The sequence below is a fragment of the Vigna radiata genome, chromosome 4, assembly GCF_000741045.1.
Source record: "Vigna radiata var. radiata cultivar VC1973A chromosome 4, Vradiata_ver6, whole genome shotgun sequence".
In the NCBI taxonomy this organism is placed as follows: Eukaryota; Viridiplantae; Streptophyta; class Magnoliopsida; order Fabales; family Fabaceae; genus Vigna; species Vigna radiata.
In genome coordinates this window covers 7,589,989-7,662,077 of record NC_028354.1, presented here as the reverse complement: position 1 = coordinate 7,662,077, position 72,089 = coordinate 7,589,989, and the positions used below count along the sequence as shown (strand labels likewise).

The following is a 72,089-nucleotide window of genomic DNA, read 5'->3' as shown; positions in this document are numbered from 1 at the left end:
AGTAGAGGTATGGTTTAGGGTTTAATGGGGGAATGAATAAGAGAAGTGAGGGTGGGTCCACTTAGGAAAAGAAAAGTGAGAAGATGGAAATCGAAGAAGGTATAATAATATATTATATTAATATATATATATATATATATATATATATATATATATATATATATATATATATATAAATGTTGCAGGGGAGAAGGTAGGTATGTATAAAACAAAAAGATTATAGTTACTATAACCATGATAATTTATAATATTGTAATATGGATGAATGTTGATATGTTAGTTTAATATAAATATTAAATTGTTTGCTTTGATGATTTAATGGAATATTATATTAAAATTATGAGTTAATATATTTATTATAATAAAATTAAAGAAAATAGTTTTTTTTCATATTGATGGAGTGTAGTGGAGTCTAGGCTTTGAAAATAAATTATAAGAATTTTAGTGTGGAGAGACCTAGTATAGATAAATCTTAGTTTATGTGATGTTTTTATTGAAGGAATGATTCCTACTTAATTTTAAAGGTTTAATGTTTCAATAGGTCCCTATTTTCGTACAGAATTTCAAATAGGACCCTTTCTTTTTCGGCGTCTCAATTGAGTCCTTATTTTTGTAAAATTGAACTAAATAGGACCTTTCCGTCAAATTGAGATGACGCCATTAGGAAGGGTATGCTGACAGTGTAGTTTTTTATTACGTGGCATTAAAAACGTGACTGAATTGTATTTTTTTATTCTTGAATTGAAANATGAAATATACAAAATATACTTCACTTTTTAATTTAAAAATTAAAAAAATACAATTCAGTCACATTTTCAATGCCACATAATAAAAAACTACACGGTTAACATACCCTTCTTAACGGCGTCATCTCAATTTGACGGAAAGGCCCTATTTGATTCAATTTTAAGAAAATAAGGACTTGATTGAGACGCTGAAAAAGAAAGGGACCTATTTGAAATTTTTGACGAAAATAGGGACCTATTGAGACATTAAACCTAATTTTAAATCTTGAGAAAACCTTTCAAAAGGACAGGAATGATGTAGCTTGAAATGGAAATAGCAATGCTAGAATTAAATAGTATAGTACGTTATACTATATATTACATAATATGTTTATTTTATAAATTTTTCGTGGTGAACCTTTTATATTATATAATAATATAAACTTATACATATTAGTATATATTAGATATATTAGATATATGATTGTATAGAAACGTTAACAAGGTTATCAGCTAACTTAGTTTTGCCTAATATTATATTATGATATACCATTATTAGAATCGGTAAGTTTGGCATTTAGCATAAAATTAAATTATATTTAGTAGGTCTATTTAAGTTGAGAAATGGTACAAATGGTATTTATACTTTAATTTTGAAGAATTATTATGTATATGTTGATTGTGGTAAAAAGTATATGATTACAAAGTGATTAAGTACGATTCAAGTGGTACACCAAGTTTCATCTGTGTAGAATCTCTTGGTAGATTCTTAGTATTTAGAAGGAAAGTAGGAGCTCAGTCTTGGGAGTCTTCATGACGCTCCAATAGTCTTTCTTCTCACGTAGAGAGGATTGAACCATGTGGTGAGGAGTAGTAGGAGGTCTTAGCCTTGGAGGCTTCCAGCATATTCCAAGGTGCGGAATAGGCTAACCTCGTGAATGTGCCAAGTTTTATAAGCCACCACGGGTGCATGACCCGCCATAGCTCGACTCTCATTCTAAAGTCCGGACGAGTCAAGTCTAGAAGATAACATGCTAGGATGTATGTTTTAACTTGCTTTGATTGCAATAAACTCGTGTATATGCATGCTTTTATGTTGTATGCGTTTTATATAATTAGCTCACCCTTCTTTGTTTGTGTTTGTGTCATGTCTGAGTTTGTTTTCTTTTGCGATGATCATCCACTTAGATGGGAGCAGATGGCGAGGAGGTTTCTTTGGAGATAACTTTGGATGAGGATGACAGTGTTGCAACTTAGTTTCCTAGGTTTCATCCCTTTGGTCTTATGTGGTTTTGAAGAACTCTGTTATGTTTAAGTTTTTTTGAATTCCTAACACTCTTGTACTTAAAGTTTTGAAATTTATGGCATGCTAGATGACTGTAAACCTAATACTCTAAATATTTGTCTAACTGCTTTATATTATTATGATTGATGACGTCTTTATATATATTTAGGATGTCGTGGCATAGTAAACATACTTTTCTTAATATTTTGTCTTTGAAATTTATTTAAATATTTTTTAAAATTGCCCAACTAATGAACGTAACTATGAGATGATGTTTATTAACTTTAAAAAAATGTGTTTATAAAATAAATTTTATTTTAATTATAATTTATAGAATTTGTTTTACTTTATTTTTGTTTTATTTTAAAAATAAATAAATAACTATCTTTTGTATTTGGGTCCATTAAGTCCAGTATATGAATAGTGAATGTGGAATTGGGTGACAAGGAAAGAAGTAGTATTTTGAAGTCAATCAAGTCCACTTTGAACCTACTTAAAGATCTTTATAAACAAGTTAATAAAGGAAGAAACATGGATCTTATCTTAGTCACTCATTTATATCTAAGTTTTAAATTTTAAAATTTAATTTCCCTCTCCTTTCTACATTAAAATTTCGACCAATTGCACATAATTTAGAATTTATGAGAACTAGAAAAAATTTTGAGATTGATGAACTTTTTTGGAGTCTTATCTTGGGTTTTACGAGTCAAGTTATTAATATTTTACACCACATTTCAATAAGAAATAAAAGGAAAAAACGAGAGAAAAAAAGTGAAATGAGAGAAGAGAAAGAATCTCTTTTTTACTTATTGAATTATTTCCAAAAGAAATGCACAGAAAGCTATATAAAAGAAGAAGATATTACAACAGAACAAAGATATAACTCATAGTAGTTACAACATAACCAAGAAGAGGCAACTAATCCTATTATCTTTAAAATCACGTGAAATCTTCATCCATATTTAATACAAGTGATGATTCTTTTTTGATTATCATAAAATTCTCTATCTTCAATTTACACTCTTACTCTTTCTCTATCTTTCTATCTCTATAAATATCCTTTATTTTTCTTTTTTTAATATATTATTTTTATTTTATCTTTAGTTAATTTATTATTATTCATTATTTGTTATACTATATGTCTATTTCTCACAAGATAAATTAATCTCATATATAGTTTTCATTTTGTTCAACACAATACATGTTTTTTTTTGTCTTCTGTTATATTCTAGTTCTTATTTTGTATCCATCATTTTCTCCATGTTATCATTTTTTTTTCTTGATTTTCACAGTTATGATTAGGAACGGCAATGAGTCGGGTCGGGTACTGATAATATATACCTGCAACCCGACCAGCAAAATGAAAACTCAATCCACAACCCACCCGTTACATGCACAGATATCCGTTTAAAACCTGCGAATACTCCCAAATATTTAAAATTATAATTTTTATACATTTTTAAAATAAAAATTTAAATAAAATTACAAAAAAATATAAAATTTAATATAAATTAAATTAAATATAAATTAAAATTTAATTTAATAAAATATAAATTAATTTATTTTAAATAAAATAAAATATAAATTAAATTTTTATTTTTATTTTTTGCGAGTAGTATAACACCCATATTTGACCCGTTTATAAATAGATATTAAAATATACATTACCTGTAATCCGCGAATATCTACTATCCGTCACGGATTTTATTTGCAAGTATCTGCTTCATCCCTAAATATGACCTTTCCTTTCAACATAAAATTCCATACTTATTGATTAAATGTGTTTTTGGTGACAAACACCTTTGAGTACATCTTCATGTTCTATATCTCAAAATATCTACATTACTAAATTTTTTATTATTTTCTGAAGAATATGTCTCAACTAATCAATATTGAATTATGTACATTAATTAAAAACTTTTTCTAATATTGCAAGTTGGAGACCTATAGAAGATTTTTGTTTGGCAACCATATTCTTCACCTAAATAATGGTTAAATAAAGAAAGTGCCTTAGATAAACATGTATTCACTACATTCCTCGTAGTAAATATAAAGATGAGATTGTGCTTATGAAAGTTACACATTTTATTCCAAAGAACATAACAATATGATGGAAAAAGATGTAATGAAAACCTTATCAACAAATTTTCTTTTAATTTCAAAAGGCCAAAATCATATTAAAACCACTATCTTTTAGAGAGTTTAGTTAAGACCAATTAAAATTAAAATAAAGAGAGAAAAGAAAGAAGAAAGGATATGGAAACTAAAGGAAAGTTTACCTAAAGCAAATAAAAGAATTATATATCATAAAAAATAAACTTATTAATAATTTTTTTCAATCTTCTAACCATGAATTGTCTCTTGTACTAGTTGAGAAAGATGTTGAATATATAGGACTTAAAATGCCCCGTGAAATAATAAATCTCTCGAAATTTCTACTCTTGCAAGATTAAAGAAGCTACCAAAAAAAAGATGTTAATTTTAGTTATGTGAATATTTACAATATAATAAGAACTTCTTACATCTTAATTGACTTAACATTAGTGCAGAAAGGGCTTTAGACGTCAATTATTTTGGACTTTTAACATCAGTTGTGGGACTGACGTCTATTCGAGTGACTTTAAATACACGTCGGGCAGGATATCACCGACGTCTATGTAGACGTCGGTTATATATATAGCTGACGTCTAGGTAAACGTCGGTCATAGTTACAATAGACGTTTATGTAGACGTTTGACATGAACATATGAGACGTCTATAGGCCCTAGAACGTTTTGTCCACTGTAACTTATTGGACGTCGGTTTGTGTATTGACAAACGTCTGTAGATGTCGATTTTGCATTAACCGACGTATACTGGTATTTTTTTAAAAAAAATAATAATTTATTTTTCCAATAAAACTACACCTGAAAATCAGAAAATTGTCCCAGAACAATTATTTATAATAAATATTTGTCTTTCAGCTATGAATCAATCCAAGACCAAAAATATGAAATTATAAACTTAAACTAAATCTAAGTAATGTTCAACGACAAATATAAGTCTTCCTAGTTCTAATTTTGCAGGAGATAAGTTGTCCACTCCTGCCTTAGCTTCTTTATAGTGTCTTCGGGAATAGGAGATAAAGAATTGAAGCGTTGCATAATTAAGAAATATTCATTATTGTTTGATATATGTTCAAAGAAAAATATTGAATGGTGACATTTCGAAAGTAAGCATGTTTCGAAAGTAAGCATGATTACCTCATTCCAGTCATTTGTAATGCCAACACGAATGATGGTCTTAATCTAAGTCATCACATAGTAGCCACATTCCCATGAATCTAGCTGCTTGTTACGCTAAAATGACAAACTAAATATAGTCAAGATTTAAGATCATTGAATAAGATAGTAAATGAATTAAAATTATAAATGCACCCAACCTTTGGATACAGGACTTGATTTAGCTGACCTCGAGATTTACACATTACTTTATTTACATTAAAACACAAACTAATATTAATAACTATGAAATCATAAAAAATTTAGGTGAACATGAATTGCAAAGTCCAAAATAGGCGAAACACTTACCCTTGAAGCATGTTTCTCAAGTAATTTTTCATCTTCCTTTGCAGCAAACATAAGAATACAATTGTACATTGTTTGGGAATGAGGATCAACAGCTGCCAGTGAGCCCTGTTTGGAACATGATAAATAGTTAGTAAACTAATTAAGTAAACTTTAATTAACGTTTACATAAAACAACACATACCCATCAATGTATGGCACAAGATATACGTCTCTGTTTGACTCAGTCATCCATGTTTGCAAATAATTTTGTTTGGTTTGAATTGTGTTACCAGAACATTGAATGCTCTGAGGTTCAACAAATCCGTAAACGGAAGACCGACCTTGGTCTACAACAACTGTGTCCATGTACCTACAACAACAAAGTTAAGTTGTTACAGACTATTAATCTAATTAAAATTATTACGGTAGATAAAATTAACTATCTTACACGCACCATAGTTGAATAATGGAAATATTCAACATCTTCTCTCCCGCAATGATCTTCGGTACATCATTGAATGTGATATTTACTGGCATATGGGGGGAGACCAAATAATCTTAAATCCCAGTATATTTGTATTGATCCTTTGTTGAACCTGGGAATATTTGACATTAGTTTTGCTATAGGATCATCCTCTGCTTCAGCCATGTCATTATATTCAGGTATTGTTGCCTCATGCATCGACTGCTTTTAAGGACGTGTGAATTGAAGATAAGAATTTCAAAGTTATGAACAAATATTTTTAAATGAAAATATAAAATTAGTAATGATAAAAATATTACACCTGTTGTGTAGCAATGTGTGTGATAATCAATGCTCTAGGCCAGTCTATAAAAGTTCCTACAGCCTCCCCCACAAACTGAACTTCTAGAGTGGGTACAAGCACCTGAGCCTGGGGATCCCGAACCTCGTCAATCATGACACACACGTGCTAGGGTAATATGGGAACACCATGAATAGTCTAGCCTCCCTCAACTACTCGTCCGACAACCACAATGCGTGGGGGATCCCCATCAACCAACAACTTATATTGACCACTGTACTCAGTAGGTTCTATAGCGGATCAAGATCCTCTAGTGTTGACACGAGGTGGTGTGGGAGCTTTAGTGGGCACACCCAAGAGCCCTACATCATTGATTGCAGCTTCTCTTCAAGCGCTCTTTGTATTTGTTTTCGCTCTTCTAGTTGCTCATTGAATCGTTTCGCCATGTTTCTCATGCTTTGGCGAAGTCTTTCCTCCCACTAAAGATCCATCTGCCTTAGTGCCTCCTGATTCGTTGATTGAGTTGTTTTTTGTACAGGGCCAAAGTAGTCACAAAGGCCAATCGCCCCAAAAACTGCACGTACATGTCCTGGGTACTCCGGTTTTCCAATGGTCGTTGTTAAAATGTCGTCCCTACCTTAGGGAGTAAATGTTCCATGTGTCTGCTGCTCAACCAACTCATCCTGCACATAAAAATAAAACTATGTTACTTAAATTCCATGATATGATAAATACACAATCAAACAATGTTTACAATTTCAACTTACAATTTTCTGTGAGATTAATGCAGCTGAGGCAGATGTCATGTTCCCATCTGATTTCGTCTGAGCAGCCTTCCAAGGCTCGTACCTTGTAGGTGGAGGTGCAAGGTCCGGGGACTCAAGCCCCAACTCATCCGCTCGACTCTTTTTTATTTTCTTCTCAAGTTTTGCATAACCACCTCGTGATAACACGTGTGGTGCATCATTTAGCCTTTGCCTTTCTTGGGCGACTAACCTTTTACCCTGTAAAACTATGTACATTCAAAACTATATAATAATAAAAACTCCTTTTAAGACGTTGTTTGTTAAGATAAATACCTTCCATTGCTCACTCTCTCTAGATGCATGAAACTCCATCCATTCTTCTTCTGTGAAGGAATAATCCTTACATGGATTCTCATGTTGTCTATCTCCAAACACATACAGACGTGTCAACCTTGTCTTGAAATCCCTCCATCTCTTCGATATCTGCGATAACACTTTCTTTCTCATCTCAAGTGTGTTTGGAACATCATATTTTAGCTGTTTAAAACAAGGAACATGTTATTGACATAATAAGATCAAAGGAATTAGTATATAAAATTTATTTTAAGTAACCATACCTAAACATCTTGCCATAAGAGGTTCTTCTCGACCTCTGGGACGTCATCCCAAGTTGGATGAAAGATAGAAACATGGGTTTTGGCAATCTTACCCAGATAACTACTAAATCTATCAGCATTTGGCCTTGATGTCACACCCGTTCTGGGGTTAATCTCAAGATGTCTCCTCTGCCCATGAACCTATCTGGATGTCACTTCTGGCAAACGTGCCACGCCTCGTGTACGCCTGGTCTGTCCTGATGCTGAGTCTAAGGTCGACATACCTGAAAAATATATACAAGGTTAATTGAAATAATCATCCGAATATAAGTACATATAAAGTCAAAACAGAAAAAAAAAATGTCACTTATTAAGATATTGTTTTCTCGCAGATCCCTTCATTGTGATCACTATGAATTACATCTATGTCATTGCCAACATCATCAACGAAGTCTTCAATGGGTCTTGATGTGGCAGTTGTTGTCTCAAGTATATCAAGAGATTCTTCATCATCAAACCTGTGCATGTTTTTTTCTTCCAAAACCACTGACCATACGTAGAATATTTGCCTTGCTTGATTGTTCCAACCCCACTATTTTGAAATCTAATTTTTTCGTCTTCTTCCTTTGTCTGAGAAGAGATATTGTTTATATAGTACCCACCATATGTAATGACATTTGTGTTCAGCCCCCGAGATAACCTCAATAGAGTTTCAAAAACATGTGGAGTCGCATAAATCTTTTTCTTAAACCATTGTAAGAAGGTTTTGACATGTTCATTAAGATGCCATTTTTCACTCATTCTCGGGTGTGGTGTCTTTATTTCATTAACGTGTTCAGAAATATAAGGAATAACATCATCAATGTTATTTAAGATGTACAAATGAGCTTGATCAACTTCTTTTCTACTAACACTTAGAATCCTCACACCACGGCCCTTACCTTAACATTTTCCTTCATGTACACTCTTGGGTAGACCCACTGGTTCACAACTTGGCATATAAGCTGAACAAAATTCAATGGCTTATTTTGCAATATATCGCTCTATGATTGAAGCTTCTGGTCTATATTGATTCTTGACATATCCCTTTAAGATTTTCATGTATCTTTCAACAGGGTACATCCACCTTAAGTAAACCGGCGCACATATTCGAATTTCTCGGAGTAGATGAACGATCAAATGAACCATGATATAAAAAAAAGAAGAAGGTGGAAAGTACATCTCCAATTCACATAATAGTCTTATTCCTTCATTTTCTAATTGATCTAAACATCGAGGATCAACAACTTTCTTGCAAAGGGCATTAGACAACAAACATAGACGTGTCAAAATACCCCTAACACAAGGAGGTAATATGCCTCGAATAGCAACTGGTAACAATTGCTGCATCAGTATATGACAATCATGAGATTTTAAACCAACTAACTTTAGCTCTTGCATAGAAACAATGTTACTAATATTTGAAGAATAATCTTGTGGAACCTTCACACTTCTTAAAGAGTTACAAAAACTTTGTTTTTCTTTTTTAGAAAGAGTGTGACAGGCTAGGGGCAGATAGGTGCGTCTTGCTATTGTCTGTGGATGTAACTCAGTTCGGATTCCCATTTCAGCTAAATCTGGCCTTGCTTTTATTCCATCTTTGGTTTTCCCTTTCATGTTTAATAAAGTTCCGATGACACTGTCACAAACATTTTTTTTACGTGCATCACATCAATACAATGTCTAACATCAAGTTTACACAAATAAGGAAGATTAAAAAATATTGATCGTTTCTTCCAAACGTTTTTTGCAAAGGTACTTTTATGATGCTTTCCAAACACAATGTCAATGTTTTTGACTTTGTTGTACACCTCTTCACCATTCCGGGGTCTGGACACAACCTCATCCTTGCCACTTCCATTAAATGCTTTTTTCAATCTACGATAAGGGTGATTGCGAGGAAGGAATTTCCGATGTCTTGTATATACCGTCTTCTGACCATGCTTCAATTGAAGGTAACTAGTGTTTTCTTCACAAATCGGACATGCAAAATGTCCTTTAACACTATAACCGCTCAAGTTTCCATAGGCTGGGAAATCATTTATAGTGCAAAAAAACATTACACGCAAACGAAAATTTTCTTCATCATTTGAATCGAAAACTTCCACACCTTCTTCCCACAACAATTTCAAATCATCAATTAAAGATTTCAAGTAAACATCAATGTCATTGCCAGGTTGTTTAGGACCTGATATCATCATTGACAACATGACATATTTTCTCTTCATGCACAACAAAGGAGAAAGATTGTATATCATCAACATAACTCGCCATGAACTATGTTTGCTACTTAATTTCCCGTACGGATTCATACCATCAGTTGCAAGTGCAAGTCTTAAGTTTCTTGGATCTGCACCAAATTCTGGAAATGTTTCATCGATCTTCTTCCACTGTGGTGAATCTGCTGGGTGTCAAAGAAGACTATCGCACTTTCTTCCGACAACGTCCCATTTAAGGTTCTTTGCATCTTCTTTAACAGAGAACATACTTTTGAACCTAGGTATTATAGGCAAATATCACATCACCTTACTAGGTGCATCATCATTACCTTCTTCACCAGTGTTTCTGCCAGATTTCTTTTTAAAACGGCTTAAACCACATGTTGGACAATACTTTAGCGAAGCAAACTCCTTTATGTACTAAACACAATCATTAAGACAAGCATGTATCTTTTGATATTCAAGACCCATTGGACATAAAAAAATTTTGGCCTCATAATTACGAATAGGTAGAGTATTATTTTCTTGAAGCATCTCCTTCAAAAACTCCAACAACTCTGTGAAACTTTTATCAGTCCATCTGTTCCTTGCTTTTAAACTAAACAACTTAAAAGTTGCAGACGGATGTGTAAAATTCGAGCAGCCTGGGTACAGCGGTTGCTCTGAATCATTGATAAGAGAATCATACAAATTAGCTCTTCCAAAGTTATCCTCACCAACATCACGTATCATGTCCTCTAAATGATCACTCATCCATTCTTCCACATAATTCGTTCCTCGTGATGTGGTAGGTTGGTCCAGTACTTCTCCATGCCAAGTCAAAACGGAATAAGTTCATATTATGCCGAACATGAATAGATGGTCATGCAAATTGCCTAAGTCTTGTCGTATTTAATTAAGACAAGGAACACAAGGACAAAAATATTTCTCGTTCACAGACTTTGCATTTTCTTTAACATATTGCAAGAACACCGAAACACCCTTGTCATATTCTTCAAAGATGCGACGTGCATTCATCCAGCTTCGATCCATACTATGTTCGTAACATACTTGATCAGTTTAATTTTTTTAACTCTCACAAGGTTAGGCCCTACCCATTCAGAAAAATTATTTTTCATAAATTGCTAAGACATATACAAAGAAGTCTACATCATAAGATTCATAAAATTTCGACAGCGTTTCGCATTGGTCTCCGAAATACATGAAATGAGAGTAGTCAACAATGACCACAATCAAATATTCATCCAGAGAACAACACAAATAATGAACCAAAATTCACCAATCTTATGCATAAACTCCAACGTACATGTTATAGCAAATTTCTGAAAAATTATTTTCCCAAACTGTCCAATCAGACAATTCAAAATTTAATACAAATTCAAACGGGAACTATATTTCACTCAATGATTTGATAATAATAATCTAAAATGCTAAGTATAATAACACAACTAAACTTTTTCACATGCATAAATTACAAATCACCAAACACTTGCATACCTAAAAGTCAATATGAAATCATACAAATAAGCCAATAAAATGCATATTCGCAAATGCCAATAAAATGTATACACAAAAGCCAATAACATGCATGCATACACAAAAGTCAATTACATGCATAGCCAATAATATCCATACAAATTTAGTTTTCAACAGAGAAGCTAACATTTTCAGAAGATTAAATTAGTAATGGAGGGAAATGAAGGAGTGCACGCCCAATAAAATGTCAAAAATGCAGGCAAAAAACAATCCAACATGCAACCGAATAAGACGCAGAAACTAAACGCAACCAAATCTAATTTTAATCAGTTCAAATGAAACACTTTTCATCAAAGACTAATTTAATCAGAGCAAAACTACATTTAAACGGTCCAAAGCAGAGAAAACGAACCTCAAAATGAATGTCGCAGCGGAGAAAAGCTTGAGGAAGAAGACGATGAATAGTGGTAACTGCTCGCGGGTTCGCGTTCTACAATATAAGGTTCTTTAGACGTCGGTTCTCTCGAAGCCTGACGTCTATAACGTTATATACGTCAGTGCTCTCACTAATTTGACGTTTATATGATTTAAATATTAGTATTGGCGCGTATTATAGACGTCAGTTACTTTTTGACACCAACATCTAAAATCCTATATACGTCACTTAATTTGTGGTCGACGTTTATTTGAAGAAGAAATTATTACAGGTCACCTAACTGTCAAACTATAGACGTTTGTTACATTGGGGCGCTGACGTCTATAGTGCGAAACATTAATGACATTCACCTACCTGTCAGGTTATAAACGTCTATGTGGAGCTACCCGACATCTATATGGCGACTATTCACCAACCTGGCAGACCTATAGACGTCGGGTGGTGTCTGGGCGACGTCTATACACGACTATAGACGTCGCTATGGTGGCATGCGACGTCGATATGGCGACTATTCACCTACCTTGCAAACCTTTAGACGTTTGTATGGAGTTTTCCCGATGTCTATAATGTTTTAGACGTCGGGTAGATCTGGCCCCGACGTCTATATGTTTGACTTATTTACGAACTTGCCATCGATCATCATTTTTCGTCAGTGCACCCTCTAACCAACATCTATGAGGTGATGTTAAACAGCGTTTTTCCACTAGTGTAATGAGCATAAATATAAAAAACAATAATGCTTCAAAAATAAATTTTTAAGAATAAAAAGAAAAGAAATAAGAGATTCCTCTTTATTTGATTTTAAAAACACTTGAAAGAGGAATGAAAAATCTAAAAGATGTTACAAATAAATTGCTTTAAAGGATACTTTCTTTTGTATAATAAAAAGAAAAAAATTCATTATTGATCCTTACATATTGAAGGTTTGTTTTACATTTATAGATCTTCAATGGCTTTAAAAAAATTTAAAATAAAATTAAAAAACATGTGAAATATAGATTTCATCTTAGCCATTGATCTAGATTCAGGTTTTAAATTTTAAAAACTTTTTCCCCTTTACACATAAGCCACCCCTCCATTGTGCACACTATAGAGTTTATGAGAACAATCAACTCTTTTTTGGAGTTTTATCATAGTTATTACAAGTCAGGTGGTGATTCTTCATTGAAATTATTATGAAGATTTTTTACACTATATTTTCAAGTAACACTTTTCTTCTGACATCTCCATAATTTTTTTACTTTTTTTTTTCCTTTTGTTCTTTTTATAGCTCTTGTTATTTTGTATCCTTCATTTTTTTCTATATTTTTGTGCCATTCTTTTTCTTGATTCCATAGATATGTTTTTATCTCGGATGCAAATTTCATCTTCACGTTTATCAAACATCTTTCAGACTAAACAAAATTGGATCCTTTATCGCCAATCATGTGTTTAACCATTAATAAATCAACCTTCAAATCAGTACATTCATCATCTCTATAAGAAGTAAAAGATGCAAAATTGGAGTAAGATCAATGCTTATTATTCAGATGTTCTTCTTTTCTTAAAATTGCAGTCTTTTTTTTTTCAATGTGTCTATATTCTAATAATTTAAACATTTAAGTGGCCTAGTCTTGTGATAAGAGGAAGTAGAAGACATTGGATGCTGATACATGACTACCATCATGAGTACTCTCTTTACAAAATTTAGGAAACCAATCTTGTTTGTATTTATAATTATACTTCCCATAGAAACTATCTTTACAAAATTCCTTTCTCATACATTAGAATTTTGCTTTATCTTAATAAATAAAGCTTTCTAAAACTCATATAGCAATACTATATATTGAATATTTCTATTAAGAATATTCTGAAACCACATCATTTTAGCATCATTGTCTTTGTGCATATCAATTTTTTTTTACATTACTTTCTATAGGATGTAAGGAAAGGAGATAAAAAAAAAAACACACTTTCTCATTAAATTTTGCATTGTTGTATGTACAAGTTTATATATACACAACACTAAAGAATAACAGGACAAATATGAAAATAATGTAACATCACAGCTTAGGAATAAATGTCATGACAAACAGTTTTTGACTTAACACTAACATTTTCTTGGTCTTTTACTTAATATTAACAAAAAGTTTTCGCTTAACACTAGCACTTTCTAAAACAAATTTGCTTGAACTGTGAGTCTTTTAGTCTTATCAAAGATGTCAAGACAATTATCTTCCATTCTCACCATAAATCCTTTCTACAACAATTGGCCTAGGCTTAGAAGATTAGTTTTCAACCTTGGCACTTATAGCACCTCCTCAATCACAACATCTCTTGCATCATCATCGCACAATACTGTCAGAGCAGCTGCAGCGGAATGGTTAGCATGGAATAACAAACCAAGAGGGTTTTTAATACAAACGTGTGCCTTTTAATTTCTACTCAATTTAACTTACTACACAAATAATAAAGGGTTAAACATGTTTTTAGTCCCTATACTTTGGGGCGATTTTGGTTTTAGTCCCTTTTTCAAACTAAGGTACAATTTAGTCCTTCAACTTTAGAAAACTCTGGTTTTAGTCCTTTTTACCAATTTTTTTTAACTTTATTTGTTGTTTCAAGCACGTTAATGCGTTTGAAACAGCAAATAAAGTTAAAAAAATTTGGTAAAAAGGATTAAAACCAGAGTTTTCTAAAGTTGAAGGACTAAATTGTACCTTAGTTTGAAAGAGGGACTAAAACCAAAATCGCCCCAAAGTATAGGGACTAAAAACATATTTAACCCAATAATAAATATAAATAAAAGAGTAAGGTTGAGAGAAATTTGCACAGATAATTTTTATACAGGTTCGGATCTTACCAATCCTACGTCCAGTCGCTTATCTCAAACCAAGATAAACAGTTCAGTAATCACAAAACAATTACAAACTACATTCACAAAGAAACAATTTGTAAAAGTTTAGAAACCACCTCTCTTGATACCACAAGAGAACCTGCACCTCCTTTGAGTCTTCACAAAGGATGAAACACCTCCTTCGAATACTTCACGAAGGATGAAACACCTCCTTTGAATACTTCACGAAGGATGATCCTCTTCCAGACACCTCCTTAGACGCACCAAGGATGAACCGGCTATTTCCTCTGTCACCGTAGCAGCACTTCACCAACTCCACAGGCAAGAGTTTCACAAGCCAAAAAAGAACACCCACTTCTCAAGAGTTTCTGAGTTCTTAAGCACAAGGGAAGAGTTTTTGTTGATGGATAAAGAGAGCCTATTTATAGACTCAACCAAATACTCTTCCATTCTTCGAAACTGGCCATTTAACGCTTTTAATCAATTAATACAAGTGTTAATCTATTAAAATGAGTACAACGACTAGTTTTCAAAAGTAGAAAACTCCAACGGTCACTTTTAATCGATTAAAATGAATTTTAATCGATTAGATAATAGATTAAAATGAATTTTAATCTATTAAAACAGCAAAAGTTGAGTTTTCAGCTTTTACTCGTTTTAATCAATTAATACTAGTTTTAATCGATTAAAATAGTGCGATTTTGACTCTTAACACTAATTACAATGTAAGAAAGTATATGGAATCAAAAATATAAGTCTTAAACAATTAAACTACAATTATTACAAAAGCTTTTAATAACAAATATAAGTCTTCAAAGGATCTTCGTGAATCTTGATAAATCTTGACCATCATCAAAACTTCACCTTCATCAATTTGCTAACACTCTCCCCCTTTTTTATGATAATCAAAAACTCCTTTGAATTAAAACTTTTAGTAATAATCTGAGTAAAAACACAACTCATGAAAGACAAGGGCATTAGAGAATAATAATAAGCTTTAAACATTTTCTCCCCCTTTTTTTTCCTAATTAAAAAGTTGTGTTTCATGTTCTCCCCCTAAGATAATACTTCCCCTTAATAAAAGCATGTATGCATATGAGCAAATATATTTTAAATTTAGAGATTCATTCAAACATACACAATAGGAGATTTAAAGAAAATAATTTTAGGATAAAGAACTTTAAAAAATCATACTTTGAACCATACAAGATAGAAATTTTAAAGCATAAAAAATATGGCTAAATTTTTTTTAAAAAAAAATGTATAAAATGGATCAAATGAATAAAAATGCAATCCTAAGAGATTCCTAAACTTCCTAGATCTCTTCTAATGTTACCCCTTTAGAAATGTCTCCATAATGATAATTTGTTGAGATCTTCGTCTTGAGGATTGTCATCATTCTTTGCTTCATTTGTTGTCTTCTACAAGTCTTCATCATTATCTGCATCTGATCCAATTGACTCAAGAGGTTTTGCCTCAAGGTCCACAATTTTATCAAAGACAACATGCTTGAAAAAATTTCTTAAATTTTGTTTTTTTTTTCAAAAAAAGATCTAAATTTTCTAATTTTTTTTCAAAAAAAATTAAAAAGTTAAACATTGTCCTTTGGGTTATATAAAAAAATTGAGATCATTTTACAACCCAAATATATCTACCACTTGGAANACCAAAATGCTTAATTTTACATTTATTTNATGTATGACCCTTTTTCATACAATAAAAGCATGATATAAAGTTTGTGTTCCTATAAGTTGTTCCTTTTTCTACCTATGTTCTACGGGTTCTATTATTATGCTTATTTTTAATTTTAGGAACATACTTATTTTTAACAACCTTATTTTCATTATTTTTACTCTATTCTCCTTAGGTTGTGTTGTTTAGTAGTTTCTTAAAATTCAAACAAGAAGCACATTCATCACTACTAATATATTTACCTTTTTCAAAAAATAAAANTTTATTTTTCAAATCTTTATTTTCTTCAAAAATATTTTCAAAATTTAATTTTAAATTTTTATTTTTTTCAAGAATATTTTCAAGTTCTCATTTTAAATTTTTATTTTCTTNNGAAATATTTTCAAAATTTAATTTTAAATTTTTGAAATCCTTTTCCAATTTATTATGAGCTTTATCTAATTTTTCTGATTCAACTATTAACGCAGCATAAGTTTCATGCAATTCACTTTCACTAAATTGGCTATAATTATCAGAATCGTTAGATGAACTTACTTGACTTCTAACATCGTCGTCTGCCACTAAACAAATGTTTGCCTCTTCATCAGATTCGCTCAAATAAGAAATTGTTTCATTGTCATCGTCCCATGCGATGTAGGCTTTCTTTTTCTTGAAGAATTTCTTTTCTTTTATTTCTTCATTCTTCTTTTGATTTGGGTAGTCAGTTTTTAAGTGCCCCCTTTCTCCGCAACCATAACATTTATAGTGTGAGGAAGATCCTTGATATTCTTTCTTTTCGAATTTTAATCTTCCTATGTCTTTTGATTTCATGAACATGTTGAGTTTTTTTATCATGAGTCTCAAATTTTCTTCATCTTCTAAGTCTTCATCTTTCATTTCGTTCTTGCTCTTTTCTACCTCAAATTTGAAGGCTCTCTTTTTCTTGGTTTTGGCTTTTGCTTCTTCTTCATCAAGTCTTCCAAGATCAAGCTCATGCTCCCTCAACTTTCTGAATAGTGTTGCCATAGTCATTGTGTTGAGGTTTTGTGACTTAGAAATTGCAGTCACTTTTGGTTCCCACGACCTGTCTAAAGATTTCAAAACTTTAATGTTAAGTTCATCATTATCAAAAGACTTACCTAGTCCAATGAAGTGATTGACAATGTTGGTGAAGCGTTTCTTAACATTTGAGATTGTTTCTCCTTGCTTCATCCTAAACATTTCATATTCTTGAATTAATGTATTTTTTCTCGCCCTCTTCACATCATTTGTTCCTTCATGAGTTACTCTCAGCACTTCCTACATTTCCTGTGCGGTTTTGCAAACAGAGACCCTATAGAACCCATCAACAGTTAAAGCAGATGCAATTGTGTTCTAGGCTTTCACGTCATTTTGAAATCTTTTCTTTTCTTCAGCAGTCCACTGAACACGGGGCTTTGGTTCCTGCAAATTTTTAGTAGGAATAGATGAACCAGAAGCAATAACGTCCCAAATTTCACAATCAATAGACTCAAAAAAAAAAATTCATTTTAACCTTCCAGAATGCATAATTTTCACCTGTGAATAGAGGTGCTATATTGATAGAAGCACCCTCAGCAAAAGTTTGATATGATCCTGCCATTTGAATAACTATCAAATTGAGCTCTGATACCAATTGTCAGAGCAGCTGCAACGGAATGGTTAGCGTGGAATAACAAACCAAGAGGGTTTTTTAATACAAACGTGTGCCTTTTAATTTCTACTCAATTTAACTTATTACGCAAATAATAAATATAAATAAAAGAGTAAGGTTGAGAGAAATTTGCACACATAATTTTTATATTGGTTCAGATCTTACCAATCCTACGTCCAGTTGCTTATCTCAAACCAAAATAAATAGTTCACTAATCAAAAAACAATTACAAGCTACATTTACAAAGAAATAATTTGTAAAAGTTTAGAAACCACCTCTCTTGATACCACAAGAGCTGAACCTGCACCTCCTTTGAGTTTTCACAAAGGATGAAACACCTCCTCAGAATACTTCGCGAAGGATGAAACACCTCCTCCGAATACTTCACGAAGGATGATCCTCTTCCACACACCTCCTTAGACGCACCAAGGATGAACTGGCTATTTCCTCTGTCACCGTAGCAACACTTCACCAACTTCACAGACAAGAGTTTCACAAGCCGAACAAGAACACCCATTTCTCAAGAGTTTCTGAGTTCTTAAGCACAAGGGAAGAGTTTTTGTTGATGAATAAAGAGAGCTTTTTTATAGACTCAACCATATATTCTTTCATTCTTCGAAACTGGCCATTTAACGCTTTTAATCGATTAATACAAGTGTTAGTCGATGAAAATAAGTACAACAGCTAGTTTTCAAAAGTAGAAAACTCCAACGGTCACTTTTAATCGATTAAAATGAATTTTAATCTATTAAAACAGTAAAAGTTGAGTTTTCAGCTTTTACTCGTTTTAATTGATTAATACTAGTTTTAATCGATTAAAATAGTGTGATTTTGACTCTTAACACTAATTACAATGTATAAAAGTATTTGGAATCAAAACCAATGAAAATATAAGTCCTAAACAATTAAACTACAATTATTACAAAAGCTTTTAATTACAAAAATAAGTCTTCAAAAGATCCTCGTGAATCTTGATAAATCTTGACTTGATTTGGACATTATCAAAACTTCACCTTCATCATTTTGCTAACAAATACCACTATTCTTGCTCCTTCTACTGTTAGGCTTTTGTCATCAGCGAATTTGATTCTTCCATGAGCAACTTCATTGATTTTTATAAACCACTCTTTCTCACCAGTCACATGAGTCGAACAACCTAAGTCTAGGTACCATGATGTATCCTCTGACTGATTTTCACTTATTCTGGGCATCGACATCACAACTTCAAAATCAGATGTATCATCTTATGCCAAATGAGCTTGCTTTTTTAGCTTGTTCTTGGTCTCCTCTCCATCCCAACATTCCTTGAAAAAATGGCCTAATTTCTAACAATCGTAGCATCCTACCTTTTTCTTTTCAAACTTCCACTCCTTATCTCCTTTAAAGTTAGTATAAGACTTCCGATTCTTGTGTTTGATACCATCACTCGAATCTCCACCTTTCTGTTCTTGTGATTTTTGTTTGGTGTTACCCTTGCCAGCCTTATCCTTTCACCTTTCTATTATACTAGGACCGTGCTTGCAGCACTTGTTCTTGACAGTGCCTTCAGTCATTTATAAAATATTCATGTGCCTCCAAATAGTGTTGTAGTTCCTTAATTTCCATTCCATGTTTCTTGAATTTCTACAACCACACGGTCGAATCTTGGAGGCAATGTTCTAAGGATTTTATCTACTACATGTTGATATGAAATGTTGTCTCTATATTCCCGCATAGCATTTACATGTTCCTAAACTTTATCAAAATACTGTGCCAGAGTCTCATTCTCCTCCATGGTTAAGAATTCAAATTGTCTTCGCAAGGTTTAGAGCTTCACCTTTTTATTATTGTCTCAATCACCATAGGTCTTGATCAAAATTTCCCAACATTGTTTGGCAATGGCTTCTTTTAAGATAAGGAATTATGCCTTACTATCAAGTTTTTGCAACACCTTGTAATTTCCTTTTTCATCTTCAGTGGCTTTCAAACCCAACTCTTCAACCCCATCGTATACCACTTCTGCAACATCTTGAAAGCCAAATATGGCTAGCATTTTGATCCCTAAATCATCAAACATCTTGCTATCAAAAGATTGGCAACAGTGGTTGTATCATTCCTCCCATACCATCCATAATCTCTTCTTGATCATTTCCTAAAGCTTCTTTTATCTTCTTGTTTCAGCAAAGAAACACAATGTCATTGAAGAATATTCAATGTTGAATCACCTTCTCAACTGTTACCAGAGGACATGCAAGTTTCCCTTCTCGAACCGTACACAACTCTAAATACCATATAAGACTTAGGTAGATAAGAGAGATACAAAAAGGAGACACATTCTCATTAAATTTTGTAATGTTGTAATACAAGTTTATGTATTCACAACACTAAATAATAACATAACAAAGATGAAAATAATGTAACAACATATAGTTTAGAAATAACAGACAATTTTTGGCTTAACACTAACATTTTCTTAGTCTTTTGACTAATCATTCACACATCTACCTACTTGTTAAAGCCATTAAAACTTAAAGAGATTTCCTTCTATAGTAAGAGGGCACAAATTTAGCTTGTATGGATTTTTGAAATTGCAACCATGAGACCACACATAACCTCTTATTTGTCCCAATGTCCGTCAAAGTTTTATGCGACCAAGATATGATATAGTTCTTAAACTCTTTATATGTTAGTTAGACATTTAGATCCTCATCAAATTTATGAAAGTAAAAACAAAAATAACTATTTAAAGATACTTTTATGGAACATTTATGCCATAAATATCTTGAATCTTCAACTTTGATTTTAACACTTTGTATCAAAAGGAATCATGCCTCCTTTCTTTCTCCAATATATTCCATCATTTTTTTTTCATAGTTAGAAGAACTTTTGGATACTTCTTTCAAAGTAGCTCTTATTTTCTTTAATTTTTATTTTAAATTGAACTTCTTCTAGTCATATTTTGCTCAAAAACTTTATACAAAAATAATAATAGACACTTCCCATATTTGGTTAAGCAAATTGTATGAACTCTTCATTGTCATTCTTATACATCTCATTATTTCAACTTTAACCCATTACTACATAGTAAGAAAACTTGATTTTCACATAAACATATCTTTTTTTCTTAAAATAGTTATGACCTTATCCAATATAAAAAGAATAATTTTTTTTTATATTTATTATTATGTGAATTTTAATCTTCTTTTTATAGTGTTGTCAAAATCAGTAATCCGGCCTGACCTGGCCCGGCCTACAATGAGTTGGTCACTTAGTGAGCCAACCCAACTCAGCTCATTTATTAGCGAGCCAAAAAATTTGAATTTGGTCCGACCTACCATAGATTGTGGGTTAAACGGGTTGGCTCACTAACTCACTTGATTACAATTTTTTTAAAATCTAAAATAATTAATTTTTTTTTGTAATTCAAATCTAAATCATCTTAACTCTAAAATGATGTTAAACTCTAAAGAGAATTCAAAATAAATAAATAAAAAGTACCAAATAATCCAAATGTAATCCAAAAGCAAACACAAAAAGAGAACAAATAAGTTTCTAAAATTGATCATTTTTGTTTCACTTATCCATTTATAATATTAGAGTCTTGAATAGATAAATCCATAATATTTTTATTGGAAACATTTTTTTTATCCCCAACTACAACACAATAAAAGAAGTGTTAACTAATAATATTGAAATTTAAATTAATAAATAATTAAATTAAATTCACAAGTTCAACTCAGGTGAGCTAAGTTCTAAGTGAATCGGGTTAAAAATTAGTCGGTATCAAAAAATGACATTTCTTAAAATCCAATCCAGCCCGAACCTGTGGTGAGTCAAGTTGACCCGCAAGTTCTAACTCATTTTGATAGCACTAATATTTTATATTTCACAATTTCAACTACATTTCACATTAAACTTTAGGTAACATAACACGAAAACATTGATATCAAATCAAACACAGTCAAATATGTGCTATAAGATCAACACAAAATAAACAATCATAATTTCATAAATATAATTACAATATACATAATAATAAATTATTGAAAAATAATATCTTCTCAAAATATACAATTGACCTCTCAAGATTCAGTATAATGATTATCATTATTCAATTTTTTTGTTTTTAAATAAAAGAAACACATGAATTATTTAAATTAAAAATTACTATTCAATTTTACCAAATCTCAAATAAGAAATTGAGGTTTATTCAATATACCACACAAATCAACTAAAATTTTAGTTGCATAACACTTAAATATCAACTTTCAAAAATTAAACAATACGATGTATCAAGGTCAAATATCCTTAGACCCAATAATTATACACTCAACATACCACACACCAAATTTACAACAAACCATATCAATAAGAATCAATAATACAATTTTTAGTAATGGAATTAAACAACTATTTACCAAATAAGAACTAATTAATTAAAATTAAAATATCTAATAATAAAATTATATAACTAAACTTATTATATAAATAAAGTTTACATAAAGAAACAATAACCTATATGTAACCAAATTCTAACATCAAATAAATTTTGTTTTTCTAAAATTTTATTTAATTTCTAACATGCTTCTAATGTTTGGTTTCCTATAATTTTATGTAATATATATTATTCCAAATAAAATTAGCTTATACCATTTAATTCAATGTGGCCTATTTCAATAGAAAAATAACTTATATTAAATTAAATTTTAACTTAAATAATTTGTTTTTGTAAATTTGTTTAACTTAAATAATTTGTTCTTAACTTAAATAATTTTTTTTTAAGTTTTGTTTAATTTCTTCAAGTTATTTGAAAAACTCGCATTGATAAATATAATGTCTTTTTAGACTAAGTACACAAAACATCTTTAGACTACATAAAAATAAAGTGTTGTTTATTAGACTTCACACTCAAACAAGTGGATATCAAATACAACTACTCCTATTTATAGGTGTCACAAAAATAGTCATTGTGACTATAGTGCTTTTACATTATTCTGTCTGTCAGCTTTTTAACATGATGTTTGACTTATAAGGTTAATCACTCAAACTATGGAGACTTATTCTGTGTGTCAAAGGTTCAAAGATGTCAAAATCTTTTTCTTTTAAATTTTTGGTACAATTTGTTTAGTGGGCTAATCCAAACCCAATTACCTCAAGAACTTAAAACTTAATTAAACCCACCTCTAAAAGTAAAGAAAACTGACTACAAGTATTCCTATATTTATGTTGTTTCATTCTCCACCTCATTGAAATGAATTCAAAGAAAGTTTACACCACCATATGGTTCTTTCAATTTCATTTAATATCTTTACCTTTGATGTTTAATGTAAACTGAAATTAATTTATGAAAGAGTTAAAAATAAAAACTTTTAAAACTTAAGGGAAAAAAGTTAATTTAATTTTTTTTTCTCTTCTAAAAATTTTATTGAAAAAATTGACCCTTCTTGAACGAGAAACACGACATGCATATTTTAATTGGTAAATTTATTTTGACAGGTTTAATCGTAAAATTTATTGAAATAAATTAAAATACCCTTTTAAGAAAAGTGAGGAGCCACTTTGGTTTTAAACTTACATCCAAGAATCTAAAACCAACCCCATAAAAGTTACTTCAAACATTCTCAGTTCATGCCATCATCATTGATAATACATATAGATACACATACGTATACATATGTGTGTGTGTGTACGAGGTTAAGAGAAAGTGCTTGTGGTATATATTATTCACAATGATATACTAAATATTATTAATGTTATTGTAAGAAACAGTTATGATAGATCTCTGACAAACTCCAAGAATATGTACATTGCCGAATAATATGTTGATATAGCCAGACATAGGAATGAGGTTGTTACCATGAAAGGGGTAACAGAATTGCCTGTACCAAATGCAACAACAGAAAATAGCCACGGATTGCCACAAGCTGTAGACAAAGTCAGCTGAACTGAGACATAAAAACAGTCAAGTTGCCATGCATTAGGAAACTGAATACACCATGTAGAATTGAGAATTTCCCAAACCAAACTTCCTTCAGCACTGCATTATTTCCTCCTCTAAAATCAGGAGTTATCCACTTAAACCCCCCAACCAAACACAACAACACAAGACCATGGACTTTTTTTTTTTCTTTTGCTAAGCTCAGTTTCTCAATTGGTGGTTTCAGAATCACTGTGGTTATCTTCTCCATCATCAAACATAGTGGGGCTGTCTGAGGCAATCTCTAAGTTTCCTACAGACTCCAGGTCAATAGAAGTGTCCCCTAACTGTGCTGTGGCCAGCCTCAACATTATGTTTTGAATAATGTTGGATTGTTCAAGCTTGAACTTGTGCTCTGAGGTGTGTTGTTGATTAAATCGACCGGGGAGTTTGGAACGAGTTGCATAGCAATCACCACAGAGATCAAAACCCATCTTCTCCGTACAATCAGCACATCTATATCTATCTCCAATTATTGGAAACATCTGTGATGAGTAGTCACACATTAGCATTCTACACAAAAACTAGAAGCATGAGAGTCATAGACACTGCAGCTTTAAGAGAAATACTAAGTTAAAAAGATATGAAATAAGAACTTGTTTGTTAACTGCTTTAAAAAATAAAAAATCTAAAAGTTGTTTCTCCCCAAAGCAAATTTGGAAGTTTTTTTCCGGGTATATTTATTATTTCTAAAACTGATTCTTGAACATTTGAATAGAGGACTCGAAGAAAACAGGATAAGAAAACATGTCCAAGTTGTTATTTGTTTTGGAAACAGTTTTTTAACCAGATACATTTTAGAACGACAAAATTATTGGAATTATTCTAGAAAACACTTTTAAACAAAAATATTAAAAGGGAATCGAACAGGCCTAAATCTTCAGGTTGGCATCTGAACCCTAAAGAAATAGTAAACTCTTGACTTTTTGCTAAAGCTAAGATTATGTTAATTATCACTTTGAATAATACACAAAATATGACTTCAACAGAATGCAATTTCCATATAAAACCATATATAGATCAACTTGAAAACAAAAAAAATTGAAAAGTATTGTAAGTTGTCAGCGTGCAGCAAATAGGCAAGTTATAGGTTTGGAACTTGAACAGGGAACCTATAACTCCCTTTGTGCACATGAGATACCTTAATTGTCAATTACAAGTCAATACCTAGTCATTAAGAAAGACAAGCAACCACATGAAATGACAGCCACACCTATCTAGATCAATGAATAGAGAATCTTGATGTACTTAATGACCTACTACAGGACAATAAGTGAAAAGAATATAAAAGGTACGATAAAAACAAGAGAAAATGGAAACGGAGCAACAAAATGAACAAAAAAATGGAAGATGTGATGGAATAGAACTTTTACCCCACAAAAATCACAACCAACTCCAACGTGAACTTTTGAGTCAGGATCTGACCACCAATCTGTATTTTCTCCTTTGTTACCCTTATCCAATGAACCTGAAAGACAACCAACAGAAGTAACTAGAAGAACATGAAAAAAGATAGAAAAATAATGAAAGAAATACCGTACAACAATAAATCAATCACCACTTGGAAAATATCTGGAAAACATTTAGAGTATTGTAGATGATACCACAAGAATGACTTCCATATTTTAATATATTTCATACATTGTTTGGTTGTTTAAGTAAATTCGGATTCAAATATTTAGTATAAACAACGGTTATGCTTGAACGCTAAATACAGGCCAAACAATATAAAATATCCTAGAAAAAAGTATATTTTTAATCCCTATACTTTTATACAATGTCAAGATTCCTATACTTTCAAGTGATGAATTTGGTCCGCAACTTAAGAAAGGTGTGAATTTAATCCTTTAGAAATTTAAAAAACATGATGAATTATTAGAGGGGCAACTAAATACACATGTTTTTTCAAGTTTGAAGAGCAGATTCATCAATATGAAAATACAGGAACTTTTTTACCATGCCTGACCGAGAGAGTATGAAAACTAAAACACATTTCCCAATATTCTATCACATTCTCAATGGAAAGCTGAAAGATATACACATATATTCCTATATTTTCACCCAAAGCTGTACGCTTCAAGATATCAGTCATGTAATAAAAATGTATGCAATAAACATACAAGAAGGTGTCGCAAGTTTGACTTTGATCTGCTGTAGTTCAATGGCATCTCTCCGCTGTCTATATTCTTCAGGAAATTGTTCCTCCAAAAAGTGATCTAACTCCAAACATACTTTTGGAAACCTACTGGGATGTGGACTTTGACAAATCTGGCATCTGAGCATGTCGTCATCTGTGTTGACGACGCAAGTTTGACAGTATACTGATGGGAATGTGGAAAAGTAGAACAAAATCAAAATACCACTTAAGTGTTTTATTATTAATAAATCCAATCAGTTACACTTGAAAGAAAACTTAAGTGCATTGAGTACCATGGCCACAATTAAGAACTACAGGATGAAAGAGAAGTTGCTTGCACATTGTACACGTCACATCTGCAACTGATAATTTCTGTTGGAGAGAAATATCTTCCTGAGGCAATTTTTTTCTTTTAGCAGGAGTTCCAACAATATCAGGCTCTCCATTAGAATAGCCTGTTCCTTCGTCTCTTTCATGGGTGGTGGACCCTGATTGCTCCATACATTCAGAAGTTCCCCCATTACATGAGTTGGATGTCAAATTCATAATAGAGGTGGAAGAAGGGATACCAGAATGACCAAATTTAGCTTGTGATTCACATGTCTCAGGATCAAATTGAGGAGAGTAGAATCCTGATTTCTTTTCTTCCTCTGAAGCAAGATTTCAATAAGAATGATTGTCAAAACTAGCCCAACAAAGTAGACAAAAGGATTACGTCTATGCTAAATACAAATTTACTAGAAAGTAGCATCAAAGAAGGGGAAAACTACATTTTCAAGAAGTATAAAAGGAATACCAAGAATCATAATGCAGTAACAAAGAAAGAACAAAATCATATAATAAAATTTTGGATATCATAAAACCAGAGGACATAAAATCAAAAACAGAGAAGAAAGAGTTTATCAGTGAAAGGCCTAGTTTATATAAACATATCAATAAATACTGTGTACCAGAAGAAAATGAGGTAAGATGAATCGTTCTTGCAAAAGTTAAAATTAATTTATGCACTTTAGTTTTTCTTTTAATTTTTCTCATCTACTCCAAAAGCTAGGGTGCATAACTGACATATGTGAGATGTTTGGTTCGTTTTACTTTCCTACTTCTCAAATATCTGTTTTATGAGAAGTTTATCCAAACTAAGCCAAATTCTACTTAATCCAAGACAGATGGATACTTCCAATAGCTGCCGGTGTCAAGTACCTATTATAGTACGGAATCCGAATGTGAATTACAGACACGGTGGAAGATATTTGTTATATAAGTGACGTAAAGACAAGAATTTACAATTACCCTACTATAATTACAAATACAGCATGAAATCAGACACAAACAGCCATATTTACATCATTTCTAACATTTCTCTTCTAAGTAGCATATAAATATGTGCAATAATCTTTAAGATATGTGTTAGATATATTATCTTTATTATATATTTATCTTTTATCTTTAGTTAGTTTCCTAGATTCATCTCATATATAATTTTCACTATATTTAACTATATGTAACTTATTTGAAGACCTCCCATTGACTTGGTGAAGATGATAGGGGTATAAAAGTATATGTAAGGAGAAATAAAGGCGGGAAGGAGAGAATGTCGGTTAGAAATTAGGAGGGAAGCTCAGTTAGAAGTTAGTTAGAGGAAAAGGAGAGTATAAATAAGAATTAGTGGTAAAGGGCGGGGGCATGGAATTTGTATTCGGTTGTTAACTGGAGCATTAGCCAGTGGAGGGAGATCGGGCTTCCTTGGGGTGTTTACAATTCACTTGTACTCTTGATTCATTGAATAAGAGAAGTGTGGTTGTTCTGTGTGAGTTACCTGTTTTCTTGACTTCTTGATTTAAGAAGTCCAATAATATTGGTCCGACCTGTCGGATCCATATCGAAGGAGAGACGAGATGGAGAACAAGGTGAGTGCATTGGAGGGGAGATTCGATGCCATGGAAGTGACGTTGGAGGAAATTCGAGCGGAGATGAGGGGAATGGCTCGAAACGTGAATCGTGACTATGGGAGACAAAACGTGAATCGCGACCGTGGGAGAAGAGGGATCTAGGGGAGGAGTTCTGAAGGCAGACATTCGGTTAATGAAGGTCGGGATATGGAGGAGGATGAATCTGAGGATGAATGGAGGAAGAACGCGACATTCAAAAGAGTTGGATGAAGAGAGTGGAATTACCCACTTTTGAAGGGATCGATCCGATGGGATGGATCGCTAGGGAGGAGAAGTTCTTTGAATTACAAAATGTGAGAGAAGATGAAGCCGATGTACATTTGCATGGAAGGGGGAGTGAATTATTGGTTTCGCTTTTGGCGAAAGAAGGTTAAGAATCCTACCAGGGCGACATTGACGGAGGCAATGGTCAAGAGGTTTGGAGGTAGACATCGGGGAACGATCTTCGAAAAATTGGCAGCGGTGCTACAGAAGGGATCGGTGGAGGAATACGTGCAGGAACTCGAAATCCCGGTGGCTCACGCGACAGGCGTGACAAAGGAACAGTTGCTTGGGTATTTTTTTTGCAGGGCTCCAAGCAGGATTGAGGGATCTAGTTCGGCCTTACGATCCACGCAACCTATTAACTGCGATGGGAAGGGCTCAGGACGTGGAGCAATCGGGATTGGTCGCAAGGGTGACCGGAGGTGGTGTGGTGAGTAAAGGAGGACCAACGTGTGGAAAATATATGGCCATTGCGGGCACGGTAGCGAGAACGGAGACCTATCGCGGGTCATCGGAGAGACAGGGGAGTAGTGGAGGAGGTTTCGGTTCAAAGAAGGAAGTGATGACTAGGACCATAGGTTCGAAAGCATAAAGTAATACAGGCAGAGGCGGGCCGAATCGCGAAGTACGAACTCTACCATATCCGGAATACCTCAAGAGGCGGGAGGAGGGTCATTGTTTTCACTATGGGGGTCCTTATAGTCCCGGGCATCCTTGCGCAGAGAGGAGTTTCAAGGTGATGATTATGGGGGCCGATGACAACGAGGAAGAGGCGGAAACGGGAGAGGAGCCACAACAGCGTTGCATGGAATTGCCAGTGTATTCAGCCGAAGGGATAACGCAATCCAACACCATGAAGTTGGCTGGTTGGATTCGAGACCGGAGGATCGTAGTGCTGATCGACACGGGGCAAGTCACAATTTCATTTTGACGCACTTGGTCGAAGACTGAGGTTAAAGAAAGAGAAGAGACACCGTATCGGGTATGTTTGGGGGATGGCCAGAGAAAGGAGACACAAGGATGTTGCAGGCGGTAGTCCTTGACACTAGAGGGAATGGAGATTCGAGAGAACTTCTATCTTTTTGAGTTGGGAGGAGTGGATGTCGTGTTGGGAGTTGAGTGGCTAGCAAAATTGGAAGAGATTAGGGTGGATTGGAAGATGACATTGAGGTATGGGCCTGAGGATGCTGAGGTGGTAATAAAGGGACAGCACATTAATGAGGAAAATGATTACCCCTGAAATGTTGCAGAAGGAAACCAAGATCGAAACACTAGCAGTGGTGTGGAGTTTGAATAAATCTAAAATAGCATAGACAAATTCAAGAGAAGAGGATTTAACGCCTATGCAGAAGAAAAATCTATAGGAGATCCTAGAGGAGTTCGAGGTGGTGTTTCAGGAATTGCAGGGACTTCCTCCTGTCAGAAGGGTCGATCACCACATAACCCTCAAAGAGGGCACCGAACCCGTGAATGTGAGGCCCTATAGATATTCTCACTTGATGAAAGCTGAAATAGAAAACAGGTGCAGGAGATGTTGGGCTTGGGCCTTATTAGGCCCAGTAACAGCCATATTCTAGTCAAGTTATTTTATTAAAAAAATATGGGAATTGGTGCATTTGTATTGATTATAGAGCTTTAAACAGACTTACTGTCCCAAATAAATACCCCATACCCGTAATTGAAGAGCTACTGGATGAGTTTCATGGTGCAGCTTATATTTCCAAGGTGGACCTTAAAGCGGGTTACCACCAAATACGGATGTAGGAAGATGTGCCAAAAACAGTGTTTCAGACTAATGTCGGGGCATTACGAATTCCTTGTAATGCCATTCGGCCTCAAGAATGCTCCTGCCACCTTCCAAGATATGATGAATTCATTGTTGAGACCCTTCCTGAGGAAGAGCGTGTTGGTCTTCTTTGACGACATCATGGTGTACAGCAAATCATGGGAGGCTCGTGAGGAACAGCTCAGACAGGTGATGGAGGTGTTGAGGCAGCAAAACATGTATGCAAACAAGAAGTAGTGTGAGTTTGGTAGGAGGCAAATTCGATATTTGGGCCATATTATATAGAAGCAAGGGGTGGAGATGGATGGTGAGAAGGTGTCAGCGGTAACGGAGTGGCCGACACCCAGATGTATCAAAGAGTTGAGAGGCTTCTTAGGACTCACCGGTTATTGTAGAAGGTTTGTAAAGGATTATGGGAAGATCGCGAGACCTCTTACGGATCTCTTGAAGGGGAAGTTTGAGTGGACGGTGATGGGTGAGCCAGCCACGCAAGCACTTAAGAAGGCAATCACCACTGCTCTATTCTAGCTCTGCCCGATTTTTCACAGGTGTTTCAAGTGGAATGTGATGCTTCCGGGAAGGGAATAGGGGCTAAATTGTCACAAAATAAGAAACCCATAGCTTATTACAGCAAGGCATTGTCAGAATGTTCATTGAGCAAGTCAGTTTATGAGAAGGAGTTGATGGCCCTGGTGTTGGCCATTCAACACTGGCGTCAGTATCTCTTGGGAAGGCGTTTCAGTGTTTTTACATACTAGAAAAGCCTGAAGAATTTGTTGGAGCAGTGCATAACAACTCAGAACCAGCAAAACTGGCTAGCAAAACTCATGGAATATGAGTTTGATACATATTATAAGACGGGAGCTTCAAACAAAGTGGTTGACGGATTGTCTAGGAAAGGAGAAGAAGGGACGGGGACAAGATGTTACGAGTGATAACCATACCATATTGGCCTGATTTTCAAGAGATAATAGAGGAAGTAGAGAAGGATGAGGGGATGAAAAAGATATTGGAAGAGATAAAAAATGATCCCGATTCACATCCTGCTTACACACTGGAGAACGAAAGGTTACATTTTAAGGGGAGGTTAATGGATACCCAAGATTCTATCTGAATTCCATGATTCTGCTATAGGAGCCATTCGGGGGTATACCGAACATATAGAAGACTTGCCCGGACATTTCACTGGAAGGTATGAAGAAGACAGTGACAGACTGTGTAGCATCCTGTTTGGTCTACCGACACCACAAAAATATGGCATCATCTCCCCAGGGACTTCTGCAGCCATTGCCTTCTGGGAAGAAGTAAGCATGGATTTTGTGGTCAAGCTAACAAAATCTCAGGAGTTTGAAACAATAATGGTGTTGATGGATAGGTTAAGCAAATATGGGCACTTTATTCCCATAAAGCATCCTTACACAGCAAGAGTAATTGCAGAAATAGACCCTTAAAGGTATTACAGAGGAGAGACAGAAATCAACAAGGAGAGGAGGTATCTCAAATTCTGATCCAATGGCTAGAGGGAGGAGTAGAAGGAGCAACTTGGAGGAGGAGTTGTACATCAAGCAGCAATTTCCACATTTCAACCTTGAAGACAAGGTTGCTAAGATGGAGGGGGGTATTGATAGGGGCATAAAAGTATATGTAAGGAGAAATAAAGGCGGGAAGGAGAGAATGTGTGTTAGAAATTAGGAGGGAAGTTCTGTTAGAAATTAGTTAGAGAAAAAGGGGAGTATAAATAAGAACTAGTGGTAAAGGGCGGGAGCAATTTGTATCTGGTTGTTTACTGGAGCATTAGTCTGGTGGAGGGAGATCGGGCTTCCTTGGGGGTGTTTACAATTCACTTGTACTCTTGATTCATTGAATAAGAGAAGTATATTCAGAGAAGTGTGGTTGTTCTGTGTGAGTTACCTGTTTTCTTGACTTCTTGATTTAAGAAGTCCAACAGAAGACCTCTACTAGTTGATCAATTGAATTGAACAATCTAGTTTTAATGTCTCCAGATAAGGTCTCTGAAATTAAACAAAAACCTATCTCAATATGCAGGGCTATTGACTATGGTACACAACTATAATTATTTACATATCAAACATGGATTGGTTGATTTCTCATAGTCGATGTTGTTGTGCATGCAGCTATGTTTATGGTAAAAGATTACGATCCCACTATTCAATACAATGATCTATTAGATTTGGACAGCATCTGAAATAACTAGTGAATTACAGCTCCATTGTACAGCAGTTAGTGCATTTGTCTTTGCAGCCTTAGTGTCCTCTCAACAACTCCACGATTTGCCTCCCATTAAGCTATACTGTATTTAACCAGCTTGGGGTTAATGCCACTGTATTTCTCTTTTCTACAAGCATTTCACCACTAGAGAGGTTGTTTCACTAAGTATTAAAATGGCTCATTGCTTACTAAGAGAATAGAGAAGATGAACTCTATGAAAAACCCGAGACAAGTAAAGAAAATAAAATGTTCAGACAGCTTATGACTAGTCCACTAGAGAAGAAAACCTAAACTGACATATTAAGAGGAAGAGAGCAATTCAAGGGAAAGAAAGGAAAGGAGAAGGCTGGTTACTTTAAACTGCCAAGATTATAACATTTTTTTTCTTAACACAAAAGTTCAGTTACTATGTCCCCTGCCGCCCTGCATGTTGATCATAAAAAAACCCTCTATCACAAGAAGAGAAACCACCACCTAGAGGAGGAAGGTCCAATAATATTATAAACTAAAGTTATTTCAAACTTAAGTATTTCTGCTCCCTTTTTGGTCTGATTATATGTGTTGTAAATTTTGCATTCTTATGATAAAAGTATCCTCGATATCTCCATACTGTGATTCAGAGAAAATTTCTTCAGAATTTTTTTATTCATTAAAACATATTTTATTTCCTTATTTTAAAGAGTTTGATTGTTACAAATAGAGATGATGAAAATATAATTGGTGAGATGATTATCAATAAAAAAATTATACATTTCATTACATAGTTCAAAAATTGGTATTAAAGCTCTTGATCTTGGGAGTCGTGTTTCTACTTCCACGTAAATAGCCACCACCACCGTTATTCACAACCGTAACAGGAGTAGCAATTGGAACCTCTTGAGCCCATACCAAGAGGTGGTGATGTCCCATTTGACTCTGATGAGTAGTTCTTAATTTTTTTTTGTGCCTTTTCCGAACAAGTTCTCTTTGTTACGTCTTTGCATTTTAGTGTTTTTTCAATGCCTGGTATGAAAGTCAATAAGGAGAAACTAGATTGTCTAAGAACAATAGTTGAATCAATGAATAACTCCCCTGGATTGTATACCCTACCATAAAAGGTAAAAGTACATTCAATATTATAGGTTTCGTATCTCTAGGTGTTTGGTTTCTTGATTACTAGAGAATCACATGACCATTTCCTACGCTCTGCAATTCATACTTCAAAATTACTAGAGAACAACTCCTTAAAGTTGTAAATGATAATAGTCTACCCATGCAGAATGATTTACATATCTCACAACTAACAAAAGTCTTATCACTGTACAAGAACTTCCAAAAGATTCAAACTATTTACAAAAGATTCAAAGACCTTGCTTCCCTAGTGTCAAGTTTACCTTGTTGAATCTTTGGCTGTGTTGTTTTTGTTACTATCATAATCCTAATAATAGCAAATTAGATCCTAGAGATCTTAAATGTGTATTTAGTGGTTCTCCTGTAAAAAGTGGTACAAGTGTTATTTTCTTTAGAGTCATAGTGTTTTTATCATCATGTATATCACCTTTTTCATGAAATAAAATTCTTTTATGTTAGTCATGACTTCAGGAGGAGAAAACACTTGAAATAAAGGAGCTCTCCTTCTTGTCATTACAAATGTCTTCATAGTATGCTCAAGATCTAAGTGATGAAGTCACCACAAATGAGATCAGACCAACTCAGTGAGGAAGAAAAAGACAAATTCTTTTGGTAAAAATATCAAAGAAGAAAACAATCCATTTAGCAAGAAGAGTTATTTGACTCAAAGGTGAGAATTCCTAAAAATAACAGTAAGGAGGTAATTGTTATTGAGAATTTAGCCATTGCATCGAGAATTGAAATAAGATGGTGTGTTATAATATCATATTCTCAATGTCTGCAGCAACAATCTCTCTAATAAACGTTCAAGCTTTATTGGTGTCAAAGAAATTCCTATCTCAATCCGAAAAACCATAAAATGTGAACATTGGACTAAAGCCATGACAGAAAAGACAAATGAAGTAAAACCAACATGTAAAATTCCTATCTCAATGCCTATGAAATATTTTAGAGAGCCCAAATCTGTAGTATGAAATTGTTGTGAAAGGTGCTGTTTGAATTGTCAAATCCCAATCTCGTCGTCATCCGTGATGACAATGTCATCAATATAAACAACAAGGTAAATGCACTTGCAAGAAAAGGAGTGAAAAGATGAGACACAGAGTGATCAACCTCACACATGGTCATGCCAAACTATGTCAAGTCAGAACTGAAACGACCAAACAAAGTCCGAGGAGATTGCTTCAAACCAAAGAGAAACCATTGAAGCTTACAAACAAGACAAGAATTATCGGGAGCAAGAAAACCAGAGCGTTGATCCATATAAACTTCTTGCAACTCACCATATAAGAATGCATTTTTAATATCTAGCTGATGAAGAGGCCAATGGTGAATAGCAACCATAGCTAGAAAGAGACGAACAAAAGTTATTTTGGCCACAAGGGAAAAAGTGTTAACATAATCAAGACCAAAAATCTTTATATATATCCTTTGGCAACCAAGCAAGCTTTTAACCGACCAATATGACAATCAAGTCAACGATGGCCAACAATTTGCTTGCCAAAGAGGTAAATGAACAAGGTTCCAAGTGCCATTAGAATGTACAACTACCATCTCCTCTACCATTGCCTGATGTCAGTCAAGATTAGTCATGGCTTCAACTGTGGTCTTAGGAATAGACGTAGACGTAGAATCCAAAGAAGAAACAAAAGAGAAATGGAATGGAGACAAAAAATGATAATTAATGGTAAAAGCATAGAGAGGGTTGGGATTATGAGGAACGAATAGCTTTTCGTATTGCAATAAGAAGTTCAGGTGTAGAGGCATGGGCAAAAGGGTGGTTATAGCAAGAGATGATGCTTGAGAATCAGTAAAGTCAGTCACAATTGGAGTTTGATCCTACCTATGGTATTGAAGCAGAGGGCGTTAAGGAGAAGCAATCACCTGAGCTGGAACAAGCGAGACTTGTTCGATGGTAAGATTGACATCTAATATAGTGGAAGTGTAGAAAGGGGTAGTCTCAGACATCAACAAGAACTATATAACATTGAATTTGAGGCAAAAACAACTATACCCCTTCTGAAGCGTAAGTAACCAAGGAAAATACATTCGAGTAATTTGGCATAAAGTTTATCTTTACCTGGAGTAAGATTATGGACAAAGCATGTGCAACCAAAGATACGAAGAGGAATGGAGTAAAGATCTTGTGTTGGATATAAGAGAAAGTGAGGAACCTGATTATTAAGGATGGAGGAAGGCATGTGGTTGATCCGATAACATGTTAGAATAAAGGTTGATTATTCCAGAAATGGGATTTGCATCTCCTAAAGAAAGTATTTTATTTGATCTTCTTGAAATAAAAGTTGGGATATAAAACTTCAAAAGCTCATATTAAACAAAATAATAAAATAAATTTGGAAATGAAAAGAGTTCTACTTTAGAAAACTGTTAGGATATAATATGTGCAGAATAAAAGGAAATAGATTAGGAATTAGGTGTTAGTTAGTTAGTGGGAAGGGGAAGAGAAACTTTATAAATAGGGAGTGGATTCTGTACATGAGAGATTATTGAGTGAATTTTTTTTAAGTCTGGACTTTGGCTAGAAGAGGGAGGTTATGCTCCCAACCAGGGAGGTTATGCTCCCAAACCATTCTTTGTAAAGAAAGTTCGTTTATCGTGAATAATAAAAAATCCCATTCTTCCATCATTGTTTCTATCTTCTGAGTGTGTTCTTGTTAGGTTCCAAACCCAGGAACCTAACAAATTGGTCCGACCTGCCGGATCAAAGTGGGTGAAGGATCAAGAAGTTGCTGGATCATCAAGGGAGGACTATCGGATCAAGAAGCTGTCGGATCATCAAGGGAGAACTGTGGGATTCCGCTTGGGAGAGGATTGTCGAATCTCCTTAGAAGATAAGAGAGGGCTGCCAGATCAAGAAGGGATCAAGAAGTGATCAAGAAAGGGAGGAGGCATGGAAGGAAGAAGCAATACCTTGGAGAGGAGGACCAGCGAATAGAAAATGAGCATGGCAGAATCAAAAATAAGCATGGCAAAACAGAAGAAATATGCAAGAAATAAGAGAAATGCTACAAGAAATCAAGATTCACATAAAGGGCTTAGGAAGAAGTAAGGAATCTGTCATGAAAGGGCAAAAAGAGGGTTGAGATGAAGAGGAGTTAGAGGAAGTCAGGGGTGAATAGAATTGGAGGCAGCCGGTAGAATTGGCCAGGTTTGAGGGGCTGGACCCATTGGAATGAATCTCTCAAGCAGGGAAGTCTTTTGACACCCAAAATGTCACATAGATGGAGAGGCTCAAGTTGGCTTACAGTTGCATGGAGGGAGGTACAATCTATTGGTTCAAGGCCTGGAAAAGTAAAACCAAGAACCTTTCTTGGAAAGGGTTGAAAGAGGCATTAATAATGGGGTTTGGAGGAAGAGATAGAGGCTCTGCTTTTGAGAAGAAAAGAGAAACAAAAGCTGCAGTTTTGAGTGTTGATGGTTTTGCAAGAATTAGAGGGCAGGATAGGAGAGAAGAAAATATACTTGGAGAGGAAGGCAATGATGCAAACTGTGATGGAGACATGGGTGTGACTGTGGCTGGAAAAGTTAAAAAAGTTGTTTTTACTGTTGTTGACAAAGTAGCAAAAGTTGTGGCTTTTACTACTATTGAAAAAGTTGCAAAAGCTGTTGTTTTTACTACTGCTGAGAAAGTTGCAAAAGTTGATGTTTTTAATGGAGATAGTGTGGTAGGTTGTGATGTGAATGTCAAAACAGTAAAGACGGGTAAAAAAAAGCTCAGGTGGAGGAGAAAATGCAAACAATTGGGAGCAAAAAGGAGAGGATGCCACTGACAATAATGAAGCTAGGAAGGGTAAGGAGACACCAATTTTTTCGAGGGTGAAAAGAGAAGAGTTGATCACTTATGAAGGGATTGACAACCAAGATCAAACAACAAGGGCAAAAAATGCTTCTAAAGTTCAAAATACCAAAGGATCAACAAAAGCACACCCAAACAGCAAAGAAAATGTAGTTTAGGGGTGCAAGACTTGGCATAAAAAATTCAAGCACCTTTCTTGGAAAAATCTGGCCCCAACTCTACTAAAGATAGTTGAAGGGAATAGAAGAAGCAGTCTATGTGAGAATTGGGCAGCACTAACACAGATGGGGAGTGTGGAAATTTTACATGAGAGTTTGCAAGTAGATGGAGCAGCTGCCAAAAGTGTTCTTGCTACAAGGGCCGATGAAGTCAAAGTTGAGATTTTGAGGACTTCACAAAATTGGGCTAAAAGAATCCAGGAAGAGTGGAAGTCATTGGAGGAGGATCTCTCATATCGACCACCACCCAAGCCCCCAGATTTAAAATTGCAAACAGTAGCAGTAGTATTGGATGGTTTGACAGCAGTAACAGGGACTGGGAGTGGGAAAATTTTCATCCAAGAATTCAAGATATGGTTGTCACAAACATATAAAACACCAGAAGACCAATGGCAAGGATATTTCTTTGCAGGACTGCAATATAACGTTCAGAGGAAACAGTTTAGGGTTCCAACCTTGATGACAAGGTTGTTTTGCAGTGAGGTGTAATGTTAGGATATATTGTGTGCAGAATAAAAGGAAATAGATTAGGAATTAGTTGTTAGTTAGTTAGTGGGAAGGGGAAGAGAAACTTTATAAATAGGGAGTGGATTCTGTACATGAGGGATTATTGAGTGAATTCTTTGTAAGTCTAGACTTTGGCTAGAAGAGGGAGGCTATGCTCCCAACCAGGGAGGTTATGCTCCCAAACCATTCTTTGTAGAAAGAGTTTGTTTACCGTGAATAATAAAAAATCCCATTCTTCCATTACTGTTTCCATCTTTTGAGTGTGTTCTTGTTAGGTTCCAAACCCAGGAACCTAACAAAAACTTTATTTATCTATCACACATGAAACCAAACATTGCTTATGAAATTGGTATGATAAACTAGTTTAACCATAATCCAAGAGAAAGACAAGAAATTGACAAAAAAATTGTAGTACTTGATCAAGCCCAAGAATAGGGCTACTGTTCAAGAAAGAAGATGCTATGATATGAAGATATTTAGTGATGCTATGCAGCTTATGTTCCTAACAGAAAATCTACCCCTAGGTACTGTATATTTCTTGGAAAAAGTTTGGTAATATGAAGAAGCAAAACTCAAGATAGAGTATCTCATTCTAGTGCGAAAGTTGAATTTTGAATCCTGCTCAAGGTGTGTGTGAAAAGAAAATTTCCAAAGAAAATTTTCAGTACTTGGATCAAGTTTTTCTAATGGTTTCTCTTAATCTTTCCCTAACTCTTCCTTTGTCATTTTGAATTGAACTCCCTTCCCTTTGATCAACTTCTCTCACTAGAATCTATATTGTTCTTTTTCCACGTATAATCAAACAACCTTAAGTGAGCTTCTATGAAAGATGCTAACCAAAATTCTACCTTAATCATCCCTCCATCTTAGCATTGGGATATATGTAAAATAGAACAAGGGATCCCAAATTGAGCCTGCGCCAATTCGGAAAGAATAATGGACGACAAAAGTAGGCAATAATAACTCATAATCAATCATGTCGGAATGCATCGATCACACAGCTTGAACGGATCACCATCAATAGAAGACCATAGCAATTTTAGAAACAAAATTATATTCAATGCAATGCACAATAAATCATTGAGATGTATAAGAATTATTGCACACATATTTAGTATGCCCGTGCATAGGCCATTAGGGAAAGTGATATACCAAGCGTTTGCTCTTCCCTTCTCTTGTAAGGAACACTATAAATCTTAAGGAGCAAAAAGTGAAGCATTTGGCAGACTGTTGGGAAGTGATAGTATTGATGCCTACATACGGGACATTGAGACTCGCGCAGACAATTCATGGAATTATAGACACACCAGAAACAGCATATGTGGCCACATGCTGCAAATAGAGAAGAAAAAAAGACATAATTTATCAAACTGATAGCATAATCACGTGCATCTCTAGAAAATAATGCTGCCTTACATAGCACAATGGGTTTGTATAATAGATCCCTGCACAATGAAGTAAAACCAAAATCAGTACACACAATTTGAAAACGGGAAATATGGCAGCTCACGCCGACTTAAAATGACACAATAGCCAATCCATTTTTTCAAACAATAGATTAAAAATTTCAAAGCTCAAGAATATGAAACCTTTAGTCCTTCCTCAGGAGACAATAATTTTGGGTTTTGGAGTCAAATTACATTTCACATTTTTCAAACAAAAATTAAGGAACTATTACTCTGATTTATTCCTTTTTCTTAGCATTTACACCACGTCCAAGGAATTTCGCATTCAATTGAAATTCCAAATGTAAAATGCAAGTGCACCCACTTCAGATCGAGGAAAAGAAAAATAACCCTGGAATTGTCCACATCGTCTAAGCTTGAATCAAGAACAAAATTCATGTTTTTTAAGAAATAACGGTATCCCTGGTGACCCTATGGAAATATGAATAAGAATTGAAGCACACAATTGAATCTTGATTAACAACACAACAAAGGGTGTTTCACTTTGGAAACAGAAGAGCTCCAAATTATATGCAATTAGAATAGACTTACAGACAAACGCAGCATACGAATGAATCAGGGATTTCTTCGTGTTCATTGTCCGCAAAGATTCGATCTCTGAGTGCGTTGTTCTCCATTTCTTGAATGTCCCAACAACGCAGAGAGAGAATGCGGTGGAGTCACAGAAGAATCAGGATAGGAACGAACAAAGGAACCTGGTGTTCTACAATATATTTTTAATATTTAATATTTAATTATTACGTACAATATAAAAATAAAAAGTAAAAAATGTCTAAATCTCTTCTCCCAAAGGAAAAGATCACATTAAATAAAAATATTTTTCACAATAATAGACGAATTATAAAATCCTCAAAAGAGGAAATAAATTGAATAAAGTAAAATAAATAAATTAATAATTAAATATAACATTGGAAGTCACGTATTATCGTGCGTCCCATTTCTTATTTATTTAATAAGTTTAGTTCATAATAGAAAAAGAAAATAGCTTTTTATATTTTTAGTGTTTCTCAACTTTTAAAAATCGGTAACTTTAATCTTTGTTTAATTTTAAAAAACTTTAGGAAAAAGAGACTAAATTTATATTTCCCTTTTAAGATTGAGAATTCAACTGAATATAGGAACATTAACTATGTTTGAACTATAAATATTATTTCCTCTAAATTTTAACTATATTGATGAAAAGAGTGCTACTAATTGGATTTAAATAGGTTAGGCTTAAAATAAGTTCGACCTACTTAAAAATATTTAAGTTCAAGTTTGATTTATTTTTGGTGGTGACTTTTATTGAACGTTTGATCTGACCTTTTTGAGATTTTAATTTAGTACGTTAACAAACTTAAAAACCTATAATGTTTTTTAGGTAGACATGACTTATTCTTATGTTAGTTGTCTTAGTCAATGTAAAAAATCTCTATGAACTATGAAAAGTAAATGGATAAAATATATTTTAGAAACCTTGAAGATTAGTTTTGTCCCTGCATTTTAAATATAATTTTTCTGCGTTTTTTAGTCTCTCTTATATCAAAATAAATTTAGGAATAAAGAAAAACTCCATTGATATTTCAGAAAATACAAGAACTTTATAAATGTAAGAAGTAAACCTAGCTTAAATTAAGTTTGAGGTAAAACACATTTTATTCAAGTTAAAATATTAGCTACTCAATTTATGAAAAAAATTATGGAAATGGGTAGCTTAAGTTTTTTAGGCGAGGATAACTTATATCAAAATATATTCTATAATAAAATGTCTTAAGTTATACTATTGACTTGATGAGTAACTATGCTTGATATTTTAGATTCTAAAAATTTTAATAATTAAAAAATATATTTAAAAATATATTTAAATATTTAAATTAAAATAAAACAGTTTATTAATTATAACTTAAAAGTTATTTTATTTTAAAATATTTAAAAAATAAAATAAAATATGGTGAATAATTATTTCATTTAAAAAAAAATATTATTAAATATTGATAAATATTTTAAAGCATGTTCTTATAAATTAAAAGATATTCTAAACTATTGTTATATATAATTATTGTTAGATAATAAAAATAAAATATAGTATTTTACTTATACATTGCTTATAAATATATTAGAGAATAAAGTTTAGAAAAAAAAGGTTGAATTTTGAAAGAGGTGAAGAAAGAAGAAGAGAGAAAGGTACGAGAAGCTTACAATTTTTCTTTTTTTTTTTTTTCTTTTCTTTGTCTTCTTGTATTTTTATGTATAATGATTCGACAAAAATATGAAAGATAACTCTCTATAGTTGTATAATAATTCTTGAAAAGAATAATGAAAAATGACACCTAGTACTTCATCTGGACTTTAAAAAAAATAATGAAAAATCACACTTATATTCGTAAGTTGCTATAAGAATTACAATTTAGTTTTCTAACACTAAGATCCGTAATGGATGTTGTACAGGGGATTATTGGACGATTACGTGCTGGAGAGCGTCGGATAGTCGGACACCAGAAGAGATGACTAATGTAGTTGAGATCACCAGACGGACAGCGTGGGCGTTCGGGTCCTCGAGAGTCAAGGTTAAGTAAGTTAATTAAGTTAATCATGGTTTAAGGTTATTAGGTTGTGATTAGGTCCTGATTAGGACCACACTAATACTAAGCACATAGCCAACAATATACGTAGAGGTCAAAGGTACCAGTGGATTCATTTATTACCGATTCAATTCTGAGCATTGACAATCGAACACTTGAACTAACTTAAGCATCGGAGTGCCTTTAGCAGGTACCTTCCCGAGCGAACATTGAATCAGACGGGCAGATGATCAGGAGAGAGTAGAAGAAGCCGACGGTCACTAAAGAAAAAATTATGAAGGGGTTGTGCTGCTCGACCTCACTGGAACAGATATACTGTTTAATGATATAACATATTTTTGTGTATATTTATATAATACGTTGTTTGAGTTTTTTGTTTTTTTTTATCTAAAAGTATATTTAAACTTATAATACGATAAAAAATATATTATTATTATTTATTTAGCTCATCTATTTGTATATTTTTTTTATTGTTGTATTGTATATTGTTAATATCAAGAAAATGATTCGAACTGTATTTTAATCTCAATTTTTTTCTTTTCAATAAAGATGGTGTATAAAACAATTTTAAGCAAAAAAAAAAAGAATATTACAAGTATAACTTATATAAAATATATTCTATAATAAAATATCTTAAATTATAGTATTAACTCTATGGGTAAATATGTTTGATATTAAAAATGGTAAGTAAATATTTTATTTCAATGTATTATAAAAATGTTTTAATAATGTAGTAAAAATATCAACTATGGCCTTTTAATCAAATAGTTTTTTTTCCATAAAGTTTTCATAGCTAGTTTATTCCAGTTTGATTTGACAAGAACTTGATCATAAATTATGCATCTTTTATTATATATGTTTTTAGAAACATAGGTTAAGTAAAGAGGAATAAGGTGAACTATGAAAGACTTTTACGAAAAAGATTATTAACTTTAACTAAATTAATTTGAATAAATTTGTAAAACAAGTCTTATAAAGATTTGAAATGTATTAATTATTTTTAAAATTTCATTAATATTAAATATATAATAAATAATATATTAATTGAAAAGGCATGAAAAAAAAAAGAGATAGACATAAAGAATTATAGGTTATTCTATTGCAAAAGTTACATTTACTTATAATCACTCTAATTAAATAAATCTTGTGTATTTTAAGAAATTTTATTCGATTAAAAATAAATTTATGATTTAAGTTAATTTAATTGATTAAAAAATTTGTTTTAGTCGATTTGATCAAAGTTAAACACACAAATTTAAGTTTTAAATGATTTAAATTTATTATGTCGTCATTTCAATTGATTAAAATGTTTTTTCTTAATTTTTTTTTACAAATCTAATAACATTTTAATTGATTAAAACACGTTTAATCCACTAAAATATAACTTAAAATTACAAAGAGCTTTAAAAAAACATCAAAGCTTTCAATGTTACTTAAAATTCAAATAATAATAATAATATAAGAACTAACATGATTAAAACTACAAATATACAACCTAGACGCCCAATATCAAATGCAAGATCAAAATCTTCAATACAACATGCATTATTATATATGTGAAGTTGGGATTCTTCATTTCTATGTAGTCCAAACAATTACTTAAAGGAGAGAAATTAAGGATAAAAATTTCTTGTTATTGTGAAACAAAATTCAACCACACTAGAATGGCTACTACAAAGTTCTTCAATCTTTCATATCTTTGGATACCTTTTAGCTATTGAGCAGATGAAAAGTTATGTGAAGTAAAAGAAGGAAATGTGGTTTATTATTAGTAAGAACTTAAAATAAAAATAAAAAATCAAAATGTGGGTTCTAATAAAGAAAAGGTGACGAATAATTTTGACCTAATTTATGAAATGCAAACTCAATTAATAATGTTACTTACCCTTAGAGAATGAAAAGGTTACAAGACCAAAGTTGAATTTGAAAATTAGGTTGAGTGTAGTATTCATTATGAAGAGACCCTCTCTCACCTATTCTTTATTGGATAAAGTAACTTTCATGAAGCACTGAATTTAGTAACCAATTTATAGATTTTTTTTCCAGTATAGTATAATGTTTTAACCAAATTACTAGACAGATTTTAAAAAAATTACATAGATAAATTGTATTCAAATAATACAAGAGTCATTTTTTACATTGAGGATTTCTCTCTCCTTACTTTATCTTTTTAGTTTTATATTTTAGGAAACCATTTTTTTCTTTTGAATTTTTTAGGTAATTTTATTTTTCAAATTGTATTACAATTTTTTTTAGATAAATATATGTATTTTTAATTTTAATTTGGTAATGAAATCATTCAAAATTCAAAATGTGTTTTAGTAATATAAATTTTATTATCATATTTTTATTAATTTGATGGATAATTTTATATATTATTAAACTTGTCTAATAATATTTTATTAGTAATTAAAATTAAAAAGATAAATGTATATTTATATAAATAAATCAATTTTTTAATTATTATTTTAATAATAAAATTATCTAAAAATTTCAAATTTAATACATTTTCATATAAAATTAAAAAAAAAAGCATAACTTTTAAAGAATAAAAGAAATCAAAAACATTATTTTTAGTTCATTATCTAAAGTATTAACAAATATTTCAAAATAAAGAGTATATAAGAAAAATATGATTGAATAAGAATTTAAGATAAGATAAAAAAATTTAGAAAAACCTTTAACTATATTATTAAGAAACAATTTAAAATTAAATTAAATGTTTATATACAAATTTTAAAAACATAAAAACTTAAAGTTTAAAATATATAAGTAATGAAGAAAACAAAAATCGTAAACGATTTCTATAAATTAAAAAAACATATATAAAATTTTAAAGGACGGTGATATTTAACATAAGTTGCTTTGACAACATTTTAAATATTTTAATGGAAAATGATATATGAACAACAAATTCGGACAATATATTAGACACGGAACACGTGTCTAAATGTGAGTGGTCCACATGGAAAATAATTTTAAAAAATAAAAATGACGTGGAAAAAAATTGAAAAGGGTTTCAATTTTTGGAGGTTAATTCCCATTTTTCAGAATTTGAATCTGATGGAAGGAGAGAGAACCGAAGCTGCAAAAGAGAGAATGCCAACCCTTCCTCCCATCCCAAATCGATCACTTCGATAGACATACACAGTCAAGCAGCCGCCACAAAAAGCAATTAACAAAAAAGAAAAAACAAAAACTGAAGTGAAACAAACCGTAAAGAACCCTTGACTTCGCAACTTCAAGAGAAAACTAAACAAGAAAACTGGCCAAGGGTTCCAAAAACGAGGTGGAGGAGGTTCCAAAAAGGGCCGCGGGACTTGTCGGAGGCGGTGGAAGAGGAGGAAGAGTCGTCGTCGGAGAGGACACGGTCGACGCGGACGACGACGTTTTCAACCTGAGGTACGAGGGAGTGGAAGTGGCGAGAAACGACGCAGCAGCGGCCTAGGGCTTTGACGTCGCCGATCTTGTTGAAGACGAGGTGGAGGAGGGAGTTCGAGAGACTATCGAAGTGGTCGATTTGGGATGGGAGGAAGGGTTGGCATTCTCTCTTTTGCAGCTTCGGTTCTCTCTCCTTCCATCAGATTCAAATTCTGAAAAAATGCGAATTAACCTCCAAAAATTGAAACCCTTTTCAATTTTTTTTTCACGTCATTTTTATTTTTTAAAATTATTTTTCATGTGGACCACTCACATTTAGACACGTGTTCCGTGTCTAAATGTTGTCTGAATTTGTTGTTCATATATCATTTTCCTATTTTAATATAGTGTACGTATCATTGGTTTAAAGTAGGTTGGTATAGTAATAAATAAACAATAAACCAAGTAAGAAAATAAGTGTTCTATCAAAATAATGTAAAAATATTTTTTCCAACTTTAAATATTAAAATGTAGTAAAAAAAAGTTGCAAAATACTCTCATATAAAAGCAAAACTCGTGATTTTGAAACATTGAATTCATTACTTCTTCTATTTTAAAGTCGCATTTATGCGACTTTAGTTATTTTTGTAATTTTTAAAAACTAGCTTATATTGGTAATTTTGATAAAAAAATATTACACTCCTTCATTAAGAAAACCTCAATTTATAATACTTTGTTTTTTTGTTAATTATATATGCCATTATTTTAATTATTAATTTAATGTGTATGATTTATTTGTAACTTCTAAAATTTAGTTTATTTCTCTTAAATGTGAAAATAAGTAATTTCATGGAAAACTAACTTTACTCATATCAAAAGTAATATTTATATGGATAATGATATTTAGACAACATTTTTTTGACTATATGGAGTAATTTTTGACCAATCACAGATTGACACGTAATCAATGTTCAAATATTGTCAAAAAAATGTTGTCTAAATATCATTATCCTATTTCTAATGCATTGAAGATTGAGAGAAAAAGAGAGTATCTTCTTTTCTTCCTCTGTCATTTTTAGCATCTCTATCAATTCTTTCCCTTCTTATTTTAAGCATCTCTATCAATTATTTCCCTTCTTATTTTAAGGATTATTGATCAAAAGTTCATTTTAAGTGGGTAATTATCTTATTTTAACTTTTCATTTTTTAGTGAGATATGGATATAGGTGAAATATAGGGTCTTTGGGTCGTGGACTCCTAATCTCTAGAATTTTTTTAAAAAATGAGTGTTTTCTTGAACTATTTTATATGGATTGTTAAATATTTGTTTCTTTATATTGAAAAATAATTTATGGTAGAAAATTATTTTTAAATGTAATTTGTCTTTCATAATCATTTGATAAGAGAATTCGTAAAGTGTTATTTTTAAAATCATATCACTCAAAACATTAAATCGCCTTAACCTAGGTTCAAATCTCCCATAAGAGTATTTGGAAGAGACGTCTCTCAAAATGTTTGAGCTTAACATCGAGTCAATAAGACAATGATAGAAAAGTTCAAGAGATTTTAATGACAAGCAAACATTACTATTTCATGAATTTAATTAAGCTATTTTCTTTACATTTGAATTGTGATTTATGTACTTCCCTTTTAACCATTACATTTTTTAAATATGCTATAATATTTACTTTTCTTTACTTTACCATGATACCAATATACAAATTTAAAAAAAATTGAACAAGGATCTATATATTAAATATATTCATGAAGTAGAATTGTCTTTCAAAATACCCATATCAAGTATGTTATATTAACATCTAATTCAATAAACTTGGATTTACAAGCGAACTCAAAAATATGAAATTAAGATAAATCCATTACAATTCATTCCATACATCTATACATGTCGTGTGTTAGGATTCCTCTCACATACTCACCACTTGAAATAAGTCTATATGACTTAGTTCATAAGAGGATATATGTTTCAACGTAGGTGTCTATACTTAATACACAAATCAAACAATAATTTACATATCATCCCATCTATTTGATCACATATTCATATAAATATTTTCATTTTCAATAATAATTTTCTTACAACATAATTCATTTCAACAAAATCACAAATAAATTAAATATACAAACTAATATTTATTTTACATTTATGATATTCATTTAAATACAATGTATCAAATAGGAAATGAGGAAAAAAAAAGAATTAAAAATAATTTTTTCCTCAAGCAAAAATGGAACAAATCTAAGGATTGAATTGTATAATTATTTTTTCTTAAGTAAACAATCCTTCATTTGAATAAAAAAATCTTTCACTTGAGTGAAAATGAAGTCCAGAATAAAGTTTGAATCTCTTATCCTATTTGAAAATATGATTAATTAGCTCTTCAATTATGAGAAAATGTTATCAAATTTTAAGAGATAAAATATAAAAAATGAAAGTTAAAGAAAAGAATAAGAAAAATTTTTAGAGATAAAGTATTAAACTTTACACAATGTTTTCCAATTCAAAATTAATCAATAATCTAATTTTTACATTATTAGTACGATAAATAATTCATATAAAAAGTATAACAAATATTGGCCTATTTTATTTTTAATACAATAAAAAATTATAATTTTAGTACAAAACTTTAATTCGACAAATAATTAGGATATTTTAATATACTTATTTTTTTTATAATTATCACAATGATTTATTAAATAAAAATGAATATTAATATGCAATTATAATTATATTTAAATAAAGTTTTTTACTCTATTTTTTTATAAACTTAAAATTTTTAATAATTTTAAGTTTAAAATTAATTACATACAAAATATGTAAATACTTATATACTCAATCTACCATTTATCTATACTACGTGTCCATTAAATTCATATATAAATATAGAGTGCATAATGCAACTGTTATCTTCCTTATTTTGTCATTATTTTCTTATGTAAACGTGGACGTAGTGAAAGTGAAATTGTTACTATCTTTTTTCCTATAAAGCTTCAATAATTGAGCAATGATTATGAGAATACTGATGAAAACGACATCATTTACGTGCTACCATATTACTCACTTTTTCTCTTTCATCATACTAAACGACATTTTTAGGGAGAGAGATGTGACAGAGAAAGGTCTCATGTGAAATAGTAGACGAAGTGTCATGAAGAATTAAGGTTAAATGTTTCTATAAATTAAATTATAACCAAGTTATATAACACTAAGTTATTATTTATATTATTTTATAATATTAAATTTTGTATTTATTTTTAATAAATATATGTAGTTGGAATGTAAATATGAGTTTAAATTTCACTGGATAAAAATGAGATTAAGTTTATTAATTCATTATTTTAACGGTCTTTAACATCACTCATAAGATGTCGGTTAATGGATGGCTCGATGTATATTAATGGATGGTGGCATTACCGTAAATAAGTTGGTAAACAAGACGTCAGTTTCTAGGACAAACGATGTCTATAGACGTCTGTTCTGCCATAACCAGACGACCAAGGGCTTGAGGTAGGCGAGAAGACAGTCTTTTTTACCCTCATTGACGTCAGTTGTGAGGGTGAGGGGGGAGGGGGGGGCATACGCCTATCTAGCTGCAATTAATTTATCAGAAGTTAATTTTTGGCCATTTGAAAAATCTCCATAAATTTATGGTGGTTTTAATGAAAACTACAATTAAGTTTATTTTTTTATTTATTTTTTTTTACATTTTTTTTGATGATTTTTGAAGAAAATCATTGATTAATGTTTTGAAATTATTCCCATAACCCTAATTTTGTCAAATCGTACTCGTGTAACTATTTCTTCTTCACTTGTTTGTCTTGTCTCTGTGCTTCTTTACTTTGCCACCTTAATTTTATCAAACCGCAAACCCAAAATTGACATTTTCTTCATCCTTGGCCCTATTGTCGTGCTGTCGTTGTTGCCTAGAATGTGCCTTCTCTTCTTCGTTCATTGTGTTGGTGTTTGTTCATCAAACCATAATCCCTAAGTTGACATTTTCCTCGTCCTCTATTATTGAGTTTTCGTACTTCATCTCGTCATTGTGCTGCCTATGTCTCTTGAACATCTCTTTTTTTCTTTGTTCATTGTGCTTGTTGTTGTTAGACATTGGCACAATCCTTAAGTTTACGTTTTCTTCCTCCTCCACTACAAAATATTGGTCCTTCGCTTGTCATTTTGTCTTTGTTGTCGCCTGAACCTCTATTATGTTCTCTATTTATTCTATCGTCGTTGTTTAATATTGTCGCAATCCCTAAATTAAATTCCTTTTTCAGTTCATTGTTAAGTTTTCTTCTCGCACAATTCGTAATTCCATGACGGCCTGAACCTCTTCTCAATTCTGTTTTCCATCCCTCTTTCCTCTTCCCATCACATTTGATCCATCTTTAATTTGTCCTGTAATCTCATAGAGGGGTTCCATTCAAGTAGTAGGCAACAATAGAAAACTCTTATTCAGTACGCATGGATTGCAAACTTGGTGTAATATTTTACTGACTAACTATTATTTTTTATTGTAGGCATCTAATCACGGAAGCATACCAAATGATGAGGATAATGACGAACAAAATTAATGAAAGTTGTTCAGAATATGTTTTTTATTTAGTTTTTAGGATTATATAATGTTATTACTTATGTTGAATAATTAATTGTATTTCTAATGTTTACAATTTACTTTATATATTAATATTTAATTTTGATTTCAGATTATTTCACTATGGTTTATTATTAAAGTATTTTTTATGATGATCAAATAATTTCAATAATGCACAAAAAAAAAATTAAAATGATTTCCAGTCTCGACGGTTTTGGAAACCCCTATTGGATAACCCCAATAACTAGTGTCAGTTTTTGGGAACCCTAACAAGCATTGATGATTTTCCAAAACCTCATCAAGTCTCAATAGTTTTCTAGAACCCCAATAAGTAGCGGCGGTTTCCCTGAAAACCATTGGAATTATTTGTCAATTGTGTTTTTTTCTGACGATTTTCACAACTATTGAAAATATATTTACTAGGGGTTAAAACCATTAGTAATGTAAAAATTAACCGCTGGTAAAATTTAACATTTTTGTGATGTATGTTTGTAGTTATGTGTGAGAATTGAATAATACTCGATCTTTAACCTTAGGGGTAATATTGAGAATACATGATCAAAAGTGATTTATATATTCATTTGTAGGGATGACAAATAAACTCATTCCCAGAGGTATTGCCCGAATCTGTTCCTATTTTGACGGGAAACCCCTGTACTGACGGGATACGGGTATGAGTATGAGTATAAGTAATACCTGATTTTTTTTTCAATTGGATATGAAGATGAGTATGTGTATGTACATATATGCCTTGTTCACATTTCTATGCTTATCCTAATCCTTGCTCCTTTTTAAATTATTAAAATACTCATATATATATATATATATATATATATATATATATATATATATATTCCTATAATTATTTGTTTCATCGTGAAGTTCATTTACATCTTCAAGATATTTTTTCTTTTAATACAACCTTTGTTCATTCAGGTTCAAATGATGTACATCAATTAAATATTTGTTATATTTCACATTTGAATATTTCTACTCTTTTAAATATTTTCATTTATTGTGTTTTTTCTTCGTATAACGTAAATTTTTCATCTATTAAGTAATATAAAAAAATTAACTTTTTTATTCTCTCATTATTAATTTTTGTTTAATTTGAAGAACTCTTTTGTTTCGCTAAAACAAGGTTTAAATCGGTTATTATTTGAAAATTTTTCTTAAATCTCTAAGGTGTTTTCATCTTATCATATATTTAATTATACATTTGTTTTTCTTAATGTGATTTCATTCAACGATTTGTCAAATTACTCCAAAGACACAAATTTGATCATTGTTTTAAATATTTTTATTTGTTATTTATTTTTATCATGTAAAATACAGTTTTGATATGTTTTATATGATTATTGTTATTTTTTAATTCATTATCATAAATGTAATTTTATCATTATAGTTGTATAAATAAATTTTATTTACTATAATATAATAATTTATTATGTTTATCATTAATTTTTTTATTATCGTGCAACATATATCAAAGTTAGATATATATTAAATTTCAATTATTATTAGTTTAATTTTTTTTGTGTGATTTTAATCAAGTGACATATTACAATTTTTATTCATGTATAAAAAAAATCATTAGAATTTAAATTTTGAATCAAAGAGACCTTTAAAATATTTTTTAATTTGAATAATTGTTTTTATTTTATATTTTTTAAAAAAATATTTTTAAATTTTATCAACTAGGTTTCATTAGCTTTTCCAAATTTAATAAATCTTTTGGTTCTCATAAAATTTTATTTAGTATAATACACTTTTCTCATTCTTATATTACATTCCACACCACTTTCATTCTCATATAAACCATATATTTATATATACATTGCATAAATATATATATATACCATTGATTGTACTTCAAAGGACCATAAACAACTCCAAGAAGTCATTAAAAATCACATGAAACCATTCCATATACATTAATACACAAGAACAATCCAAGAAGAATCACTAAACAATACAAATTCCATTTAAACTCATACTTAGGAAAAGAAAACAGCTTTGAAACCCTTACCAATAGCTTCGAAAGGGTCCAAAACGACCTAAAGAACGTCCAAAACGGACACCAAAAACCCCAAAAATCATCCAAAATTGGTACTGCATCACCTAGTAGCGCCCAAACGCCCAGGAATAACATGGAACATCAACCCCCAACACTGGTTTTCGGCCCCCAAAGAGCAACTTTTGGTATTTTCAACGCTCAGCGCCCCATTTGGGCATTCAGCATTATCAGTAAAATATTCTTCTTCTAAATTTGACCTGGACACTTTCCTCCTACCTTCTAATGACCATTAGGACCTTATGTACCTATAGTAACCTTGAAAATACTTCCCAAACTCAAATTTGCTATCTCATACCTATTTAACCACTTAGGATCACTCAAACTCCATTCTATACTTTTGCATACACTTTTTCTGCAACTAACAACTTAAACTGGTCTAAATAAACTTAACAAAAGTCTCTAAACCATCATATATAGTCCAGAACCTCTAATTCTAAATTCCACTATTGAAAACCCTAAAGTAAGACATAAAACATGCTAAAATTCACCCAATTGGTGCTCAACCAGTTCTTCCTCAAAAATATGTTGTCCTATAACTCAAAATAGTCTTAAATAATCCTTAGGCCAATCCCAAAGCATAGTTTATACAATATAACCCGTATCTTAGGTTTTCACCTATTAAAACCTCCCTTTTTAGCGTAAAAACTACCTATTTCTTCTACTAAAACAATACAAAGATTTATAATCCTTTGACAGTTCATAATTCACCCAATTTAGCATCTCAAATTCATCACAACAACTTTCACATCAGAATCACCTTGCACCTCATCATTAAATTAGTTTTCACATCAACGCATATCATATACAAGCAATTCAACATACTAGATTTCTCAATTCAATACAATTTCACAGTTAAATCAATATTTCACTATACAGACATTAATTATAACTTTTCTATCAAACAAAATTAATTAAAACTAGCTTCCCTTACCTTTTTAGAAGACCAAACTGTTTTAGAAGTTCCTATATCGCTTTCACAGCTCAAAGAGCTCTATCTACACCTATAGACCACAGAAACATGATTAGGGTACACTGTTAGAATCACTTATCAACAAAGAACCTAAAAGAAGACTCAGACCATACATGCAATATAGAAAACCCCACATGTATTTAAGAACGTGAAATTAGAGAAAAAGAGCAAAAAATTAACTTTCTCTTTTTGAGAAACTATTCGGGTAGACTTGAAGATATCACCGTGAGGATCACACAGGCGGTCTCCGATCTACAATTAGATGAACATGGTGCAAAAATTCTTAGAAAGAAGGGAAAGGACTCTAGAAAAATTGCTTCTAAAGAGATGGTGTGTTTTAAAATAATGAAACTCGTTTGTAACAATTTATTTTATATTAAAGCCTTTTAATATTAAAACAATAGAGTCTCATTATTTTTAACTTACTACCACTTCTAAAATACCATTTTTTGGGTCTTCACATTCTCCTCAACAAGAAAAGTTTTCGTTCTCTAAAATTCTCTTTTTAGGTAGAAGAAGAAACCTACTCTCCTCATATCTCTAACACAACCACATAACTTAACCAAGATACCACTCTCCAACAACCTTACTAACATGAAAACCTTTTTAATGTTCACTAGTGTAGATTGGTCTACCATTGTTCACGAACAAAATCTCCCTCTAAACATCAGCTTTTATGGATAATTCTTCCACATAACTAACCAAACTACATTTGCCAAACTGAAAACTCTACCTCTTGTGAATCTCTAAAACTTATGCTAGCCTTGACTCTAGATCATCCCTTGATTGATCTCCCTTTTTCTTCTCTTGATTCCTATGACAATCACTCTTTAATTTACCTGATTACTCATGATTTTAACTTTAATTACCAATTGAGACGCTTTTGATCTTTTTAAACACATCCAAACTGATGACTTCACATCGCTTTGCTGTTTTACACCCTTGAGTAACATACTTTCCAATTATGCTATCTCATTATCAAGGTCTAACTCCCATCCATTGCATCGACAAAGCCAAAATGAACTCTTCATCTTCACTCCTTCAACTTGTCAACCTAAACCATTTGCCTTTCTTGACCTACCAACTTGTACTCACACTTAGCTCTGCCTTCTCCTCAACTTGAAATCACTAGCTTCATCAATACTTAATCCTTTTATGATACATTTCAAACTATGATTGTTTAAATTGCCCTTCTCAACCATTTTAAGAAACCTACTAATTATAGTGTTTCCACTATACTAATGAACCCTCCTTACCCACATTCACTTCATACCCTGGTCTTTATACTCTTCGATTAACTCTTATTCAAATCTTACCAAACCAAGAACTTGAATTTCCTCTTTATTCTCACCATCATCTACCACTTCTTTACCTCAACATCGAAGTTATCACTTGAAACCATATCTCAACCCATCTTCTTCGTCCATTGACCCATTCCTCTATTCATTGTTCCATCATACTTCCTCACTTCAAAGTTGACATTGTAGCTTAAAATCGTAGACTCACTTTCTCTTTTTTGCTGCATCCTTATTTCCTCCATTCATACACTTCCTTTTTAACCTTCCAAAGATTGTTAAAACGTTCCCAACTCATTCTCCAACTCATTCTTAGAGAAGCTCATCACCTACAAACCACAAACACAAGATCGATAAAAATCTTTATGCACGCCTTATACTGATAAGAACATGCCCACTACCCTCTGCTGCACTACTCTAATTCTCATACTTCTTTACTCACAAGTTTACTAAAATGAACGCTTTCTTCCTGTTAGAAGTAACCCAAAAACAATTACTCTCAAAGAACCTTCTTTGAAGTTGCTATGATCTTGCAAAAACCTTGAGAAGTCTTCTCTCCCATGATAACCTTGTCATCATGTTTCCTCAACACTGTTTATACTCCTTGAAAACGTACATGCCCGAAGCCACTCATGACTGCTAAGACTTATACTAGACTATTCCAACCTGCCTTCTCCTTCTCTTTCGAGATTCTCCAATCTTATAGTTCTAGCTACGATTACATTAAATCCAAACTACCTTCATTTTAACCAAAACCTCCACGTACCTCTTGTACTTCACAACTTCAACAAGAATTATTCAAAATGAAACTATTACCATTAGCTCTGTTTCAAACACTTATCCAAAAACTCTTAAACCATAAGGACTTTATATTCTCTTCTTCAGATATCCAAGTTAACCTTTTTAGATTCTCACAACCATTTTTTCTTCACTTCCGACTTGATCCACAACTGATGTATAACCACTGATCTTTGAAACTTCACTTCAAACTTGTCGCTATAATACCCACTAGTGTATAAGACCTAAGCATCTCCTTCTGAGTATATACTTAGCTTTCTACCCTTACAATACTTCATACTTCTCAAAGACTTCATGTTCTCTCAACTTAGAAACTCGGCCCTATATCATTGTTCCTTAACTTTCCTTAACCTTATTCTTCTTTTATAAAGATTGCTCCCTTTTGGCCCACTTTAAAATTCTTATTTCTTTCTTAGCTTTAACCTTAAACTTTCCACCACTCGTCTTCTTCAGATCTCATCATCGTTGATATACCGAACCATGTTGCATTCTCAAACATTACTACTTCATTGCTCACCACCACCTCCCTTTCTTTTGATCTTTGACATTACTGACACATAAAACCAAACTAATTTCTCAAACGTTATTATACCGATGCTTATCCAAAACTCCTCTTGTAAAACTTGTGATATCTAATCCTCTCTCTTGGTTCTTGGAAACACCTCCAACGAAACGATGCTTCTAAACTCCAACATCTTTTCTCATTCCTTGTAGACCAAAAACTCCGATGTCCTAACTTCCAAGCTCCAAAACACCCACATCTCCCTATCTTCGAGGCAAAACTTGTCCCAAAGGATCAACCCAATTCTAATAAAGATATACATATCAACTTATTCTCAAATCAACATTCCTCTACCACTATAAAACATAAAACACTATCATAAAGGCAAGAACATGACAAGAATTACTATAGACAACAACGCTGGACTCACTACTCTTTCTCCCCCAAACCTTCAGATTTAAGAAAGGAAAATTATCTCTGATATCGAGTCATGAGTGTGCACCTTCATTACTTTAATCAAGACATTTTCTATTCTCAAAATTTTCAGTTATATACACAAGTCTACTATATAGACTTGGAGAATGATAAACCATACCATTTAGACTCAACTTTCCACAGGAAAGGCATGACAAACCCACAACTCGTAGGTCCTCCTAAGGACAAACTACTATGATACCATTAAATATTTGATATTGAAGAAACGAGAATACCCTCCTTTTGATATTTAATATTTGATAATATTATATTTCTTTGCCGTAATTTTTTATTATTTTATAAAAATTAACTAATTGATATCGAAAAGTGGATATGAGTACGAGTATATTACTTGGTAGGAATGTGACAAAATTTTGATACCTATTTGGCTTGGGTATAGGGATAGGGATGATTTTTTTTTTCTTTGGGGGTGGGTATAGGATAGTAAAACGTGTCCTAATCTTGTCCCGTCCCATTGTCATCCCTAATCATTTATAATCAATAGCTAATGAAACCCTTCAAAAAGTTTTAATGGATGTAATCTAAGAGTCATGAATAAACCGATATAATTTCTTATTTTGTTTTACTTTATTTGTTATATAGTCTATTAGTATGTAAAAAATAATCTCATACTCCATTCAACCTCTTTATAGAGCTAATTTGTATTTTCATACAAGAGACTCTTAGTTATCCCGTTTTAATTCCTTCTTCAGAGTAAGAACTTTAATATTCTAATTATCACTTTTGAATTAAAAAATGTTTGATAAAAGAAAAATATAACTCTAAAAAAATTATTTATTTGACTTTCTCTCAAGATAACTTCACAATATAAACCACACATAACATTTATAGAACAAAGGGTTAACTCTGATAACATACATAAGAGTTTCTTGAAGTTTTTATCTTCTACCAAATAGTCTTTATTTAGGTCTTGAAATAATCTTTATGTGCTTGATAATATAATAATTTAAAACTTTGCATAGATATATTGTGGATTTGCTTTGCTTGAGAGGTCAGCGTCTTGACATAAAAGGTTGAGTTTCCTTATGGGTATCCTTGTTCTAGAAAACAACATTAAAACATTTAATCACATGTAAAGTATCATTGCTGCCACTTCTAATTGATTTTAGGGTCATTAGATATATTTCTTAATTTATATAGAAGATAACGTGTTTGACTGCTACTTATTGTGTTTATATCATTTTGAGCAATATAAAGTAAATTCATGTGGCTTGAATTGCACGCAAGTCATCTTTAATACTCTTTAATGTCGTAAAACATAACATAACATGTGTTAGAAGTTTCATGGGATTTGGTCACTTATATTTTTAATAATCAAAACTTTTCACCAAGAGATGATTTAATACTTTTAGACAAGTATTAGACGATCATGCTCTTAACAACAATAATTTATCGTGCTCCAATAACTCGCCATCTTCGAAATGATACTCATTTTCTTGCAAGAATTTACTACCAAAAAATGTAAAAATAAAAAATAAAAAGAATCGACTATAATACTAGTTTGTCGTACACAAATGAACATTAAACTACAGTGAAATGATTGTGAATAGATCAAATATCGCATAAAAAAGAAATGAAAACAAATATAACACACACACACACATATATGTCGTACCATCTACCCTTAGATACTCATCTAGAAAACGGTCTACCTATAAAAGAATTCAATACACTTAAATATGACATTATATGTCAGAGATTTGTTGCTTCACGTTAGTTTGGTTATAACACCAGAAATAAATGTTGATGTCCTTCCAAATTAGAGTGAATATAATTTAGGGATTAAATGGGGTGAATTATATAGTGCACAAATTATTTTTACAAAATTACACAAATTTGCTTCCTGAAAAGGATTAATATACAAGGGGATTCGGTTTTAACTTTTGAGTTCGTATTTTGTTGTTTTGGGTTGGTATTTTGTTGTACTGTAATAAAATATCAAATAAATTTGAATTTGGTATTTTGAGTTCGTATTACCTTGAATTTTGCTGTGCTGCTATAAAAATGAATTACACAAAGCGAAAGAAATATATTATCACACGATGGTGGTGAGAAAATTCCACTAGTTTTCACAATCAACATACAATATATTAACCCTATGAATAAAAATTGCACTGCAGCTGAGTGCAATGTCTTCAAGTTTACAACTAAATGCAAAATTGTATATATATTTACGTGAGTCTAGTAGTATACCTTATTGCAACATCTACGTAGAAGGAAACTAAGATTAAGGTAATGGTAAGGGGTTTGGATTGGCACTATTATATAAAAAGGGGAAAAAAAAAAAGGAAAACTAAATTCAGAGACCCCTTTTTTGCTTTGAGTAAGGTCTCTGTTGATAAAGAATATAGGTGGTGTTAGGATCTAAATAAGGGTTTTATTTCCACACCTTTACATAGTTGTCAAAACTTGCAGATGCAACCATTCCAGTGACAGAAGACTGAGCCATGCTAGATATTACATTTTCATGTGCAGGAATTGTCATGCTTTTGTTCTCGCTCATGTTCCATAACTCTAAGCACTGCAAGACCATAAGGAAAAAAATGTATATTAGTAAATTAGCTCTTGATTAACACATTATGACTGAAAGACCAATGTAGTTGTCACAGTAAATGAAAAGAATGATAACAAATCTAGCAAAACTTCTCAAGGTAAACCTTTCTTTTTCCTTTTGATGGTTTCAGACTATATGAAAATCGTATTTTCAGGATTTAGCTGCCTGGGAAATGTTATAGCCGGTTCATGGAAGACATATGACTCAATTTATTATACTTTTTTTCTATCTAAGTTAAATGGAAGTGAAGGAAATAAAACCAGAAGATTGAGTGTTAATGATCTGATGGAAAGTTTGTAGCAATGAAGACCACCGTAATATTAATGGATGTGTTGAATTTCTGGGTTTTGATGGAGCCTAATGGTATTTTTTCATCCAAGCCAACCCATGTTCAGTGGAATTTTTTCCATGGTCTGATGCATGCAAGTCCAGAAGATTGATTTATGAACCCATGTGTTTATTACAAGTTACAAAAGGCAATGTACAAATGCTTACCGAAAATCCTCCAATCACCAACAAAGTTGAATAACTTGGATGAAAAACACATGAATGAAATCCGCTTCCAGTAGAGCTGATCTCCTGAATGCATTCTCCTGAGTTCAAACTCCAAATCTTTACCATATTAAGACTCACAGATGCCAAGGCTTCACCATTTCCATCCCAGCAAATATAGCTCACTGGTTCAGGATGACCCTACAAACACAAAATGATTTAATTTAATTAAACAACAAAAATCCATCAAAGATGCAAACTTCCAAATAAGATCGTAATGTTCCATAACAAATCTTCAGTTCCTCAAACAAATTATTGCGTCTCATTTGCTTTCTGATTTGCCAAGTTAATTTTTTCATCTATGCTGCAAATTAGATAATTATAACAGACGTCTTCCTCTAACAAATCATTGCGTCTCTGATTTGCCAAGTTAATTTTTTTCATCTATACTGCAAATTAGATTATTATAACAGACATCGATAAGAATAGAAAGAGAACAGAGAAAATAGAACAAACTCCATCAAATATTTAGATATTAGCTGATATGAAACTAATATAAAACAAAACCCTCAATTTATGAAGGATGGGTTTAAAATTCATCTATGTAATTATACAATTTGAATGGCCTTTGTTGAAAACAGATTACATTACAATACTACATTATAGATAACCAAGCAAATGTGCATATGGACTATACCTGCAGGGAGTAGATTTTTGTGTCAGATTCAACATCAAAAATTGACACTCCTTTATCAGAACCTGCTGCTAGTAAATGCCCCAGCCTAGGCTGAAACCTCACTTGTGTATTACCTCCCTAAAACAATCAATTGTGAGAAAAATATCACACGCATCACAAAATATTAGAGGAAATGATAAATGCATTTACTCAACAAACCTTAGTTGCTCGCATGCTGTTGGGAGAATTAATATTCCAATACCGAATTTCATTTTCTCCATCGCAGAAGCAGAAAAGTTCAGTCTTCTTAGGATGGAAATCAAGAGACACTATAGGTGACGAGTGCCCACTATATTCTTGTACACAGCGGTTAGGCTGTGTGTTGAGAAAAAGAAAGAAAAAAGTTAATTGCAGCTAATAGAATATAATTACAAACGCAGTGAACAAGGCCTGAAGCAGCTAGAATTTAGTTACAAGTTTTAAACATCATATCTATGAGCTACACATAATTTACAGTAAAACAGGAAAAAGACCATTACATTTGTTGTGTCCCATAACCGCACACATTTATCCATTGAGGAAGTTGCCACCTGAAGTGAATTTGGTCTATAACGGACATCTGTAATAACTGCTTTGTGTTCTGCAGGACTGTTCTCTGTCTTAAAAGTGTCCATGTTCCAGAAGACAACCTAATGAATACATCCCCACGAAAAAGCAACATATACAACTTTTAGTATTTGAATGAAAATTTGCTCAAAGCAGTTTTTTGGAAAATTAGCCATATACCAGAGACCAATTTTTTGCAAAACAATCATTTATGTGTACAAAAAATAAATCAGCATAATCCTATTATCTGTACAATAGGAAAAGATAATTCACAAGGAAAAAAAAAATTACCAACGTTCCTTTAATGATGTACACTATCTTTATTATTCAAGTGAATTACCTTCATGTCATCTCCAGCACTGGCAAGCCACTTTCCATCTGAAGAAAAGTGACAGCACGTAACTTTGCTGTTTCTCGATCTTATGCTACTAACTTCTGCAAAGGTGAAACCTGAAATGAAAAGGAGGTTAATGATAATTTTCAGTAATACTTAGATAGAGAAGAGAGTCATATATAAAGATTACCTTTTGAAGACTCTTTCTGTTGCTCAGCTGGGCTTTGTTTCACTGCTCCATAGAGATTTCCACCATCTCCACCATCATTTGACAGAAAGGATTCTACATTATCATCTAAGGCATCAACATCTCCAAATCGTTCCATGTCCTCCTGGTTTATGAAATAATAGTGGCCAGAGATCAAAAAAGCTTATTAACTCAGTATATATCAAAACATGGACACTCAAATATTCTCATCAAGATTAATGGTTATTGTGACAGTATATAACCAGTGTTCTAATTAGTTTCGGTTCTGTACAACTGATAAGAACAATATAACAACTGGTGACAGCTATCAATATAATAGAATTTGATTGGAAGCTATGATCCAATTAATTCTAAAATAATTTGATGCATCTTAGTCTAGTAATCGAACCTACTTCTTGTACCTGCGTGATTGACTAATATCAAAACATGATGTGGACTATTACTTGTTTGCTGCAATCTGAATAGTTAGCTAAATAGAATGTTTCAACTAAACACAAGTGAAATAAACATACGTAATGTAAAAAAATGAACTGCAAGTACAAAGTAAAAACATATGCCATACAAGTCAACAATCAAGATAAGAACATCAAATGTGCAAAGAATACATAATTTATATGATGACACAAACACAAAAATAAACTAATATTATTGACAAAACTTACCAGTAAATTGGACGATGATGCAAGGCCTCCTGTTGCCTCAGTACCATACATCATCATGCTCTTTTGCACATTGTTAACATGCTGCATGTTGTTTGCTGTATTTAATCCATCACCAGGTGTATGAGTTGATGGTGGTGAATTAGGTGAAGGAACAGCAGTGTTACCAGTACCAGTGCTATTGGCAGCTCCAGAATGCTGTTTTCTTTTTCTGTTATTCTGATGTCAAAGCAGAAACACCAAGTTAATTAGCTTTAAAATTGAGATAAATTTTGGTGGGGACACATGGTACAGAGTACATCAGGTCACCATCCACCAAGAAAAAAGTGAGACATTAAGCACAACCTGCTGCAGTTGATGCTGCTGTAATTGCTCATGTTGTTGAGATAATGAATGTTGTGACTGGGCCATCTTCATCTGCTACACCCATTAATAATAAAACCAAAACGGAATATTAAAATTGATCTCGAAGTGTGTACTTTGTTGCAATTTGTATTAACACAAGGAAAATACAATATAAAACATTGATTATGTTGGAAATAATTATAGTGCAGTCATTAGGAATGATGTATAATTCTAAAGATTGGAATCATATGAGATATTTTAATTCTGTATGTTTTACGAATAAGATGTACTAATTCCTCTATTTTTTTTATGAATAGACGAACCAACTAATGGGACAAGGCTATGTTTTTGTATGTATAGAACTATGCAACTACCAAGTGTGCTAGAAGCTCTCACTCAAGTAATTCTTAGAACTTCAGTCTATCCTTAAAAGTTTTCCACATGTGATGAACGTTGAATTGAAAGATTATACATGTTAACCGAATATTGATGTTTTTAAATTTTAATTGACATTTCAAAAATTTAAAAAAGCTAGTCCAACCTTAGGTGAATCAGACTGCATTTGGGAGCAAATAGATCCATCGTTCCTGTTAGATTGACCATCCTTTGCACTTAAGCTACCTCGAGGAAGACCAGAAAGCCTACGAGGATCCATGTCACCATAACTAGAATTTCCAAGGTTATTCTGAGTCAAGACCTGTTGCTGTTGTGATGACATGACAAATTGGTTCTGGGTTGTCAAATTGGGCTTCGGAACTTGTACACCCAAATTAGGCCTTAGTTGATCAATTCCCTGTAAAAGAAAGAATTGGTCAATAATTCCACTCTCAAGGAGTTCAATAGACTAAATAGAAACAACATTTATGAAGATACCATTCAACTTACAGATGCTAGAGGCCAACCCTTCAATGGAAGACCTGTAACACCTTGATTTAATCCTGAAGGATAATTAATAAACAAAATCATAACTGTCAATAGAAAGATTCCAACATGTCTGCTATTCTGCACTATATATGGAAGAAAAATTTAGGTATCAATGTCATAACAAGGTCATCATGAGCGAATCCATTTGCAAGGGATTAATATTATAACTACACATAAAACCCACACTACAAATGCATGAGTGAATCCATCGCAATGTTGAAAAGCTTGCATTTCCAATAAGGAATTTCCTTCATCACTAAAGATATATTGGAAACCAAAATTTTGAACTTGACAGACGATTATTAAGAAAAACAACAGGAAACAAAACTATCTTCCATTTTTCATCACTGAAAACATGTCACGGGCAGCAGCACTGTGGCCTTCTAAACCACAGCAATCCACAGAAAACAAAAAGAGTAATAATGATGAAGACAGAAAAAGAACTAGGACACAGATATTTTGACTAATTCACCTATAAAATAAGAATTGGACTATTTATGAAGACAGAAAATTAAAATTATTCATATATAGTCATTAAGGTAGAAATTTGATGTAACAACATGATAGGTTTCTTGGAACAAGAAACCCAGAACTCACACCAAAAAACACCTTGCACACACTCTGACACAGAAAAGCACTGTATAGTCTGTATTTTTATTTTTGGTAATAAAGAATAGAGTTCGTAAGCTTCCAAGGGAGCCTTCTCCCTTCACACAGGATGCAATAGTCCTGTCAACTAAGATACAACAAAACAACATGTCTGTCCCCCGACACTCCCTCTCCCTTATAAAGCTAACCCCTAACAGAAACAGACAACAACCAACCTCCTAACAGCCCCCATAACCCCCCCTAACATCTATGTCTTATTTTATTTTTATTCCTTTCTTCCTTTCATAAACTCTCAAAGTCCTATCACAACATGAAGGTGGCACGGTGGTAATACCTGCACTGCCTAGCCCTGATTTTGATTGTAAAATTGCTTGTCGATAAACTGATGTATCCATAGGCAGACTCTTTGGAGGGGCACCTAAATTAACTTCTGTTTTTATGTCCTGTAAACATAATTTGTCAAGTTGCTTGTCACATGTAGAAGAGAAAATAGTAGAAAAAGCACAAGAAATAGCCAACACAGAATATGGTTGAAGTAGTTACAGTGGTCAAAGGAGTTCGCCCAGGAATTTGGTGCAATGCAGTTGACATATTCCCTGAATTTCCATGAACCAATTGGCTGAGGCAGCAAAAAGAACCCAAAATATCAACAGCCCAATCAAAATTGTTAAGATCCAGTTAAGAATAGCTCTCAAACCTACAGTAACTAAAAACTAAAGCAAATTTATTTACCCTTGATGACTAGCTGCTGATTTGAGTAAGGCCATCCTATTAGCATCAATAAGAGTTGGAGATGCCTCTGAATCCATTGGTTGGGGGTGTTTCATTCGATCTTCATACATTTTCATTGCCAACACACTTGCTGGTTGTTGTCCCAACATTCCTTCAGAATTCATAGCATTTATGGAACTACCAAGAGCAGGATGATTAGGATCTCTTCGCTGTAATTGTGCATTGCGTTGCTGCATTAGTTGCATCTGCTGTATTTGAAGTTGTTGGTGTTCTCTAACTTTTGTTTGCTGTGTCTACCAACATGCAAATATATATTCAGTTTGCTGCAATAATAACTAAGGAACAGAAAAACATAGATTCAACATGATAAGATTACCTCAATGTAAGCTGCAGCAGCCTCAGAATGTTTCTCATTTGTCCTTGAGATGAATATGTCCCAAAAGACAGACCACCACTCGTAAAGGAATCCGCCAGGTGCATCAATAGCTGTCAAGGACCAAACAATACAGCTCAAACATAAACTCCACTGTTCAACCCCTAAACATATATACTATCATAAACTAATAATAATGCCCCCTGTGTTTGAACAACAAGGAAAAAGCACAAGCTCAGAGGATAAGTTGATTTGCCAGAGAAACCAATGCTGTACTGCCCTCGACTAGGAGTGATACAGGGAAGAAAAAAATGAGAAAGAAAGAAATGCGAAGGATGCAAACAAATAAACGGGGAATACAGTAGAAAAAGCCCTTGTTTGAACTGAGAAATAAACAAAAAGTGAAAAATTTTCTTCCTAACTTTTTAGATGAGGGAAAAGAAATTAAGAAATGATACAAAAACTAAACAAATTAAAAAAAAAATTAAATGAATTTAATTAAAATACACTATGTATAATTTTTGTAGAATATCCACTCATCCTAGATTGTAATATTATTGAAAATAATTGAATATTATGATAATTACCTTTTTGTTCTTTACCAATCCTCCCCGGGACATTCTCCCTCGAAGTACAGAACACAGTTCATCAATGTTATTAAATTGTAATTTGAATTAAGTATCACCAAGCTATCTTTTGAATCGCAAATTGTAATTTTGTATCAAATCGTAAACATATGAATCATGGAATCGTTTGAATATAATCAGTGATAAGAAATTACATAGATTAATTCATTTATAGTAAGATACAATGTCATTTAAGATTTATCTTGTGATACATATAAGTAGATATCAAAACATACCAATTCATAGGATTCTATTTACTATGCAATTCTTACCCAGAACTCAAATTTGGACCATTGGATAAGCTAGAACAACCCCACACTAAATAATCTAAGTGCAAGTGACTATGGTTACTACTTTAAAATTCATACTTAAGATGTTATCTTACTAGTTGATAGTATAATTTTTTTCAACGTGTATCAACAGTAAACTCTTCTATTATATTATATTTTCCTTGATATAAAATTATTTCATATGTTAATGTTACAAACGTTATTAGATTTTTCAAACATTTAAAAGCAAAATAATAATAATTCACTGCCCTTCTTCCTTCACATTTCGCAGTTGAAATTGAAGAAGTTCTTCTTGACGTGGCCCCACTCCAAAATTTCCCTTTGCTTATATTTACAAATCCAATAGATTTCATTTTCCCTTAATTTCCGATAAACAAACACACCGTACGTGATTAACAAAGAAACCCAACGCTAAAGCAATGAATTATAGACTAATAATAAACTAGTGACCCAGCAAAAAAGAAGACTAATAATAGACGAACATTTTGACTTAATTCATACAATGACCATTGTGGTGAGGCAAAACATAAACATTGTAAAAAATAATCAGCAATCTCACCTACTGGATCCGTGGCAACCTTTCCTTCTGCGACAAAAGCTTTTGCAGTGGCATGCAATTTTCTTTTCATTAAATAATCATAAATATAAACATCCAGCCTGCAGAATAACAAAAAAAAAAAATAGGGAAGCAAATAAACAACCAAGTCAGGATCAAAGCAGAAAAGGGAGAAATAATAATAAATATTATTATTATTATTATTATTATTATTATTATTATTATTATAATTATAATTATAATCAAACAGAAGAACAAGGCAAGAATCAAGCAAGTGACAACATACATTTTATCAGCTTCCCAATTACTCTGATTCTGAGCCATAGTAGACTTCATCGGGACAAACCCAATTCCAAGAGACTAGAGAGATCTTCTCTGTAAAGAAGGAAAATTTAATTTAAGGAACCTTACATATGAAAATAACTCATAATACAAGCAAACAGATTCCATACATTTTTCCCTTGTTCAATTAAACCTTTTAAACGCCACCGTGAATTGAACTCTCTCAATTGCTGACAATTTTTTCCCTTTCCTTCTAATTCCCTCTTATTCTCAAAAACGGCACAGACTAAAGAAAAGTCCACAATCAAATTCAACTACCCCATTTGAACCAGAAAGAGAAGAGAAAAGAAGTATACCAGTCCCTCGGATCAAAGCTTAAACCACCGCCCCAGAAGTTATCCACGTCACGAAAACCTGTCAAAAACAAGAAAATTCAGAATTAAGCGAAAAAAAAAAGACATGATGCAATTCAAGGGTGACCCATCAAAAAAGCAAGTATTTTTATTAATTAATTTTACGTTTTGCAACCCTGAGACGGTGTTGGAGTGAAAGAGGAATGATCAGAAGGTCTTGTAGGCGCGCGCGCAGAGGATAAGCTTGTGTGAACCCAGAAAATCTTGGATTTTTGTTGAGAATAAACTGAGAGAAAGAAGAAAAAAGAAAAAGAAAAAAAAAGGAGAAAAGCGTGGAACTTGTTTGAGTGTGAGTGAAGTGCAACAACCACGCTTGAGTTTGGCACAAGTGGAGTGAGCATAGACGGAGAGATGAGAGATATTTATTACAAGGTAAAACGTACAGGTGTATAAATGCAAGGAAGGTTAGGTTATTTTTTTAAATATTTGTACTACATCACACATCAACAAATGTAACCTTATTATTTACATCTATCTTCTTTGCCTAAACTTTCTTCATTATATCTCTATTATCTAGAGATATATATATTTTCTTTTTTTTAATTATGTATAATTTATTATCTATGAAAGGGAAAGACTTTTTGTGTCTCTAATTTTTTAATTTAAATAATGTAATTTAAAAAATATAACTTAAGAAAATATTTAAAAATTAAAAAAATATGTGTATATTAAGTGGAAAAATTAGTTATAAAAAAATTATCTTTTTATCAAAAGATATAATTGTTAAATAAAAATATGTTATTATTCTTATTTTACTTAATATATTAATATCAAGGTCATTTAGTCTAATTTATACAGAGTACAAAAAAAAAAAAGATGTATCAGTGATAAAAAAGTTTATTGTTGTTAACCTCAATATTCCTTTCAATCACAGGTTAATTTAAAAAAATCACAAAATTTATTTTACCATGATTACTTAAGATTACTTAAGAGCACACTAATTTTCAGTTGTGGATTAAACTATACTTTTTACCTAGATTCTAATTAATTTATAAAATGGTGGTTTCTTAATCACAATTAAAATTATGAAATTATGATAGAGTTAATTAGGCCAAAGAAACATTAATGATAAAGTTAATTATGAATTGACTATAACATGTCACTTATGTCTTTAAACTTACTAAAAAACAAAAGAAAATAAAAAACGTACACAAATATTTGGATGTGTGTAATCTTTACAATGTTTAATCCACTTTATTTGTAACATTTTGAGTTATTGTATTTTTTTATTGGTAACCAAGTCTTGCAATGTCTCTTTGTTCAAGAGCGAAGATGATACTAACAATAAGGTATAAGTTTATTTTTTAAGATTCGGGAAAATAAAAGTTTGAAAAATAAAATAGTTTTGAGATTTTGGATATTTTTTTAGAAATTAGTGTTTTGAATGGATATTTTTGTTAGAACATAATTGTTATGTTATTTTTTAATTTTATATATTTTTAGGGGTACAACGGTCTTTTACCTTTATTTAATTGAGGTAGAAAATAATTAAAGGGGTGTAGAAAGAAAAAACATGTAAATTAAATAATATGAATATTTAATAAAATGATATTATGTAAATCTTTTAGAAGATTAAGTGGTTGTTATTTTAAAAATTAGTTAAATGAATATAGGAAATATAATTTTGGTGGGTTAAAAGATTAAAAGAGATATTATTATTAGAGAAAAATCATTATTAGATATTGTTACATATTTTAAAAGATTATTTGGATTTTAAAAAGATTTGGTGGTTGATAATATTTTAAAAAGTAGTTAAAAAAGAATAAGAAAATAAATCTTAGTAGTTTTAGAGATAAACTGAGAGATTTTATTAAAACTAAAAAGATAGATATAGAATAGAAGAAGATAAAAATAACAAAGAGTAAAAATGAGTTTGCATTTTGTTACTCTAAAATAAAATAAAAACAAAAATTAGAAAGATAAGGGAGAGAAAAGACGTTTTCTAAGAGAAAAGAAGAAGATTTGAACACATCCACTGAGAAGATAACTCTAGAATCATTCTATTATCAAAGCTAACCAACACTAAGATAAAAAGGACAACCAACACCTATATAATGATCAATACAAATAAATGCATGGAAATAAAACAAGATGAAAGTTGGATGACACTAAGAATCAACTTCTTACATAAGTGGATATGTTGTAATGGTTTTGAAGGGAAAACAATAAAGAAAAAAGAAAAGCAATTTGTGTCTATTAGAGAACTTTTCAAATTCGATTACTTAACACCTTTACTAAAGCATATCAAATTGACATAACTTGAGTTATCCTAGAATAAATACACAGAGGAATATATGCATTGCATTTTGGACGGAGGTCTTTGTCCACAAGAGGTATTGAGAGTAGGATATTATTGGTCAAACCTTAGAAAAGACTACGTTCACTACATAAGTAGCTGTAAATGACAAAAATGTGGTAATCTAATTTACTTTGTGTTTGAAGAACTACATCACATTGTCTCCTTGTTGGTTGCAAAACCAACAATATGTGCACCGGTCGCAGTGTAACAAGTGATAAATATCGTTCTCTCCCAAGGAACTTATGCAACACTTGACAACTCTCGCAATTCACAGCTTAATTAAACATAAAGATAACAAAAACACAAAAACTCTTTTTGTATGTTTATCATAAAGTTGGTGTGCAACAAAATGTAACATTAAGTATTTACAATTTGTTGAAACTATAGTTCAACCATTTCATTCTCATGCATTGACAAACATTTCAATATATTCATGTCAAAATCAACTTACAAGCATATTAAAATCTTATTCCTAATGGTTTTGAGCCAATGATAACTTATTAAGTTTTAATCCCTTGAATCCTCAATAAGAAACCATGCATTAAGTTCTAGAATATAAGATTATTAATTATTGGAGTTCTATTCCTAAATAAAAGCATCTGTTAGGCATTTAATTTCAAGTCTAGATTCTAAAGATATTTTCCAACACCTAGATAATCACAAATCAAGCATAAGAATAATCTACATCAAACATTAAGCATGGAAATGGAATACTAACACGAATTGGAAAGACATATATCATTAATAGCACAAAATTACACAAGAGTTCTATGTTTTACAGCTAATCTCAATAAATAAGAATGGTCATCCATGGTGGAGAACTTAAGGTTCTACAAATTGAAGAGATAGAGAAGAAATGGAAACCAAAGAAAAGATACAAGCCTTCTCCCAAGGTTCTTGGCAGCTACTCCATGTGCCAATTGCGCCTCTTCTTCCCATTAAATCCTCGAATTCCTAGTTCCTCTCCCTGGTCAACCCTAAGAAGGGAAAAACATCATGGATTAAAATTGAAGACCTAAGCAGGATCAAAGAGCTTCTTAGCATGCCAAACAACCTCTAAGGGTCTTTCTCAATCGCCCTAGGTTGAGAGTGAAGTGTGGGAGGAAGAGGATCCCCAAAACCTTGTGAGAAACATGTTTAAAGAACCTATTTTGATATGTCAACGACGCCATTGCTCAGTGCCATATCAGTACCACTAAGTGCCATTAGTTAAAACACACAAGGAGCTCTAAATCAAACTACCATTCAACGCCATTTTCCACCATTCAACCTTAGGTAGTTTGATAGAACTTTGAATTTTAAGCACCAATATGATCCCAAAGACATCCAACATGGGTATTTGCTTTAAATTGATATTTTTTGTCCCAAAACATGCTTCCTTGAGTTCTTGCTTGTTTTCCTCCACTAGAATTTCTTCCTAATAATTTATTTTACAATTATAAATAAATCAAACATAAAACAACTAAAATACAAAATAATACAAAATACACTAAACTTGAGGATAAAACAAGATTAAAGCTATGAAAGAATTTTTTTTATTCATGACAATAGACACATAAAAGCAAGTAAAAGTGGATGTTATCACTCCCCTTTGTTAGCGTGTGGACTAGACACTGTTGTCCCATCCTCACTTTTTAAGGCACAATGCAAAGTCCCCTTAGTAGTTGTTGACTACTTCACTAAATGGACTAAAGTTGAACCGTTGGTTAATGTAATGACTAAACAAGTTCAATACTTTATCTAAAAAACCATCATATATTGAAATTAAGTTTCTTGTACAATTGTTATAGAAAATGATTGATAATTCACCAACAAAGTACCTGTCAACTTCTACTAAGGACTAAATATTCAACATATAGCCAACTTTGTTTAGCACCATTAAACCAATGGGTAGGCAAAGACAACAAACAAGATTATCCTCACAAAACTCAAGGAGAAATTAGGAAGTTCAAAGGGGAAATGCTGTGAAGAATTACTAGAAGTCATTTGAACTTATATATGGACACCAAATTTATCTACACGATAAACTCCCTACAGTTTGACCTATAACTTTGATGTTGTGATCCCCATTAAGATAAGTAAGCCATCCCTTTACCAAAGTATATTTGACATAGATTTTAACAAGCAATGCTTAAAAGTAATCATATATCGAATTGATGAAATTTAAGATAAGGCCAACATCCATAAAGAAACTTGCACATATAATGTTGAAAGAATACATACCTCAAAGATCAAACCAATAAAGTGATATCGTTTGACATCAAAACCAAAATGCACAAAGATAAGGTTAGGGAAAGTTTTCGTTTAATTGAAAAAGACCATACCGAATTTAAAGGAACTAAAGAACAAAACATAAAATATATAGTAATTTTTTGACGAAATGATAAAACCAACGTGAAATGCCACACGTCTTAAGCATGTAAATATGTTGTACACTTTTGTACCATAGATCATGCGATAACAACATATTGACTCTAAACTACAAACAACTACAAAAACTCAAAATTGACAGTAATTGAAAATCTAATAAACGTGATCCATGTTGGAGTGTTGAGAGTGAATTGTGAGGGTATTATTTTAGCATGATGTGCTCATATAGTTTTAGTCTACTTCATATATGAGTGCTTATGAGATGACACCATATGCATTTAAAAGCATTAGTACATTAATTTAATTAAGTGAGTATGCGACTAAGTATGTGTTGGTGTATGTGACGTTTACATGTGTTTAGTTATACTTTGACCTTCTTATATGTGTTTATGACACGAGTAATGCATATTCATCACTCCTTTATTTATGTTGTTAAGTATGAACTATGTGTCCTTATAGGTGAACATCATCTTGACAAGGAAGAAAAGGTTATGGACAACGAAACTTAGACTTTCTTTATCTTTAATTCATATGTTGCTCATATTGAATGTGAAGTGACATCAAGACATGATGATTAATTGTTTATTCTATCTTTATTATTTAAAAATTATAAATATAATT

General features: G+C 32.2%; 2 protein-coding genes across 5 annotated transcripts; both read right to left on the bottom strand.

The window, feature by feature from the left end:
• Positions 1–23,710: 23,710 nt before the first annotated feature.
• LOC106759516 (E3 ubiquitin-protein ligase PRT1) lies at positions 23,711–40,143 on the bottom strand. Of its 2 annotated transcripts, XM_014642720.2 has the most exons (8): positions 39,984–40,143; positions 39,403–39,431; positions 39,139–39,318; positions 26,676–26,756; positions 26,400–26,594; positions 26,090–26,290; positions 25,343–25,437; positions 23,711–24,454 (listed from the first exon to the last, which is right to left on the bottom strand). In XM_014642720.2, the coding sequence occupies exons 1-8, from the start codon at positions 40,067–40,069 to the stop codon at positions 24,140–24,142; spliced, it is 1,182 nt and encodes a 393-aa protein (XP_014498206.1). In that variant the 5' UTR covers positions 40,070–40,143; the 3' UTR covers positions 23,711–24,139. The 2 variants fall into 2 exon arrangements, with proteins under 2 accessions (XP_014498206.1, XP_014498205.1); XM_014642719.2 differs by having other exon boundaries at positions 26,400–26,756.
• A 17,986-nt stretch (positions 40,144–58,129) lies between these two features.
• LOC106759450 (transcriptional corepressor LEUNIG_HOMOLOG) lies at positions 58,130–67,149 on the bottom strand. Of its 3 annotated transcripts, none has more exons than XM_014642627.2 (19): positions 66,905–67,149; positions 66,743–66,800; positions 66,391–66,479; positions 66,108–66,205; positions 64,636–64,745; positions 64,260–64,552; positions 64,071–64,146; positions 63,862–63,970; positions 62,880–62,932; positions 62,536–62,787; positions 61,995–62,069; positions 61,653–61,868; positions 60,973–61,114; positions 60,789–60,898; positions 60,382–60,531; positions 60,062–60,217; positions 59,864–59,980; positions 59,170–59,367; positions 58,130–58,641 (listed from the first exon to the last, which is right to left on the bottom strand). In XM_014642627.2, exons 3-19 carry the CDS (start codon positions 66,438–66,440, stop codon positions 58,498–58,500), a joined length of 2,349 nt encoding a protein of 782 aa, XP_014498113.1. In that variant the 5' UTR covers positions 66,441–66,479; positions 66,743–66,800; positions 66,905–67,149; the 3' UTR covers positions 58,130–58,497. The 3 variants fall into 3 exon arrangements, with proteins under 3 accessions (XP_014498113.1, XP_014498114.1, XP_022635473.1); XM_014642628.2 differs by having other exon boundaries at positions 61,995–62,066; XM_022779752.1 differs by having other exon boundaries at positions 64,260–64,546.
• Between the last annotated feature and the right edge of the window lie 4,940 nt (positions 67,150–72,089).

What these genes read in the sequence shown, in the direction of transcription:
- LOC106759450 (XM_014642627.2), bottom strand. Translation starts at nt 66,440, where the DNA reads ATGAAGTCTACTATGGCTCAGAATCAGAGTAATTGGGAAGCTGATAAA. An exon ending in AATTGGGAAGCTGATAAAAT is followed by an intron (nt 66,206 to 66,390) that starts GTATGTTGTCAC and finishes GTTATTCTGCAG; the next exon opens with GCTGGATGTTTATATTTATG. An exon ending in TCAGCAGCTAGTCATCAAGG is followed by an intron (nt 64,147 to 64,259) that starts GTAAATAAATTT and finishes TTGCTGCCTCAG; the next exon opens with CCAATTGGTTCATGGAAATT.
- LOC106759516 (XM_014642719.2), bottom strand. Translation starts at nt 40,069, where the DNA reads ATGGAGAACAACGCACTCAGAGATCGAATCTTTGCGGACAATGAACAC. An exon ending in AGTTCTTAATTGTGGCCATG is followed by an intron (nt 26,291 to 26,399) that starts GTACTCAATGCA and finishes CATTCCCATCAG; the next exon opens with TATACTGTCAAACTTGCGTC. An exon ending in TTGGTTGTGATTTTTGTGGG is followed by an intron (nt 24,455 to 25,342) that starts GTAAAAGTTCTA and finishes TACTCATCACAG; the next exon opens with ATGTTTCCAATAATTGGAGA.